This window comes from Rhipicephalus sanguineus, chromosome 5 (assembly GCF_013339695.2).
Source record: "Rhipicephalus sanguineus isolate Rsan-2018 chromosome 5, BIME_Rsan_1.4, whole genome shotgun sequence".
NCBI lineage: Eukaryota > Metazoa > Arthropoda > Arachnida > Ixodida > Ixodidae > Rhipicephalus > Rhipicephalus sanguineus.
In genome coordinates, this window is record NC_051180.1 from 144,287,839 (window position 1) to 144,358,256 (window position 70,418).

The 70,418-nt window shown below is 45.8% G+C and overlaps 1 protein-coding gene across 1 annotated transcript; it reads left to right on the forward strand.

Annotated features, from left to right (window-relative positions):
• Nucleotides 1–16,899: 16,899 nt before the first annotated feature.
• LOC119394298 (uncharacterized) lies at nucleotides 16,900–57,087 on the forward strand. The gene is made up of 5 exons (XM_037661586.2): nucleotides 16,900–17,014; nucleotides 44,617–44,676; nucleotides 46,124–46,162; nucleotides 53,913–53,948; nucleotides 56,746–57,087. Exons 1-5 carry the CDS (start codon nucleotides 16,936–16,938, stop codon nucleotides 56,931–56,933), a joined length of 402 nt encoding a protein of 133 aa, XP_037517514.1. The 5' UTR covers nucleotides 16,900–16,935; the 3' UTR covers nucleotides 56,934–57,087.
• The last annotated feature ends 13,331 nt before the right edge of the window (nucleotides 57,088–70,418 follow it).

Here is a 70,418-nt window from a genome sequence, read left to right on the forward strand (position 1 = left end):
CTCTCTCTCTTTCCTTCCTACAAGAAAAAAGTTCAGCGGAAGATGAAGCGTTGAGGAAACGTTTCATCATGAATGCTTGTCTTCGTCAGGGCCCTGACGGCAGGGGCGTAGCCAAGGGGTTGGGTGGTTCAACACCCCCCCCCCCCCCGAAAATTTTCTATTTTGCTCATGCTTATATACACGCACACATACAAACGCACGCACGAACATATATAAAGTATGGTTCAACCCCCCCCCCCCAAAAAAAAAAGAATTCTGGCTACGCCCCTGCCTGACGGAAACTAGTCCTCTTGTCGAGGCGTTGACTTCAGCGACATTCCCTTGTCGACAATTTCTGTTCACTTCATCTTTGCGTTTGATTAAGTAAAGCTTATGAGTCGACGTTTACATAATGCAGAATGGCTGTGCCAGATCCTAAATTTTGTCATATTGCACTGTTAGTTGTTTGACAACAATTTTGCGAATGATGAATCATGCAACAAAAAGTGTTCTTGAAGGTTGGATACTATGTAGGTGCATTTTAATTACCGCGATATTTTGTATTCTTTTGCCGCTTCTGAATAATATTATATAGTCGCATGCTATATCTCATTTCGTGGTTTTTACGTTTCTGTGCTGTACAGGAATCGTTGCTGTTTTACATAATAAATTATGACATGACCACTTTTGTCTGTGAATCTACTGAGCTCTCACTCTGTAATAGTAATTACGGAATAAAGTAACTGTAATTACTATAACAGAGGGGGCTTCCTAAAAACGTGCACTAATATAATTGCGTGCGCAAAAACAAAACAGCTAAAAGAAAAGAGATCCTGCATGACGTCTTAAAAACGTTTAGAAAACGTCTTTTGAAAGACGATGCAATGGGATATTTTTATTTTTAAAATGGGAATTCTTGGGACGTTTTTAAAACGTTTTCTATATCGTCTTAAAAACGTTTAGAAAACGTCTTTTCAAAGACGATGGAATGGGATATTTTTATCTGTTTTAAAAATGAGATTTTTTGCGACGTTTTTAAAACGTTTTTAAAACGTTTTCTAGAACGTCTTAAAAACGTTTTTTAGATCGTCTTAAAAACGTTTTCTAGATGGTCTTAAAAACGGATTCTAGCCGGACATTAGACGAGATATAAAACGTTTTCTAGACCTTTAGCTTCTATTCCGTGACGTTTTCTAAACGTTTTTATCGTCTCGGATAAACGTTGATAAAACGTCAATTATCCGTTTTGTGCTACCTGGGTCTTTTCCGATCGAAACACGTCAGATCATTTCCGGCAAAAAAAAACGATATACCAGTGTCCTGCACAGTAGATCGTAAAAGTACTTCACTACTGAGACACAAATACATTTTTCAAATGTATCTCGATACCGAAATACAGATACTCGAAAGTATCTCTGATATACTATCGGTATACTCTTGTATCGCGATACTACCCAGCCCTGGATCCAAACGACCGCTAACAACGTGAACCACGCTCAAGGCAACCTACCCCTTGTGTACATGTAGGACAGTGGTTCTCAGCATGGATGTTTCAGGAACCCCTTCTATGTATCGGTGGAACTGCCCTTTGCAGAGAGCGAAAGCGCGCGCTGACAAGCGTCCGTTCGACAGCGCGCGTCGTGATCTTGAACACTTCTTTTTTCGTCGAATGCGCGGCTTACTTTCAGTGTGATCGCGAGCGAACGTGCTGGCACGTGGCGGCATCCCGCGGCGACCGCGCTAACTATGCAGCGCACGATGCTCAAACCAGGCAATGGCTGTGGACCATAGGCGTATCTACCGGGGGGGGGGGGGGGGGGGGCAAGGGAGGCGCTGGCCCCTCACTCCCAGAAGTCGGCGGGGCTGAGCCCCCCCCCCCACTTTTGTGAGCGTTCACTGCCGACAGCGCAGTGGCAGACCAACTATGGCGAAGTTCTTGTTCGACACAAATGTCATAAAATTAGATTATGAAATTTAGAAGTATCCCCAGCTTCTGCAGTCAAGATCGTCGTCCGTGCCTCACCACGATGCGCCGTAGGTTCTGTGCAACGCTTTGATACCTTGCCTTCTTGCATTGTGCAGGAGGCTACAGCTGAGCAGGGGCTCTCAGGCGTCAGAATCTTCCGTCCTTTATTTATTCCGTTACCTGAAATCAAATTTGCATCATCGCTTTAAGGAATAATAAGTGGACGCGAATTTACAGTGACTCTAAGATGGCTATTAGACACTTTAACAAAGGCTTTGTGAAATGGTAGAGGCCCGTGTACTTAGATTTAGGTGCACGTTAAAGAACACCAGATGGTCGAAATTTCCGGAGCCCTCCACTACGGCGTCTCTCATAATCATATCATGGTTTTGGGACGTAAAACCCCAGATATTATTATTAACAAAGGCTTTGTAACCAAAAGTGCTGCCCAGCTGATTGGTGCGATGGACAACCAAACCAAGCGATCGAAATCCGCTGGTTTCCTGCACATATGGGGACCGTCGATCTATCTCGGAAGAATTCAAACGAGGTGGCTAACGCAGCTGCACGAGGACTTACTATCTGTGTACTACGCGACCAGGATCCCGATAATATGCAGGAGTAGAACAGGGACCGATTACTTACATATAATGAAGTCACGAAGCATTATTATACCCAGTGCCACACGCTAAGCTCAGTAGAGCTCAAGCGGTGACTCTGAGATTGTTACAGACAGGCACTTACCCGAATCCAAACATTATTAGCAAGATATATCCAGAAAGGGAGTTACAAATCAATTGCGAGAAGTGCAATGGCATCATTACTCTGGATCACATGCTTTGGCAGTGTCCTGTGGCTTTCACAGACTGGGACAAGAAAACAGACTGGTGGCAAAGAGTCCTTCACAGTGGAGCTCTTTCAGATCTAGTACAGGCCGTCCAGAAGGTCCACGATACGGCGGTAAGGTTAAACCTTACTGACCCGACATGGGAGCCGCCTGCGTCAAGCTAGGTTGATGTTCAGGACCCGAATAAAGTTCATCATACCCTACCACCAACGCAAGATAGGGCGAGAACCAGCAGCATTTATGAAGATTTCTGTCAATACATGTTACTGCAGTTCACAGGAAATGCACCTGCTTTTTTTTCGAAAACGTACAGCATTGCCTGCCCTATCGCCTTGGCTGAAGTGAGTCGATGAGCGCGCAGATGCGCGAGGTTTACTTGGGCAGAGCTGACGCGGCGAGGCGGTGGATGAAGATTCCACCTGTGTTTCCGAATTAATATTATTCGCCTGTCTGATGATACTGTAGCTTGCAACGACCTCAGTAGCTTAAATTTGGGCGATAAAAAAACGCATCCTCAACAAAAAGAGTTTACAGAGCGATGCCGTATACGCGCACGAACGGTTCAACACCGTTATACAAGCCCTGTAGTTTTTATTATGCGCAAATAAATCCATTCTCGCCGCCTGCTACGACTAGCCTCTGCTAAACCATCGTCGCGATGCCATCTTCTCTTTCGTTCGGAACAAGACGAAAGAAATCAAGTTTTCCTCGACATATTAACACTTAGGATGACTGCCAGTTGGGCGTGTTGGTAAAGGTTCATGATGAAACAAGCGGAGTAAGCACGAAAACTCAGAAAGGAGACAAGACGGAGCGCTTCTTTTTCTTTCTTTATCACATAAATGCACGTCACCGCAAACCCCAAACAGCGTGAATCAATGAAATACCGCTGGCATACAGCAGGTAAGCACTACCACTAAAAAAAAACAAGAAAATAAATGACCGAGTCATGTTACGTCCAAGAAGGCAAATTCAGAATCTGTTAGCAGAATAGACGCCTGGTTGACGCACTTATCGCTTACTTTCTAAATTCGAAACACTTTAATTATTTTCCTTGTTGTTCGCTTCTTGTGCTTGTCGATTATTTGTTTATCTGTTTCTGCACTCCGTCTTGTGTCCTTTCTGAGTCTTCGTGCTTATTGCGCTTGTTTCATCATGAATATAAACCCTTATGCGTGGTTTAGTGCGTACTCGTAATTCTGACGTCGCAAGTTTCGCGGTTTTGTGACGTAGCGTGACAGGTAAGCTATTTTAACGCCGACCAACGATTAATAACCAAGAACGAAGAAGTAATGGCGAGAAAAGGCAGTAGCAGAAATAATTTAGTACCTTGATCTTCTACCTAACAATACGTGAGGAGTCATTTCGAGATGGGACGTTTTAGCGTCTTTGGTTGCATCGCGTTACGAACAGGCGCTGTGGGCATGACGAAGAAGACTTCGACCGATCATAAACAGCAATTGCATTATACGAGACAGAAAAAAAACGACAATTTTGTTGTTATGTCAGTCCAGATCTAGTCGATGCAAGTGTGAGGTTCTGACACTTGCATGAACTTGAGAGGAAGAGTTGTAAGGGCACACTTGCCCTCCTTGCCCCCGCTCTCAGAACTAAAAGGTCAAAGTGTGATGCCGAATGTACCATTCGTTAACCTTTATAATCTTTTACTTCCCACTCAATACTTTTTCCGTAAAATCATATCGATGAAGCTTGCTCTTCTTGCTCATGAGGTTAATTACAAAACTCAATGTCACAAAGTGGCACACGGCCTATTTTTAGACTTCTCCAAAGCCGTTCACTTCGTCAATCACAACGTTTTGTTACGAATGTTGAAATTTTATGGTAATGGATGCATAGCAAGTTTTTGAACCTCATCGTGTCTACAACGTGGAACTCAGATTGTAATATTTGCAGGTTATTTCTCAGATGCAGTACCTCACAGGGAAGCGCTCTGTGACCTTTCCGTTTACACTCACCATTTACCATATCCCAAACATTGATAGCAAATCTAAATTTGTAATCTATGCAGATGGCGCGACTTTATCTTTTCTTAGAAATTAAGGTTCAGGGCTAGTAACAAGGATTAATAGACCCAAACTGGTATTAATCTGCCTTGACGAACACATGATATGTGATAAACACATCACGAGTATGATGAGTAAACTCTGTAAAACAATTGATATTATACGCAAAAAAATTTTGTGCGCCATACATCAGTCGGCACGCTTCTGCACGAGGCACGTTTTTACAAAATATTTCGCATTGCTCGTTCGAGCAATAACCATCAATAACAATATTACCAAGTGGCGCCGTTTCAAAACCACATAGTTTATGCAATATGAAATGCGTCGTACATACCCTTTTCAGTGGCCTTTTTATAATAAACCCTGCACCATTTAGGTTAATTTCATGTACACTGATAATGTTCCAGAAAATACAAAGTTGGGCTAGTTGATAATTTTACTGCATATATTAACAATAATTATAACATGGAAGAATCACTAGCTGGACTAAAAGCAAACAAAACAAAATGTACAGGCAAACCTCTAGACTGGCAAGTAAAGTATGTCAGTACTAGTTGGGGAAAACCTAGGCTGCAGTTTTTACTACCTCTGTTACTAAACACAATTAACGCTAACAACTTATTGATAGAAAAGAAATGTCACCAATTTATCTACGAAATGTACTACTGGGAGCGACACAAGTAACATATGCTCATATGTAATCATTCTTACAGTCACTTCTTTAAAATACGTTGCTGGGCTAGCTGGTGCACGGAATGGATAAATTCTAGGCAAGCGGCGCATCAAAAGGCAAGGAGGAGAAAGGACGCAACACGGTCAAGCGCACTTGTTGCCCCATCTCCCGTGCTAGTCTTTTCCTGCGCCGCTCTCCATGTATTTAACACTTTTTGAAAATTCTGAATAGTTAATGTATAAACAGTCGTGGCTGCAAATACTGCTTATATTTGCTTTTAAGGCGCGAAGGAACACAGTCGCAAGAAAGGACACGGGACAGAGCGCCTCCCGTGTCCTAGCTTTCTTGTGACTGTGCTCCTTCGTGCCTTAAAAGCAAATATGAACGTACACCAACTCGCCCAACGAAAAGTTCTCTAAAAAATACTCCTTACTTGCACAGGCGTGCGTAGGGTTCCCCATCAGGGGGGGGGGGGGGGCAAAGGTTCATCGCAGTGCCTCGCCACCCTACTAAGTCAATGACTTAGTCGCAAAATCTGCCCCATATATGGGGCAGATTTTGCGCCCCCCCTCCCTCTTAGGTGACTAGAAAGGTCATTGTACGGGGCAGACTTTGCGCCCCCCTCCTAAGTAATTAGGGGGGAGGGCGGCCGCCGCCCCCATGCCCCCCCCCCCCCCCCCCCCCTGTGCGCACGCCTATGCTTACTGCTTACTTGTATGATACCGATGTGTATGCTTGTTCTGGGGCATGGCCTCTGACGGACGTGGCACTGCCTCTGACGAAGGCCGTGCCCCGGCCGAAACGTTAGTCATAAAGTATTGCTTTCTCGTACGTGCACCGTCTTGTTTTCCTATACGTAACGGACCCACTGAACTTTCCCACTGAATATATCTATATATATATATATATATATATATATATATACACGAAAAGCTATATATATATATATATATATATATATATATATATATATATATATATATATATATATATATATATTCTTTTTTTCGTGTGTGTGCGCGCTTCGAGAGTCCCCCCCCCCCCACTCGTGAACTAGTTGGTACGCCGCTGCTGTGGACTTTGTGTTTATGGCGCGGTCATTTGGGTTTATGGCATGATTTGTCGAGAGAAAAGCGAGCGATTTCTGGCTGACTTTGAGAATTAATTGTAAATTCCAGTTGTCGGTTTCAATTACCTGTTGTCCTAAGCTGTTTAATCGCCCTGCCTTTCCTACTCCACTATTTCTTCTTGCACGTGCCCAGTTCAGACATGTTGTCACAAACGAGCGCTAAACCGCCCGGGTGCGCGCCGCGATTCAAGACGCCAGCAACGGTCGCACGAGACTAAAAAGCCTCCTAAATATCGCTCAATGTTAGCTGTGTAAGCATGTTTCATGGTGGCTAACCTGTGCTGCTGAGCAAAACTAGTGGCGCCGTGATGTACCCAGAAATTCCCTAGTCAAGTTGGCAAGAGGCAGGTGAAACGGGTAGTTGGGGACATTCGACAGCGTTGTGTTTCAAGTTCTTTTCTTTTTTTGAGATTTTGCGTGTCTGTGTCCTGCTTTGTTGTATTACATCGCGAGTTTTCACTTAAAAGTGACAGCGATTGCTAAGACTACCAGCTGTCTCATTTACGACGTCATTGTGTACTCTGCGGTCAGTTTGGATGAATCGTGTGGCCTATCAGTGGTGTTCCGATGTCAGCGCCGGTACCCTGTGCGCTCCACAATGACGTATTTGCCTTGATAAGCTTGGCCGCTAAACAGTGGCGTAATGCGAAGACAACTGAACGTCATGCTGTGATGCCTTAGGCGTTCGTTACCGGAAAGGGCACCGCCGCGTTGCTTCAAAGACGCAATGTATTCCTTGGCCCGATACGCACGTTTCACAAGGAGGGGTTGATGAAAAATGAACAATAAGCAAATTTCTACGGCTTCGAAGCAGCGCGCCATTTCGAACGTTATCTGCGCCTCGTCGTCCTCTTCTTTCTTCCGCCAAATAGCCCTCACTCGTGACACACAGTTGTCACAGATTCGGGTGGTTCCGGGCCATGGACTAAGATAAGGACACGGCTAATGGCTTTAGAAGGAATAGTTGTCTCATGGGACTGTCCGAGACGTGTAAATATTAAAGCAGGCTTATTCTTCAGTTGTTTATAAGTATAACTATATAGAACTACGTTTGGCGATCCCCTTCGAGTCCGATGTATCAGAGTTTTACTGTATGTACAGTTAGACGACGGTGTTCGGAACCTCATTTGGAGAGGTGCATAAATATTCTTGGCGTAAACAAACACTTGTCTTCGTATACCACCGAAAAGGCTATTCACAATAGTGTTTCGCATCTCCTAGATAAAGTACGCATGTGTATTGGGAGCCACGCATGCATACGCGACACCGGCTGAGGACGGTGTCGCGTTGATCCATCACCGAGATATGCTTGGTAGGGACCATGAACTCTACTTGGACTGATCTGATGAGGAAACAAGACATGCGCTTTGCAACACCGCGCAATTAGTAGGCGTGTTCCACGTAGGGCGTCAGAGGCCGACTTCGCCGCGACGCTCAATCGCACGAATTCCTCCCTCGCTTTCCGAACTGCACGTATGTCACTTGAAAGAAAGTGGCCCCCTTTCTTCCCCCCCAAAAAAAGCGGCAAATGTGCACGTTTATACGGGCGCCCAAGAACACAAACCGCCTACGTTTCCGTGGGTCTCGCACGCGCGCAGAGCCGGAGAACACTTGGTAGAGCCACGTGACTAGACTAGGTGCATATGTGACCAGGCAACATGGGCGTGTTTTAGTGGTTTTTTAGTCGCGCCCCTCCTCAACCCAATCTGGAGGACACCTGCCGACACCAGCACCCTCGAATCAATAACATTTGCTGGCAGGCTAGTTGGTGATGCATAGTTCATAGGTAAAAACAGCACAAACGAAACGAAACACAAGGAAGACACGGGACACAGTGAGGGAACAGCTAAAGGGTATTTTTGTTCTTTTGATCACTAAATTACCAATGTGCATGCAGCTCTAGCTTTCGCGGGACTGCCGAAGCTATATTTATTGCTAGATGAAGGCAATTTTTGTGAAAACTCCGCTCTTATTCGCTTCTCACTGTGCTGCTGCTCCATCGCATTAATCAGTTCCTGTCTTCAACTATAGTAATAACTGAAGGTGGGGACTACGACAGCGTTCAGCTCTATGAATAAAAGACGCAAGTCTTGTGTTTGCGTAAATTGCTCTTCAGCTTTCAACACTGTTTACATTCTTTCCGTGCCCCGCCACGGTGGTCTAGTGGTTATGGCGCTCGGCTGCTGACCCGAAGGTCGCGGGATCGAATCCCGGCCGCGGCGGCTGCATTTTCGATGGAGGCGAAAATGTTTCAGGCCCGTGTACTTAGATTTAGGTGCACGTTAAAGAACCCCAGGTGGTCGAAATTTCCGGAGCCCTCCACTACGGCGTCTCTCATAATCAAATCGTGGTTTTGGGACGTTAAACCCCAGATATTATTATTATTACATTCTTTCGGTGCCGAGACCCACGTTGCGATGAGGTTTACCCGTTTCATTACATCTTTAGGTGTAATCGTGGTGTTCGCTTCAAAATTGTTTAGTCGTTATGTCGCAGTTTTATTTAAAAGCAGGCGACCGAGTATCACCTTCATTACTGTAGTCACCGCTGTATTCCAACCTACAGGTATAAAATATTTCGAAGGCCCTGGTCGTTGCTGTATACGAGGTTACCTCAGTTTTCATAGCTGTGGTATTTTGTGTTGGTTAAAAGCATAGGTCAGCAAAAAAATTTTGAGTTCACTCAGACTCTCTCATGAAATATATTTTGCCCTTCGGGCTCAGTAGGACTCAGACTCACCAAAATTTTCTCAACCATACTCACTCGGACTCAACCCATACTGACTTGGTGAAATTCACCAGGGCGCTACTTTGACCAGGGCTATACTGCCATCATTAAAAGTGAGCGCACCATCAAGAGTGCATATCTTCAATGTTTGGGGTTCCAGGAAAACGGTTTTTGAGTGCGCTCGCACACAACATGATTGAACGACTCGTTGGGGTTCTGAGTTTCCCCATGGAGGCATTTAGCAAGTAATTCTGGATCAGCTAGCTGCTGATAAATTAGCCTCACAGCCTGAAGAACAGATGCGGGAAGGTGTTCCTTATGAATGTGTGGTTCACTATTCAACTGGGCTTTGTTAAATTTGAAACAGGTGTCGGGCGTTTTTCGGGCAAAGGCCGTGGGATAGATTGGTATCCGTTGATGTCTTGTGGAAATATGTGGCCCAGACAGCTTTTCGCATGTCCTTCAAGCTGGCTATATTTCTTCTAATGACCAAACCATAATAGTTTTGGAGCTTATCACTACGACGTTCCCGGCCAGGTATAGATTTCGCGTCAGAAAGTTGATGCCTCTGCTTTCTTTAGTTTTCGCTGTCTTGTGCCCATTCTATTTTTGAAAGTGCCCAATGCACTCGAGCTTGCAAACTGTAACCTCTGCATACGGCTTTGATGTTTGAACGGCAAGTAATTCCTTGCTACGTATGTAGCAAGGAATTGCTACGTATGAAGCAAGGAATGCTTAAAATATGTCATTTTTAAGCAAAAAGAAGTCGCAATGAGAAAAACAAAGGACTGATTGTGGTTCAGAAAAGGCAACAGATTTCGAATTGCGCAAAAAAAAAAATAATTTTTTTCAATATTTCTGCTTGCCCTGTCCCCCTACGCCAGTGTAGTCGACGTGCCTGGTAAGCCCACGATGTACAACACAGCTACTTAATTTACAATATCACGTCGATATACCTCGTAATGCTTGACTCAAAGCCAAAAAAAAATAATGCAGCGTAGACAGCTGCTCGCTGACTGCTTCGCATAAAACCGATTCCCACAATGCGTGAGATTTGCCGAATTTTTTGTTTTATCAACTCTTGGCTCTGACTCGGTCTTTGGACAACAACCGGCGTTCGCTGGCGCGCTAGAAGTACCTAATCTTAAACTATTCATAGTCTCGTGGTACGTTTCGGAGGACCGATACGTCAGCCCTTGGAACCTGCCCGGCGATTGCCTCTCATTAACGGGGTCGTGACCCATGTCCCCTTGTTTTCCTGCTTGTTTGTCATCCTTTATGCTAGGAAGCCCTGTGCCAACTATAGTCTGCATGGTAGATTTGGATGGCTGCACACGTTTCAGACATTAACGCAACATGTTGACTGTGGTGCATGCAACATTTCTATCACGCCGTGCAAATTTATATCAACTGTCCAGGGTGATCGCAATACTGATCGAAAAGTCATGCTACCTGTTGAGTGATAAATTTCTTTCTTACTGTGCCAGCATTATTTGGCTTGTCAGCTGGAGAAAACCATCATTCATGCCGCGGCGGCTGTACAGAAAACACAGTGAGCTAAGAGGCAAATCAATGTTCAGGATGGTGCGACATACGGTCCGTGGTAACTTATGTGATATCTAAAAGCTGTCTATAGCAGTACGTGTAGACATAATCGTGCGCACAAGAGAGACAGGGTGGGGGTGGGTGAGTCGCCCCCTCCCCTCTAATCATCTGAGGTGGGGGGGCGCCAAGTGTTCCCCGTACCTTTGCTCAGTCAGACTTGTCCCATCATTGCTTAAAGGGCAAGGTTGCGATCACGCATGTCCTTCACGACAATGGCGGCTGAGGACCACTGATGTTGCAATCCAGGAGCTGTTTACTACCCATTTTTACCGCCAGAAAGCCGGAGACCAAAGGCAGGTCGTTGTGGGAAGCACGTCATAGCTTCACTTTCATTTTTGTATCCACTGCGAAGCTTGTTTCCGATCGAACTCGATTAACACGATGGGGGGGGGGGGGGGAAGGCGCTGTAGTATGACTTCGCCCCCCCCCCTCCCTAATGGGGAACCCTGCACACGCCTATGCCCGTAGAAACGCTCTGTGTGCACGAGAAAAGGCACGGATTTGCAAAAATTTATTGCCGAGCACATCACGTCCCGGCATGCGTTTCATCGGTCGTGCAATGTACGTTCTGTAGAGCATTCCTATGCTGACACCCGAATGTTCAGGGCCATGTTGAAGTAATTGAGCAGCGAACGGGCGGCGCAATTATACTGTGTCAAGCCCCAACCCGACGAAACTACGAAGTACTGTTGCAGACCAGATACCGTATTGATTAAGTTTTTTTCTTGCTTTCTACGTTGAAAATACTCGTAAGTTCCAGGGCTGGGCTAAGATACTTTGAAATTGTATCGCGATACGATACAAGATACTCGGGCAAGAAGTATTTGAGATAATGATACAAGATACTACAAGATTGATTGTATCCGATACGATACATTCCAATTGTATCTTAAGATACTTCGATACATTCGAAAATTTGTTATTATACGTATATCAGTATAATATAGCACTAAAGGCCTATACATAACAATTTTTGCTCGAAAATTTATTAACTGCGAGCAATTTTGTTTCATTTGAATGTAATGTCTGTTGGTATCTCAAAAGTTTTGTACTTCTATCTCAAGCTATGTCACTTTCACTCCGAAACAACTTATGGCGTTTCTTTAGCTGCTTAACATGATAGCTCTTTACACACTTCGCTGATAGCGGTTTTTGCTTGTCGCTTTTGTAATTTATGGAATTCGCTGCTCTGCTTGCCGACCAGCTAGCGAGTTGCCATCTACTTATAAGAACGTCAATAAGAAGCCTCTGCACGATGGTGCAAATACCACTGTGGAGTTCTACCTTGCCCGCAAACATATTACGGTTTTCGCCAGTGGCGTAGCCAGGGGGGGAGGGGCACACCGAGCCTGTGCCCCCCCCCCCCCCCCCCCGCCCCGAAATTTTTTTTCCCATGGCATAGAGAGCACAAAATGACACTCGATCACATCTGCCTGCCCGGCCCCCATTTCAGATCAAGGAGGTGCCCCCCCCCCCCCGAAAAAAAATTTCTGGCTACGCCCCTGGTTTTCGCCATAGCGGATCACCGAACAGGTGTACGGCACCAAGAACATGTGCAGCCCAGAAACCTTTCAGACGTATTGTACAGTTGTACAAAGCGCCGCAGGACGGCGCCGCTATTCACACTACTGGCACTTATAGCTCCGATTACCTGGTGATTAGTAACAGTATACAAAAGAATTTAGGGAAGCTTAAACAACGAAAACAAATATATCTAAGTAAAATAGAAAAGTGGTTCCGTATCAAACACATCGAATAAGCATAGAAACACGATACAGACGGCCACCCCAACAACTAGTTATATATTTAAGAGCTAACAATATGATTAAAAATAATTGTTGCGTTTTGCGTCGCAAAACCACGATATGATTATGAGAGACGCTGTAATGGAGGGCTCCGAAAATTTCGATCACCTAGGGTTCTAAAACCTCAATATAAGTGCGCGGGCCTCGAGCAGTTTCCCTCCATCGAAATGCGGCCACCGCCACCTTCGGGACAGCAGTCAAGCACCATAACCACTAGACCACCGCGGCGAGTAACCCCTAATAGGTATGACAATTAGGCATTTAAGGTTAGACCGTAGAATATTCAGCACCTATGGAAAAAAGCGTAAAACGGCTCGTCGGGACGCTCATGAGAAAAACGGAGCATTTGGTTTCTCGAATCCCTTTGCTAATAACTTTAAGATGACTATTATAACGAAAACTCAATTTTGCTAATTTACTTAGCAGTAAGCAGAATTTGCTACTGTATACTCCAGGCACGCCCAGATAATTATATACTTGTTCTCAACATTGCCTTTAGATAACAGCAAATTCAAGTGGAATATAATTATGTAAACAGTAGCACAAATGACGCTGACAGTTCAAAAGTAAGAATAAAGCAAGGCGCTTACCTTGGAAGCACGTTAAAGACAAATTGCAGTAAGCAGACCGAAAAAGAAACGATATAGAGACATAGGTTATGTATGGGATGGAAAAGGACACCTAAGGAAGAACTTGTGCTTATGATTTTACACATGATTATGATTTTTTGTTCTTATGATTTTTTTATGATTTCGTGCTTGTGATTTTATTTATGATTTTAGAAACTCTTTGAATAAAAGAAGAGACGTACGCCATGCTAGCTTTCGTTAGGTAGATGCTTGTTCAGTTAGATCCAGCATCAGTACCAGTGCACGGTGCTATAACTGTTAGAATGTTATTTGCATATAAGTCAGTCTCATTGCATGTAAGCGAAGCTTACATCCGCGAAGTCCTTCAAATCGCCGATGTGTGAAAGCCACGATACGCAAAGCAACCCCCCATTCTTGCATCATTCAGACATCGTAATGAAGCACCACGCAAGGGAAACTTTGACAACGACACTACAGCGGCATCAGGATGTGTGCGAAAGACGCCGCGCGCATTGGAGTACGCGGCACAGGAAGGCTAAGTGCCAAGCACTGACAGAACTAAAAAGAAAATAAAAAAAAGCGAGGAAAGAAAATGTCGGCTAAGCATAGACGTTCGCGCGCTTGTCTCTCGAGATGATGCGAGCGCCACCACGTGACTCTGCTCCACCAATAGGGACGCTCAGAGCTCTTCGCCTATTCTCGCTGGAAAACTCTGGTGTAAAGGTAAAATAATATGTCACTGCCTTTAGTATAATTGTGGTGACAGTGGCAGCAGTACCAGCTTGAGAAGCGGAGTTCAGCCAACCCGGTGGTGGTGCGATCGCAGTATCTTGTATCTTAAGATACACGATACATTCTTCAAAGTATCGGAAATACAGATACTGATACACGTCTTGTGAGACGTATCGCGATACAGATACAAGATACCCAAAGAGTATCTAAGATAGTATCTAAGATACATGTATCTTCGATACTGCCCAGCACTGCTCGTAACACTTCAAGTTTTAGTGAAGTGTTACGCGTAGCAGTAGATTTCCTTAAATCTCGCTATGTTTATTACGAGTGGTATGTTCATTACTCGTGGCTGGTTAGGTGTTCCTGGATAGATGAAGCACGCTGCCATTGGAAGAGCGAAATGGTCGCTTTGGAAGCGGAGCTCTAACATAGCGATAAAAATGCGGCATCGAAAGCCATTGGACGCATGATACACACTCTCCTAGTACTACTTTTCGGAGTGCGAGAGAGAAACAATAAACTTTATGAAAAACAGCCCGCTAGCGAAGCGAGTTTGGCCGGTTTATCTGTTGTGCACTGGGCGGTGGCCTCAGTCTACTCTTTGGAGTCGGAGCAGGGCAGAGCTGCCCCCCAATGCCGTGTGGTGAAATGTCTAACATGCGTGAGCTGTGGTGTGCCTGCGCATGTCTATTCCACGTACCGCGTTCCTTGCAGTGCGGGCATTTATAAGAATTGGGCGAAGGGTGTATAGCGTGACACAGATTCGAGTGTGGACATGTTGGTTGGTGGTTTGAGCCACACCACAGCTTCCTCTGTTTTGGCACTGTTGTGCGCCAGTGTCGGAAGATTACCGCCACCGGAAGTGTTGGGCGGTGTGTGTTTATGTTAATGTTGTCTTCTCGTGGTGAAAAAGCTCATTGCGTCCGTCTCACGGCTCTCAGTACGCATGCTCTCTGCAGACCCGTAGCCAGGGGGGGGGGGAGATAGCCACCCCCCGAAATTTTGGTGAAGTAGGCGTTTTTACCAAAAATAAATAATGAAAATAGGCTTTTTTTTCAAATAGCCAAGGTTTTCAGCAAGTGACCCCCCCCCCCTGAAAAAAATTCCTGGCTACGGGCCTGGCTCTCAGGCACAAGTGTGCACCTGCTGGATGCCGCGCAAGGACTCATGGCCAGCTGGAGTCCATACCATGCTCATGTGTTGTGGGAGTTGGTGCGCTCCACTCAGAACGCGATGTGTGGCCTTCGAAATATTTCCACTTAAAATAATTTCTGCATTCCCGTCGAAATTTCTGTCAGGAAAACGCTGGCATAGAGTACTCAGCTGCACATGCACTCGGTATAATTTGTTTGCGCAAAAATAGCCAGATGGAAGCACTTTCACCGTGCTACCGGTCGCGAAGGAAACATTAAGATATTAGAGATTTACGATATTCAGCCAGCTTTCACAACTATGGTACAAGTACTGGAAGCTGGGCGAGCTGGTTTGCCTGGTTTCGCACATACATGTAACTTCATTTCCAACAATAAACAAAGTTGTGAATCAGTGCTTGTGTGTCCTCTTACCTTCCGTCCTCGTTTGTTGAGCGTGAGCTGCAGTTAATAATGAGCTATGGTGGTATATCAACACGCTACTTGACTACATTTGACATGCTTTCAATATGCCTCCTAATGTCCAGAGGCGAAGACATCTTGTAGTTTTGAAAACACCTCTTCTAGGGACTCTCCTGGAGAAAACGCACACCGTCACTTAGCTGTTCGATTGTGTTAGGCAAATTCTGATAGTCTTAATAGGATGATTTGGTGATATCGCAAAATCAAAAACAAAACAAAAAAAAAACCAACAAGAAAAACGATCAGTATTTTTTACCCAGGCAGTGTTTGGTGTTTTATTGTGAAACTTTGATTATGATAGCCAACCAGTGAAAATTTGTTATGTAGGAGTTACACAGAAATAGATTAAAGCTGCATTCGGGAAATCGGGTGACGAGCTGTGGCAAATATTCATTATTAAAATTGTAGTACAAATGCCATGCCTCCATTCTTGCTCCAGTCTTTCCCCGGCCCCAGCACGCAAGCGCAGGTTGCGAACGAATACAGTATAGGATGCAACCACCGCATTTAAGATATTGTTGTCTTCGACGAAGACCCGACCAAGCGACAACAATATGTACACACATATATGCATCTAATCTAATTAAGGAACAAGGGGCCAGCAACGGTGCACGCCCACACGGATTTATCGAACAAGAGAACGTAAACCTGCTGTTTACACTCGCAAAGAGGGCAGTTCCTGTTGTATTTTGCTTTATTTTCTTGTTTGCTTTCTTGACCTGACCGCGGCTTGTTCTTTAGTGCCAAGACTTGTCCGGAGAGACAGCAGACCTCCTCCGCTCCGCCATGTCGCTGATTCCCAATTCATTATTATAATACGCCCGCCCGAGAAGCACTCATATCGCGGTAGGCCACGGAGAGGCTGGGGAAGGAGAAGGTTGCGTGTTTGCTCTGATCTAAATAAAAGTGCGCCCCTTCATCATGTTGCGACGTCGGATTCGTCGCCGCCGGAAAGCCACTTGGCGTGATCCCACGTGCTGTTGACTCGTGCTAGCGCTGGGCTATATCCACGTCCATCTTTGCCATGAGGCACCCGCGCTCGGCTGGTCAGCTGGCCGTTCGCTCCAATGGCCACCGAAGCTGCATTCGAAGTACCTGCGTAATAATGGTAATGGGCAGGCCTTTGCGACCCCTCCTTATGGAGTGATGAGGCGGGCTTTGGCGACTGCTTATAAAAAGGACCGCCGCACGGGGACTGGAGTGTATCCTGGGTCGCCCGCGCAGAACACCACTTCCTTGAGCATGTGTCTCCAGTCGTCCCTGTCTATCTGGTTGCTGTGCTTTGCTGTGCTAGTGGCCAGCGCCTATTCTGCAGCGTTTGGTGAGTCCTATCTGGAGGTCTGCGAGAAGACTGACTGAATTTCATGGGGTTAAATGTCGCACAACGTTTTTTAAAATATATACTCCTATATGTTGTCTTCGAGGATGACATGGACAAGTGCCATAAGGATACTATCGAGGCAGATGTTCATCATCCGTGAAAATGATAACTTCTTCACTGATGATAATGAATGTTGTACTGTGTACGAATTGTGTCCCTTGACTGCGAATTTTGGAAGAATGATAACATCATCTTAAGCCATAAGAAAAGGGACGTTGAACACTTGAAATATTACAGGCCGATCAACTAACTGTCCGTTGTCTACGCGCTATTTACAAAGGTAATCGCTAATAGAATTAGAGCCACCGTAAGATTCAATCACCAATTGACCAAGAAGGATCTCGTACAGGCCACTCGACAACAGACCCATTCATACTACCAATCAGGTGGTAGAGAGTTGCGCAGAATATAACGAACCGTTTATATAACCTACATACATAGATTACGCGATAGCGTTTGGTTCGGTCGAAATCAAAGCAGCCATGCAGGCACTACGGAATTAGGGAGTAGAAGAACCATATATAAAAATACTAGAAGAAATCTACAGCGGCTCCACAGCCACCATAGTCCTCCATAAAGATAGCGATAAAATTCCAATAAAGGCGGGTGTAAGGTAGGGAGGTACGAACACTTCGGTAACATGGTCTGTTGACTCCATTCAGAAAAAACTGTGTTGAACGTTGGTCAATGCGGCCGTAATCTCGTAATTCCATGTCCTGCGAAGTTGCACAATGACTTCCAGTGCACAGTGACGAATGCTTGCAACTTGTACATGTATCGGCTTCTTCTGCACTAAGACTCTTCTAAGACTCTCTATACAAGCCTGTTCTAAGAAAGCACATTGTGTCTTTTTGGGGTGAGCACTTTATAGATGCCAAAAGAACTAACAAAATTGTCAGTTCACTTCATGAATGGGCGTAAATTGTGAAAGAAAGCGAGAGGGAGTTGTTTTGTACTGCCAATAGGAACCCTTTGCGCAGCAATAGAGTTTTTACAAACGCGCGTGCTGCTTCTCTAATATGCAGGTTAAGGATTTCGCCTCGTAATTTTGCCACAGACAAGACCGAATAAAGCATTTGGCGATGTTCAAATCTTATAGGCATTCTGCACACTATCGCCCGTGGTCCAGAAAGCTGAGGCCACCACCGAGCATGCGGGTCGTTCCTGAATTTTCCAGTGAGGAGGCCTTCTTTGCCGTATGTCTCGTAGATACCCACCTTGGAAACTTAGCGGTTAAAGTATTGCGCTGCTGAGCTCGAGGAAACGAGCGCTATGCCCCGTAACGACGGCGGTCACATTTCGTTCGAGGCTAAATGTAATAACACCCGTGTACTTAAATTTAGGAGCACGTTAATGAACCCCAGGTGGTCAAAATTATTTCGAAGTCCCCCATTACAGCTTCATTTAGGATCACGACATGGTTTTGGGACGTATAATCCCAAAACTTAAATTTAAATGCACGCAATCTCGTCATCATTGTGTACGTTTCGTCTGTTAGCAATTTAGTTATATAGCTAGCTCTGTAGTGTTTAATAGGGTAACAATTGTGGCTATGATGAGGCAACGGCAAGGTAACTTGTTATACGAGTATGTTTTGTTGGCTAGACATCTTTCATCTTTAAATCGCAAGAGGTACTTTGATACCTATAATAATTTCCTAGAACGTGTTGAAAAAGCAGTAAATGCAGTAATAATACAGCGTAATGATGTTCTATCAAGGCTATTCGCCCGGTCGCACTCTAACAATATGCCGATTTACGTAGCAAAAGCAAATGTCATTTTTCGTGCAATCATCAAGACTACTAACACAAAAAAAATCTTATTACATATGAAGGCAAAATTACTTATCTTGTTCATGAATGTAGGATACCTTGCATATTTTTTTCTACACGTATCAGCTGACTAGCACATTGTGCCCGTATGTAAAGAAGATTTCTGTTGGAACCGCTGCTTAGTCATGATGCCGTTCTCTCCGGCTATACGAAATGAGACTTCGGGTTTATTATAGATTATTTTAGCAATAAAACAAAAATTGTACTAGAGCTTGTCTACGGCCAAAGATTTCTCAGAAATTTTACGCCTGCAAAAGAATATTAGTCGCCACGTAGCTTATTAGCCACTTCCTGCCTCAACCCAAAGTGCGTTTCCTGAGCTCGGTATCGTCAGAAAAGAACACTTGTACAGCTTTCGATTTTGACGTTCTTTTTTTTTTGCTTTAATTCAGCCGCTTATTGTTCCTAGCATCTACCGCATCCATAGCTCCGAAAAACAATACGTGTGCACGGAATACCGAACCTAGGTCTATGCCTCGCTTTCGTTCCAAATGCAAAATGCAAACGCTTCAGTAGAGAGTTACATATATTTTTAACCAATACAGTTTGCTACAGCGAAACAATTGCGCCTACTCTTTTGTTTCCGAACTTTGACGGAGTGTTATTCCATTTCATGTCTGCGCTTCCCGATGATTTATACTACGCCACTTGCGCATTGTCTTTCGGTCATGCACATGAAAAACCAAGAATACATGTCAGAGACAAATCAAGCACGTCGTCTGAGTAACCATATGTGCTGCGTCCACTTACTACAAGTCAACAACCTCTTTAAACATGTGATATAATCCCAAGCCCTCTATACGTAAAATACACTTGAGGTACGGCACTCAGATTAACTTGTCTTTGTTTTTTTCTTTGCTTTCTTGGTGAATTTCTTGTGCCATAAAGGAAGCGGACATGCTATATTTTGGTCAAAAGTAATTAATTGGGTAAGTAAAAAGTAATTTTCGTGAAAGTACTCGCTTTGACTAATTCATTAAATGCCTAATTACCAGCCCGCGGAAGTAAATCATTACGATATTCATTGCAGCAAAAATCAATTTAACCGCTGTAATTTCATTACTTCCAATTCCTCTCTGTTCAACGAAGGATGGACCCAGAGCACTCAGAAAGAGGTTGAGTTCCGCAGAGTAATATAGGTAATTTCGGCTTCAAACAGCTAGAAAGGTGGACGCAATGACTCCGTTTTGAGCAGTAAATGCGGAGGACATTGAGCGTAGTCGCCATTTCTGATTTAGGAGAAAACGCATGGCGCGTCGTGCTCCCATGCAAGGACGGCGAACGCTTAAAAAAAAACTTGCGCGGCTGTAAGACGCGTGAATTGAAATCACCATCTTCGCAATATCGAATGCTTTGCAGACTTAAAGTCAGAGACCGGTTAGTCTTCCTACTTCGAGTCTGTGTGGTGCAAGAAATGGGCAAAAAATGTGCAAACCTTGACTTTCGCTGTAGGAGCTCAGTTTCCGATTTTTCAAAAATGTTGATACACAGACGTTACCTGGCTTAGTCAAAGGGCGTGGGAGCAATTTTGTATGTTCTTAGCCCGCATACAAGTATTTCTAACCACATTTCGAATAGTTTTTGTAGGAAAAAAGAGACGAAGTGTAGGGTATAAGAGATTATTTCACCGTAAAAAACATGATCCTGAAGTTATTTATTTTTTTTTGTCACAACAACCTGAACAAGCATTCAGTTAAGCCAAAGAAATCCCAGACGAAAATGACTGTGATGCTTAACTGAAGCGCAGACATAACGTAAACTGGAAATGAAAATGGATGAAAGACAGCTTGCCGCACGCAAACCCACATCTTCCGAATAGCGCTCGAGCCTTTAGCAATCGAACCACACCACGTAGGCCATCCTCTTGTAGAATTTTTCGGAGGTGAGTTCGAGATTAGCACTGGAGTGTTAGCCAGCACTTCTCAACGCAAATATAGCGCATGATGGTACGTGCTATAATTCTGTTTTTTTTTTCATTCAAGTTAGCGTTCTGTCACTGGTTATTATAGTACCGAACTTGTGCAAGGAACTGAACGTCATCATACTTTTGCGTTTATCCTCTGCAATGCAGTCCACCAGAAAGTCGCCGAAGCAAGATGGCTTTGGCAAGGACTCTTGACTATAGAAAGCAATAGAAATGCACACACCGGCGACGATTCGAAAAATATTGTCACTTTATTCAGTCTTATGTCAGGAAGGATTACGCGATGGAAACAGAATAAAACAGAAACCACGGAAGAAGGCTGGTGCAACGCTTCGCATTCCGGCTTCTACAAAGTACGGGGCTGAGATAAATGGCTTAAAAAATCGAGTCCAAAAGTTCGCTTCAATAATCTCTTCAGGAACCACGCGAACGTAGGCTCCAGATTATGGTGGTCCTATTGCAGCCTATATTTGATGCGATTAGCATTAACTAATCTTAGCCCACTTTGCGGCATTAGGCATCTTGTATCCAACTGCTTTCACGCCGCTCTTCAATGAAGAAGATCATCCGGTACTGGGCGGATTTACAAGGAGGGTCTGACGATACCGCCACTATGTCAATTCTTCGTAGAAATACAAACCATTGAACATTATCTCTTGTCGCATTGCCGATACATCATACACGTTACTCAAAAAGAGACTTCTCGTAATTCCGCTATCAATGATGCCGTTAAGCTCAACACTAGAAATTGTACTCACTTTCGGTGCTTCAATTCTGGGATATTGCCGTACGGATTTCTTTGATGCTATTGATAGCTTTGTTCAAGCGACTAAACGCATTCGATTTTCATCTCTGCTTTTGCAAACGTTCTTAAAGTAATAATAATATTATCTGAGGTTTAACGTCCCAAAACCACCATATGATTATGAGAGACGCAGTAGTGGTGGGCTCCGGAAGTTTCGACCACCTGGGGGTCTTTAACGTGAACCTAAATATAAGTACACGGGCCTCACACATTTTCGCCTCCATCGAAAATGCAGCCGCCGAGGCCGGGATTCGATCCCGCGACCTTCGGTTCAGCAGTCGAGCGCCATAACCACTAGACTTCTTAAAGTAATAATAATAATAATTAAAAAAAGTGTTGAAAAGTGTGAAACTGCGGTATCACTACTTTAAATTGCTCTGGTCAGGTTATGAATACAGCTGTTGTTCGATTGTGCAATGGCGCAATAATTGCAGTTTGTTCTTTAAATATTTTATTTTCATTTTCTTCATACTTTTTAATTAATATGTATTTTCCAAAATTAGTATCTAAACGTTCAGATGCCCAATTCTTGGCCAATCCTCGACAATGGGCTTGTGCCCTTACAACAACAACGGATGCGAACCATCACATGCATGGGCGTCGACAAGGAGGTTCAAAAGGGGCTCTAGTACGCCTCAAGCTACACCCGCACTTCTCCACCACCTAAGGAGACCGCCAGGGGGCTCGAAGTAGTGCAGACGCGGGACGGCGACTTGCGGGACGCGCAGTAGCTTTTTTGGGGGGCACGCGGGCCCTTCGGTGCCCAGGGTAGCTTGTAATGAGGAAAACAACCAGGGGGACTCTTTGACAGGCAGTATAGCGAAAAACCAGAGAAAAGTTAAAAGAAGGGAGAAGGCGCGTGTTGCAATTAGTTACATTAACATGCAGGGTGGCAGAAAAAAGGAAAAATGGTTAGAGATTGAGGGACAGTTAAACAAGGAACAGATAGGTGTTTATGCGGTTACAGAAACACACCTTAGAGACTTGGAAGAGCCACCACATATTGACAATTATATTTGGGAAGGATGTAACAGGATCACATCAGAAAGGAGAGGTGGGGGTGTTGGAATGCTAATTCATAGCAGAACAAAATGGGATAGAGTGAAGCAGACGTGTTCAGAGCACCTTTGGGTTTCGGGCACAGTAGGTGGAAAGAAAACGTGGCTAGGTGTAGCATACTTGTGGACGGGGAATAACTGCAGAGAAAAGAATCTGGAGATAGTGAAATGCATAAGCACCGATATTAAAGAATTTGGTCATGATGCCGAAATAATCCTTCTAGGGGACATGAACGCTCACATTCGTGACCTTGACGGGTATTCAGACACCAATGGCAAGTTATTGGTAGATCTCTGCGAGCAACATAGTCTTGAGATAGTTAACGTGGGGCCGAAGTGTGAGGGGCAGATCACGTGGGAAGTCGGAAACAGGCAATCGAGCATTGATTATTGTCTCATGACAGAAGGAATATATGACAAACTTAGAGAGATGAGAATAGACGAGGAAGGCATTAACAGCTTGGGTAGTGATCATAAACGCATAATATTACAAATGGGATATAAAACTGAAAATAAGAACATAGAATCAAAATTTGGCAGCTTGTATCTAAATGACAAACAAATAACGAATGTAGCCGCAAGAGTCGAAGAAAAAGTAGACGAACTGCCAGGCAAAGACTGGAAGTATAGTGAGCTGCTACATATAATCACAAAAGAAATGGAAAAAGAGAAGAAAACTATTTGTTGGAAAGGAAAGAGAAAGCCAAAAAGTTGGTGGAACAAAGAAATCCGGGAGGCGATCGAGAAGCGACGTGAGGCATCGCGGGAGCACAGACAGGCAAAAAAAGAGAAGCGGCCACAGGACGAAGTCAACCAAATATGGGAAATATATTTAGAGCAAAAATCCATCGTGCAGAAATTAGTCGAGGCAAAAATTAAAGGTGAAAGTGAACGCTGGATGACAGAGATTCGCGAAAAGAAGAAGGCCGCGCCTAGGATATTTTGGAGCCACCTAAAAGCGCTAGGTAGGAAGTCTGTCACAATGCAACAACGTTTGGTAGATGAAGGAGGAAATCAATTGGAAGGGCATAAAGCGCTAGGTTACATCCGAAAGATAACAGCCGATTCGTTTAAAAAGGTCACCCAGGGGATTCCCCCGGTAGGTAATAGTACGCAAAGGAGTGCAACTGACGAAGGTGTAGTACTAGAGAATTTCAATTGGAAGAAGGCCGAAGGAAAAATTCCTAAGCGCACTACTCCGGGCTTAGATGGGGTTCCCGTCAGCCTCATTAACGAACTCGGACATAACACTAAAGAAGCACTGCTGAAAGCCGTAGAAAAGTGCTTACAGGAGCGGGAAATACCAGACAGTTGGCGAAAAAGTAGAATGAACTTAATCTATAAAGGCAGGGGAGAAAAGGATAACATTCGCTCGTATAGACCGCTAACCATTACATCGGTGCTATACAGGTTGGCGATGCAGGCAGTAAAATTAAAAATAGAAGCGTGGGTAGAACAAAATGATATTTTGGGAGAACTTCAGAATGGATTTCGAATCGACAGGCGGTTAGACGATAATCTGTTTGTTCTTACCCAGTGTATAGAAATATCGAAAATAGAAAAGAGGCCCTTATACATAGCTTATCTAGATATCACCGGAGCGTATGACAACGTTAATCAGGAAATTTTGTGGGATATATTGAAAGAAGTGGGCATAGGGGACGACTGTATACAGCTTTTGAGGGAAATGTACCGAGAAAATACAGTTTGTATAGAATGGGAAGGAATAAGTAGTAAGGACAGCGTTGAAATTAGCAAGGGGCTGAGACAGGGATGTCCTTTGTCCCCGCTGTTATTCATGCTGTACATGGTGAGGATGGAAAAAGCGCTAGAAGGTAGCAACATTGGATTTAATTTGTCACACAAACAGGTCGGCACGATGGTTGAGCAGAAGCTTCCAGGTCTATTTTATGCTGATGATATTGTCTTATTTGCGGACAGTCAAGATGATATACAGCGGCTGGCAGATATATGCGGAAGGGAATGTGAGGCTCTAGGACTAGGATTTAGTGCAACCAAATGTGGATTGATGGTATTCAATGATCACGAAGACCATGCGGTCTTCATACAGGGCCAAAAAATACCGAGGGTAAGCGAGTACAAGTACCTCGGAGTATGGGTAAATGAGGGGGATAGATATATGGAGGTACAAGAGAAAGCAGTGGTAGCAAAGGGAAAGAGGAATGCTGCAATTATGAAGCACAGAGCTTTATGGGGATACAATAGGTACGAGGTGCTTCGAGGGCTGTGGAAGGGTGTGATGGTCCCGGGGCTTACATTTGGGAACTCAGTGGTTTGCATGAAGTCAGAGGTACAATCAGGATTGGATGTAAATCAAAGGACGGTGGGCCGCCTCGCGTTGGGCGCTCACGGGAAGACGACAATTGAGGCTGTAAAGGGTGATATGGGATGGACAGGCTTTGAAGTGAGGGAAGCTCAGAGCAAAATGAGATTCGAAGAGAGGCTGAGGAAAATGAAGAAGAGTAGATGGGCAGACAAGGTTTTCAGGTATTTGTATAGAAAAAGCGTTGACACGCAGTGGAGAAAGAGAACTAGGAGGCTCACCAGTAAATATACGGCTAGCAGTGCGGGCGATATGGCAACAGGGAGCATTAAGCGGAAGGTCAGGGAGGCGGAGAGGACTTATTGGATGACAGCGATGGGAAAGAAGCCGGCTCTGAGTAACTACCGAAAGGGAAAAAACGAAATAAGGAGGGAAAGGTTTTATGATAATTCAAGGGGAAGCGCTTTACTGTTTGAAGCAAGGTCGGGCTGCCTTAGAACGCGAAGCTATAAAGCGAGATTCAGTAACGAAGACGAACACTGTACATGCTGCGGGGGAACTAGGGAAACGATGGAACATGTACTGATTGAATGTGGCGATATTCACCCAGGTATACGTGTGGGCACGAGTCTACAGGAAGCCTTGGGTTTTAGGGACAACAATGGAAAGCTGAACACGTCCGCGATAGAAATAAGTAAGAGACGGTTAGAGTATTGGTGGCAGAAGAGTAGAGATAAAGTACAAAAATAAATAATGGGGGGGGGGGAATAAGGTCATTCTGCCTTAAGAGGCAGAGAGATAGACCGTGAATTTATAAATATTTTTGGTATAATAAGATAGATTTAATCAATGTAGACAAGGTATTAGGCCAGCATGAAACAAGGAAGTTTTTCCTTTTTCTTCGAGCATGGTGGCAGACATGTCACCGCCCCGTTATAAAGGGGACGCTCATAGCATCCATCCATCCATCCGCGCTCGCTTCGTGCTCTGGATTCTCATGATTTTTCAGTGGTGTTTTCTGTCTGCAACTACCAGAAAACGTTATGATCAGCTTCAAGAAGTTCCGAGGAACGCCTGGGCACCACTCAAGAGGATTTCTTGCCACTTGGAGGTACCAAAGGACTTCAGAAAGCTCGACACCGCTAGGACGCTCACCAAACGCTGACCTGGGGAGCCGCTGGCAGCTGCACCGACGCTGGGGACGCCCGCGTCGGAGCTTCATCCAGCTATGGCTCTCAACGCGGCGACCGACCAACAATGCCACCTCCTAGACCAGGATGGCACAGCAGACGACCAAATGGATCAACCCCAGGGTGACCACGATACGGTGAGCCGAGACGCTATCGGCGCTCAATCGCATGCAGAAGAGGACGCTAGCTGGCAGGCAGCGAAATCCACGAAGAAACGCAAGCAAGAGGCACTGGAGCGGAGGCGCGGCAGCGCAGGGCCCCAGGACCAAGTTCAGACAGGCACGTCAACATTCAAGAAATTGCCAAAGCTACCACCATTGCCGAAGGGCGATTACAAGATCGTCATTCGTCCAAAGCAGGGCCTCCCGCTGAGAAACGTTTTGACTCCTACGCTTGCGCAAGCAATCATCGAGGCATGCCAAGCTGGCATCAGAGATGATCAGTTCATCATCAGAATCAATCCAGGGTCAAACATAGCGATTCTATCGACCAAATATGAGGAAGTGGCGGACAAAGTGCGCCTGATACGCACCCTTGTACTTAACGGCAGGGCTCACGCTGTCCGTGCCTACGCCGCAAATGGAGACGATACTCTGAGAGGGGTGATTCACGGCGTACCGATGAACACCTCAACCGAAACTCTCATGGCGCACCTACCTGTCAGAACGCACGGTGTGGAGATAATCACTGCCAGAATGATAGGCACAACGAAAAGCGCAGCCATTACATTTTTCGGTCCAACGCTACCTCGTGCCGTCTACTATTACGGGGGTGAACTCCACTGCTACCCCTTCCGCCCTACGATTCAGGTCTGCAAGGTCTGCCGAGAAAAAGGACACCGCGCGGACGTTTTGCCCGCATCCGGATCGCCCCATTTGCCGGCTGTGCGGATTGACTAACCCAACGGATGGACATCCATGTTCTATTAGTTGTGCCTCGTGCAGGGAGGCTCATCTCACAGGGGATCCCACTTGCAAAAAAAGACTTAAGCCGCCGAAGCCTAAACGGCCGCAAGTACAAGCAGGCCACAGTGATAAGCTTCAACAGGGCACTAGCAACGACCCACCGAGAACCAAGAATCTCCGCTGGTTCTCCTCCGAAGAGGAAGAAAACGCCTACAAGTCAGCCGACGACAAGCACAGTTCCCGGTCGCCTTCACGGTCTCCAGGCAGAAAGCCGCACTCGCCATCCAAGAAGAGCGCGCCAGCATCGACTCAGCAGAACCTCCACCACAGTCCTCCAGGAGGGGGAGCCAAAAGCAACGGCGGGGATCAAGGACGCACCCAACAGGCATCATCACTTCCGGTAAGCTGGGCCGAAACCGTGGCTCCCAAGTCTGCATGTACTCCCCCCATCACACAAACCGTACACTATCAAGCAGTAATCGCTGAAAACAAACAACTTAAACAACGCCTTGACAAATATGAGAACAAAATAGTGTGGCTCAAAAAACAGCTGGCCCAATTATTGGGAGCCACCCCGAAAACTACAGTCCAGGCCTCTCAAAATCTAACCAGCCACCCAAGCGAAAAGTCGCGGGACAATGGGCACATCCAACCACAATCGACACCACCACGAGATCCTGTAGTCAATATAGGAACAGAACAAACAGCAACAAACCTCACTTTACAACAACAACTGCAGCTAATGCAACAGCACATACTGCAACAAACAGAAGCCCAAATGAAACAGTTCTTTGTAGAATTTAATGACCTGAAGCGATACGTTCATGAAAGCCTCAACAAAGAATCGAAGCGTCGACGTAAGCAGAGCCAACAGCGGTCCCAGGAGTCAGACGCCAAAAGCATGCTTACCTCCGACGCTGAAACCACACCCACCTCCTCGCACCATGGCAATTAACCGACGCATAGCAAACGAGAATCTTACTATATGGTCCTGGAACTGTCGTTCCCTGCACAACAAGCACGCTACACTCACTCTATACATAAAGGCGGTGCTGGTCCCTCCTGACGTAATCTGCTTGCAAGAGGTGGGAGCCAGGCCTAAAACAGTTTCTGGCTACAAACTGTACGTAGATCCAAATACACCTAAGATTGCGACACTCGTCCGGAAAGAATTGGCAGCTACATGCATAACGGCACCGAACGAAGAGACGCAACACCTTATGGTAACGCTTTGGCCAGCGAAGAAAGGACGCCCGAGGCAGGTTATATGCAACATATACAGTCCCCCGCAAGACAGAAAAGCAGAATTCTGCAATATCTTCCACTATCTGAACACCACGCTTCAACCACGCGACCGCTTGATCATCACTGGGGACTTCAACGCTTGGCACACCACATGGGGTTATAGCGCAGACAGACCCAAAGGTACGCGACTTTTAGAAGCGATACAGCGCTACGACTACACACTCCTCACGACACCGGGCATACCGACTCGTATAGGAAACAGTGTCAACAGGGACACTATGTATACACCCGACCTTACCATAACCAACAATGCCGCGACCATGCGCTGGAGTGTGCTGGACGAAAATCTGGGCAGCGACCACAACATTGTGCAAATAACATATGAAACAGCTCGACTGCGACGCCCGCTCGGAAAAGCCAGACTGACTAACTGGACTAAATATAGAGAGCAACAAGAAGTAGACGGGCCCAAGCCAACAACCATAGCCCAATGGACACCGTACATTAAGGGCCTCTATGACAAGAACACCAAGATCTTTCAAACAACTACCGACGCAACTGCCATTGACACCCACTTGAAGCATCTTTGGGAAGCTCGTCGAGGCCTCACGAAACGGTGGCGCCGACAAAAGCTAAATAAGAAACTCAGACTCCGTATAGCGAAAATCACGGAGCAAGTAAACGCATACTCAAAGGAACTTTACAACAACAACTGGCGCACCTTCTGAGATTCCTTAAAAGGCACATTAAGCACGAAGAAGACCTGAAACATTCTACGAAGTCTTTTGGATCCCTCCGCAACAAGAACCGAAACAAACGCTACCCTTCAACGGCTAGCTGGGGAATTTCAAGGTGATCCGGATCAGTTAATAGAAGAGCTGAAACAACGCTACACAGGAGAACGCAAGCGAAACGTTAGCCCAACACCAAGTCAAGAATACAATGGAGAACCCAACACTGAGCTCGACGCACCTATAACCTTTGCGGAGGTTTATGCAGCGGCGCAAAGCTTCGAAAGAAATACAGCGCCCGGATTGGATGGCATTACAAATGCCATGATATGGAACCTCAGCAATGAAGTATTACAAGCCATCACGGACCACTTTAATCAGGAAGTCTGGACACCGTGTGGGAAGATACCTGCAGAATGGACACTGGCACAGGTTGTACTCATACCTAAACCAGGTAAACGGCGAAGCCTTGATCAGCTACGACCCATTTCATTAACGTCATGCGTTGGCAAGCTCTTCGAAAAAGTTATACTCACTCGCCTTGACCAATACACCGAAGAACGGGGGCTTCTACCAACATCTATGTACGGATTTAGGCGAGGAGTGTCTACCCAGGATATCTTTTTATTGCTCAAAGAGGAAGTGCTTAACCCAGCGCCAGGTAGTCTCAACAATCTACTCGTTGCACTCGACATCGAAAACGCATTTGATAATATTGCGCACTCTACCATACTAGACGGTCTTGCCGCCATAGGATGTGGACAACGCATATTCAACTATGCCTCTGATTTTCTTGGAAATCGCAAGGCGCAGATTGGCATGGCTGGTACCAAATCATCACCATACGACCTCCCACTGAAAGGCACATCTCAGGGCTCCATCTTGTCTCCATTTTTATTCAATATCAGTCTACGGAAACTAGTCCTCCAGCTGGAGACTGTACCAAACCTGGGCTGTGCCTTTTACGCGGACGATTATTACGCTATGGGCAACAAAAAGGCTCTTATGGAGAACGACAAGATGTACTGCAAACCGCTATAGACATGATTCAAAGCTACCTCACTGCAGCAGGCATGTCATGCGCACCTAACAAATCGGAATATTTGCAAATAAGACCCCCACGAACTCAGTCCAACCGTGCACCCGCGCTGCAGCTGGAAATTGCCGGACAGATCATCAACAGGACCCCAGTAGCTCGAATACTAGGCATGCACGTGCAAGAAAACAACAGCGCAAAGACTGCAATAGGCAAACTCAAACATACCGTAAAGAGTATCGCATCCCTTATAGCTAGAATTGCGCGAAGTAACGATGGGATGACAGAGGCCGACACGGTACACCTTGTACATGCCTTTGTTCTCAGCCGAGTCACGTTCGCTCTTCCCTTTCAGGCAACACGCAAGCCCAAAATAGAGCAGATTGACAGGCTCATCAGAATTGCATACAAAGCAGCACTGCGACTTCCGAACAGCACAAGCACAGGAAAACTCATGGAACTCGGCATGCATAATACGTATGAAGAATTGGCAGCCGCCACGTTAATCGCACAGCGAGAACGGCTCACCACAACGAACCAGGGAAGAAAACTGCTACAGAGGCTGGGATACCCTCTCACCCCTCAATATTGTGGCGATGAGACGGTCATTGTATCCAAGCAAATACGTGAACAAATCATCGTGGAACCAGTTCCAAAAAACATGCACCCGCTCTACAACAAAAAGCGCCGTCAAGCGCGAGCCCGAAAACTCCTGCAGAGAAGTAGCGATCCAGACGCCTACTTTACCAACGCCAGTCTTTATACCGCGCCGCCACAAGGCCCCAGAAAACAAGCATATGCATTGGCAGTGACTAACCAAAGCAAAGTCGTGGCCTGCGCGTCCCTACCCACCAGATCAAGTGCCACCGCAGAGGCAGCAGCCATAGCCTTGGCAATTAGAGAAGCCGAAAGAAGGGGGCGCCCAGCATATATTTTGACAGACTCGCAAGCTGCATGTCGCTTATACCTTAGAGGCACACTTCCAAGATGCGTCACTGATATTTTGGGGCCCACGTTGATGGAGGCACATGGCGTCACTTGGTGCCCAGGGCATGACGGCCTGAGGGGGAACGAGGAGGCCAACTGCGTAGCTCGCGGACTTACTGGCCGAGACGCAGGACTCTCCTCCGGACATCTCACAGGGCACCATGAAGAACAAAGTGTAACAAGCAGGCAGATATTGGAAAACCAACGCCTTACAAGACGCCAGTACGCCCCTCCACATCCCAACTTAAGCAGCCAACAAGCCCGGGATTGGCGCCGCCTCCAAACGAACACATATCCCCACATATCAAAACTACACGCAATTTTTCCACAGGTGTACACAACAGGGGTATGCCCCTGGTGTAGGGACCACAGAGCCACACTTACACACATCACTTACCAATGTACCGAGCGGCCAGCCAATGCAGTATCTAGGTTGGTGCGCTCACTACAAATACTCACAACGTGGTCTTGGGAGGCACGGCTTTCCGAGCTGGCACTGGGGAGCAGGGGCGTAGCCAGAAATTTTTTTCGGGGGGGGGGGCGTTCAACCATACTTTATGTATGTTCGTGCGTGCGTTTGTATGTGTGCGTGCATATATACGCAAGCAAAACTGAAAAATTTCGGGGGGGGGGGGTTCAAACCCCCCCCCCCCCCCCCCCCTTGGCTACGCCCCTGCTGGGGAGCCAACTGGTGACCCTAGACCAGGCCCGGCGAGCCGCCGTGGCCAGTGGGGCTCTACAACAGGGCTCCACCCGGGATTAGCCACGTACTCTAATTCTTCAATAAAGTTTATTCTCTCTCTCTCTCTCCACCACCTAAGCCACACCAACGCTCCCCCCCCTCCCCCAGCCCCAATGCAACATGGGTTAGCACTCCACAAGACAAAATTCTGCCTGCGCCCATGATTACATGGATTTCCGGAGCATTGTTGGAGGACGCTTAAGCGCAGGGTCACAAACGCATGTGCTTTAGTAGCGAGGGAACAATTCTCAGCACTGACAAGTACCGGCGCACCATGCATCTTGCGTGCCACGAGAGGGCTTTGCGGCCATCTACTTAGGAACACATTCTCATGTTTTTTAAGAGTTCGCTGCGTCAAATTTAGAGATATCAGGCTGTTGCTGGCTGAGTCTAGAGCGCGCTTCCTTCTTCTCCGAACTTGTCATTAACAACTTCGCTAATAGGTTTGAAGAAGACGTGCAACGCACTATGGTGCGGTCGTGGTTGGCAGTTTTGTTTTTGCAGCAATTGTACTTGTTATAGGTACTTGTAGAAATTACTAGTATGTAAAAATGTCTTCGCACTTTATGCTGGATTTCATGGAAATGTGCTTATCTACTTAGCTAAACGACAAACAAACAAATAAAAAAACGCTAAAGATTATATTTTGTTTCGGTACTGCATCAACGGGCGTCGCAAGCGCTTAAAGAGAAATAATTCAGGAACTATGAGGACACGTACCGTACAGTTATATAAAGATGAAGTGAATTCACGCGGCTTCGGAATACGAGCTTAACTTATGTGACATGCGCCAACATACTGCGTATTAAATGTCGCCACCAGCGTAGTGTTGCGGCTATGTCGTTACTGACGCCGCCAACCTCAGACTATCCGTGCACGAGGATTTTGTCGCATATGCGGCGTGGGTGGTCGAAGTTGCGAAGGCAACGTTAGAACGGCAGCGCCTTGCTAAAGCGCTGTGGTAGCGACGTACGTTTCGTCACGTGGTACAGCCTATCAATACTGATCACGTACCGCATACTTTGACCCCCGCCTTTACACAGACGATCTACACTCTAAGAAAAAAAATTACCTGTTACTCTTTATCGTGAGTTTTGATACCAACATATTATATAGCTCTCTTTAAACGTACACATTAACTCTGTTTTGGAGACCTTAATACTCTCTTCCGAGAGTCATTCCGAAAGATAGCTAACGTGCATCCTTAAAGGGAGCTGTACAAGGGGCTAGTCAGAATTCGCCAAAAAGAATAATAAGTAATCCTTTTTTTTAAACAGCGATGATGTGTATATGGGAGGGTTCTGGCGGATCGCGTCCGCAGACAAAAGACGCGTAGAACAGCAATTTTCGGCTAACCGATGAACTCGACTATAATCCAGCGTTTTTGCGTCGAAAAAGTGGACATGGCGTAGAAGTAAACATAAAGGTGTATAGTTTGGCCGGCATGGTAGGATGACGTGAACAATTCTGCCTCATAAACAAGACTGCTTGCATAAGAAACGAACGGCATGTCATTTCTGTACGTTTTAAACTACGGAGTTCCATATGTACTACAGGATTTCATCTTGAGACCGCAGCTGGCAGCCGTTGATGAGATATACTACATGCGTCGTGAGCGAGAGATACCCCAGTATATTTTACTGTATAATTCTTTATTCACTCAATATAGTAAAGAACTGATACATATAAATTCACTACAGCAATATTCACTATACCATGCAGACCGACCATAGTCACAGCTTCGCTGGCTTCCGTCTTCACGGTAGCGGAGGTGTTGTGAAATTCTTTCTCTTAGATTATATGCGATCTTGAGTGGAGAAGATGTTGGGACATCTAGTTCAGACATCGTGACCGCACTGACACTTCACAGAAGGGGCAAGGACATTCGCCAGGCGGTGTCGAAACAAACGCACCCGGATTGTGATGCGATAAGATTGTCCCTGCGTATTCAGGAACGCCAGCACGACACTGTGAAGTGCAGCGCCGTTTCCCCCCCCCCCCTTTCTGCAATGTGTTCTAAGAGTTAATGGTGCACTGTAGCCTAGCAGCGAAACCTTGTTCTGTGGCAGGGAAATTAGTAGGAAAACGCAAACACGTGCCAACAGTAAACAATGCATGATGTTGCGATTTTAAATGGTTGCGCGCTCATAATAATTATTTTTTTAAAGCTTGTTCAATTTTATACGCCATTGAATACGCAATTGAACTGGGTAGTTGTGCACATAGAGACAAGAAATATAGTCTGTATATTTTCGTATAGTGTGAAAGGTCTACTGCTTGCGTCAGCCTAGGCGATTCTGATTTAGGCAAGCACAGGTTCACTTTCAGCGTGGGCTGATTGAAAGCGTCACATAAAGAACTCAGACAGACAAGGGACGAAGCGAAGCTTTCAACTGTTTTATTTTCAGTGCTTTGTTCATATATTTAATACTCTTAATCAGCGCGCACCGAATGCCAAAATGAACCAACTAGTGCCAGTCATCGCTTTACTGGCGCAGGTTTGCAATAATAGTAATTGCTGGGGTTTTGCGTCCCAAAACCGCGATGTGATTATTAGGGACGCCGTAGTGGAGGGCTCCGGAAATTTCGATCACCTGGGGTGCTTTAACGTGCACCTAAATCTGAGCACACGGGTCTCGATAGAATTTGCCTCCATCAAAAATGCGGCTGCCGCGGCAGGGATTTGATCCCGCGACCTTCGGGTCAGCAGTCGAGCGCAATAACCACTAGACCACGACGGCGAGTAGCGCAGGTCTGCAAAAAGTGTTCGATTCTAGCTGTGGACGCTGAAGCTTCGTGTACTGAGCCGATAAATGACGTACCCGCCTAGCGAAATAAGTTTGGTGACTTCGTGGTGACGTTTTCGAAAAAGGGCCGGAATTTTCGGTTGTAACGGAAAGGACATACTGGTATGGTTGCGCATTTGAAGACCGGGACAAAACTGCGTGTTTCGGTCAAAGTTTAGCGCTGGATAGCTTTCACGAGAAAATAAAATAGGTAAGGCACATAGAACATTCCCCAGTGCCGCTCGCGTTTGATTTAGCAAAGTTTTAAACTGCGCGAAGAAGACAGGACGAAAACAGGAACACATACGCACGTACAAGCGCAGTCTGCGCTCGTGTGTGCGTATGTGTTCCTATTTTCGTCCTGTCTTCTTCGCGCAGTTTAAGACTTTGTTGAAACCATGAACCGACTAGCCCAACAACATGCCTTGCTCCCGTTTGATGTTCTCATAGATTTACTATGACCCTCTCTTTGAGAGCGTAACCCTGTCAGTATGCAAATTCTACTCGCCCAAGAAGTAGCAATCTTGAGAAACATGTCTTCGACGCGTGGTTTACACACAGCTTTCGGTGCAGGTCCCTTTATGAGTGCCTGCGAAGGCACATGGTTCCACAGCTGCCGCTTTGAATCAGTAAATGTACTAACGCTATAGGAGTGCTATAATCGACAAACCGGCCTTTCACTGCACGAGATATCTGGGGTGTTTTGAAGTGAGACAGGAGGCAGAACAGCTGCAGGTAGAGGCACACAAAATAGCAATGAAACTTGAGATTTGTCGAGTGTCTTGAGGATGTCGTCTATACCTGGAGTTTTACCTGTGCAAGTACGAACAAACGCGCCCCGTTCGTCGATTGAGTCAAGTGTCCCTATCTCGGAGGAGAGAGAGAGATAAACATTTTAATGAAGCTGGAGATGTTTGCCTGGCTGTTCGCCTGACATGCTACTCCAGGTGCTGGGTGACGATTATGATATATACAGTGATAACCACATAACACATACAGTCACACAAGTTTACAAAGTTTCGTTCAGGCTCGTGGCCCGCAAGAAAGTCAACAGCGCTTTCGTGGCACGTAGCGCACAGGTGCTGCTTTGCCATGGGCCCAGAACATGTCGCTACTCTAAGCACGATCCCCGTTGAAGATGCAATATCTCGGAGGAGTTACGTGAGCAAGGTTATGTCCGTGTCTACGTAAATGTGAGCTCACGGATTCTAGGTAGCGCTTTTGTTCGGTCCAGTAGCGCAGGTTCTGAAAAACACTTCAGCTTCGGACTCTCTTGAGGGGGCGTGCATGGAGTCACGCACGAAAAGCGAAATTTATGGCACTACCTTTATACGCTTTCACTGCGGCGGCACAAGCCAGCCATATGACGTGAAAACCAAGGGCGTGCCAAGGGGGGGGGGGGGTTGGGGGGGTTCAAACCCCCCCGAAATTTTTCAATTTTGCTTGCGTATATATACACGCACACATACAAACGCACGCACGAACATACATAAAGTATGGTTGAACCCCCCCCCCCCGAAAAAAAATTTCTGGCTACGCCCCTGGTGAAAACCTTTGGAAGGTCGCAAGTGCGAGTGCAGCATCGCGAGTGTATCCGCGAGGTGGAAGCCAGGTGAATTCGGCGAACAATTCACGCGCGTGCTTCCTGCCTCTTTATCTCCCGTCCTTATTGCAAAGAAGCGTAGCTTGCGCCACATTTCGGCGTAACCGAACGTGAACCATTGCGGGGAGCCTCCTATGGTTTCCAGGAATGATAAGGGCGACTCGTTTTATCTGGCCGTCGTATTTACAGCGGCGTAGATTAGCGGGAAACGCCGCGTTTGAGGTCGGTGCCGACGACTTTTTTGTTCGAACCGCTCGCATTAGAGGCATGCTTATCGCTATCTTAGATATCGGAATTTTGAAATCCGAACTGTAGATTAATCTACAGTTCGCCGAAGTCACACGTGCAACCAATATCTTGATAACGAGCCACAAAGGGCAGGTTTCCAGCTTGAAATGTCGCCGCTGTACAGCGTGGATAAAGGGACACGACGCGATGTCACGCTCATGTGTTGCGCTCTGTATATTTGACGCTTTCTTCGTTTAATTCTCGTGTGCCGGCTGCTGACGATACTGACCCCCGTGTTCTAGAACGTCCCTTCACTCGACGCTCCACCTTGATAGAGTGTACTAGAACGGGGGAGTGCTCGGAACGGCCGCAGCACCAATGTACTGAAAGTGAAGCCCAAACAGGGTCAATCCGCCTGTGGCGCTGCGATCGGTAGTCTGCATCGTGTTGTTGTTTAAGAGCTGCGCGCGGCTCTGGCAAAGTGGTGCAGGGGTAGAATGCCCGCTTCCCACTCAAAAGGCCTGGGTTTGAATCGCAGCTGTAGATGGTGGGCTTTTATTCTTAGTGTCACCTTTTATAGCTGTATTGGTTTTCCTTTGTTTCTTAAAACTAGCTTCTATGGCGTATTAGATTCTTTACGCATCTTAATAACGAAATACGCTTGAAAGTTAACGCAGCAACAGAATATTTGTAAAGTATACTTGCAAAGCCTGATTCAATTTTCACAAATAAAATTTTACTCTAGAACCCTTTCTCCCAGTGGAAGGTAGCCAAATGGCTCAATATAATTAACCTCTCCTTCGTCTTATTAATTCTTGTCTCTACATATTATTATTTATCTATGCATCCGTCACTATCGCGGGAGGTCAGGGATTTCACAATTTTAAATTTCTTCTCCAGAGCTTTCTAGTGCTGGCAGTTCTATATGAAAGTGGTCGAGCGCATTCCATATTCTCTGTTTACTTGGTGGAAAAAAATCACAGGATATCCACGGGGTGAATGATGATGAGTGGGGCGAAGCTCCGGAGGGAATCATCGGTAAACCGTGAAACTCTTCCGTGAAATTTGCCCAGTACATCATATAAAGAGTGTGAAACACCGTGTATATATTAACCCTTTACTGCCGGTTGTCGCGAATGCGCGACATACCGAAAAACGCCGCTTAATTAACCGACGAAACGCGCTGATGCCTTCACCGGCGGCTGTCACGTATTTGCGGCGAACGTAGCTTTCAGCACGAGACATCTAGCGCCATTGCATGTAAGGTGTTGCAAGCTGGAACCCAGTGTTATGTGTCAGTTGCCGGAGAGCGCGAAGCACGTGCAACAGCTCTCCCTTCTTCGTTGTTTTCTGCGCGAGAACGTAAGTTCCATCTCCTATAAAATTTTTGCGATGCGCACGCCTACAAGAGGTTGCCCACGACATGTCACGTTGTTTTGAAGTACGTTATTTCCTGCGCAATCCTCGCTTCTGTGGTATGTCGCGAATTCGCGACATCCGGCATTTGAGTCATTCAGTGATGACTGCTGGTATGACAAGTTCATGATGGACTTCCGCTCATTTTATGGGGAAAAAAAGGCTTCGCAGGCGCTTGCCACCTGAAGATAAAAGTGACGAGAGCTGTGTCAATGGCAGCGAAGACGACGATGTTGATCCTCATGCACAAGCACGAGTGTCTTCATCGAGCAGTGAGGATGAAGACGAAGATGTGGTAGACCAGCCAAGCTAGTGCCTCTCCAAAACATGCAGTGCGGTGGAAAAAAAAGACTGTCAAGAACAGGGGGAAGTGCCACACTAGAAAACGGCTCATCCTCAATGTGACACTGTCCGAGCTCCTATTGAATATTTCAAGGAATTTTTATGACACCTTCACGGAACACATCGTTCAGCAGAGCAATCTGTTTGCGACGCAGAAAAATCCGAACAAACGACTGGCTCTGTCTCGTGGTGAGCTAGATCTATTTCTCGGTGCCGTCACCTTCATGTCATTCTGTCGGCTTCCAAGAAGCCGGCTATACCGGGCGGCGGAGTCTAGGGCACACAGGGTGGCCGACACGATTTCACGTGATTGGTAGGAGGAAATAATGTCAAACTTGCATTTTCCAAAAATGACGATGCCAAGTTACGTCGCCCTGAAGAGATCCGCTTCATTGATGCGGCGATGCTGTACTTGCGTTGCATTGAACATATTGAGCTACTATTGGCTTAAGTGCCGGTTGTCGCGAATTCGCGACATACCTAAAAGTATGCATTAACGTTGCATTTTGGATAATACAACTGCTGATTTGGGTTAAGGGTGCTATTTAAAGCTGAAAAATGAAAAACAAATTTTTTTCTTCAGCGCTTTCATAATTCAGGCATTAAAGGGTTAAACATCAAACTTTTATTGTACTGTTGGTTTACGTGGTCCCTTCATTATCACCGCTTTGTGATCGGTGAAATGCAGGGAAAGTGTCCGCTTCTGAGCGAAAGAGAAACCGCGCCAAGAGCGACCGCGTTTCCCGCTCGCCCTGTGAGAATTAACGGCAAGGCTAGAGGGAAGACACGACGCGCGTAGCGTTCTTCTTCGCGTTCGACGACGCGAGGTCGGTAGCATACCCAACAAAAGCCAACGGAACGCGATTGTGCGAGTGCTCCGGCTTTGCATCGCCTCATGGTCCCATTTAGCCAAACATCTTGCTCAAGGTGTGCTTTGCGTTTTCCGTAGAAATAATTTATCATGTACATTAAGACGAAAAGTTGAAAGCTCACTAGAGTATATCGCCCGCAAAGTATGTCTTTTAGTGTGATTAAATCAAGGAACACTACGATGTCTTGTATATTAAGATATTTAGTGAATTGCTCATCTGGTGAGCAATTAATTAAACTAGAGCTGGCTACATACTACTACTACTACAGAGGAGGGAATGACCCACACCCTAAGGAGCTTCATCCCTAAAAATGTATAGACCCCTTCGCTGTTTATAAACACAGCTGCTGGACGGCTTCCGGTTTTGTGCGCCGGCATTGCCTAGTAGCATTGGCGGGGAACAAAAGCCTTAGCGAGTAGCCCGCACATTTTCAACACTTTTGTCCCTGTGTGTGGCCAAAAATTTTAAATAAGTATTCCTCTAAGCTGCACACGCAACATTACAAGAGTTAGGGCTTCACTTTAAGCGCCTTCCTTTTACCTGAAAGCGGAAAAAAGAGCCTTTCCTTATTCTGGCACTACATAAAAAATCCGCTTTCTATTTCGGCGTTAGAGAGTGATAATTGAAGTGACCGGAAGTTTCTTGGGTGAAACACGTGCTGCTTCTATCGCAATATTGAGGCCCGTATTCACAAACCAACCCTATCCTTACCTTTTGCCCTCCTTACCTTTTCCGCTCCTTAACGCGTTTCATAAACAAACCTTATGCCTCAGTCCAACCTTTCCTTAACCTTATCGCCGTGAAAAGGTGGCGTTTGATAAGGTAGCCCGGCAGGTACCTTAAGGCGCCACTTATGCCGCGCGCTATGACTGATTACGCGAGAAGCTTCACAATGTCAATAAAGAAAAGGTGACGAAACGATCGGCGTCCATAAACTAACGCTGCGAGTGTTCGGCAACCATCAAAATTCCATGGAAGAGTTCAGCGACGATGTGTTGCTGAGCAGGTTCCGCTTCTCGAAGCGAGCACTTCATGTCCCCGAGCTTGCTGCTGGAAACGGCCTCCACTACGTCGGTTTTCCCGTGCAACCGCTCCTTCAGCTGCTGGTGGCGCTCTGTTTCTGTGGCGCAGGTGCTTTTCAAATCGCGAATGGTGACTTCCACACTGCCCCGCATTATTAAACGTGTGAAAAAATCAGTCAGGGTACGGCGCGGAAGCCGACGTGTTTCTCTGCAGGATGGGATATTTTTACCTATTTTTGCACTCACGTAGACGCTGCTCGGTCCGCAGCCGCACGTCGCTCTTGCTGCTTTGAACTCCTGCCATTTTCTCGTGTTGTCTTTCACTAACACCCCGTGCTATTGCAATTTTTCGCCATCACAATGCGACGCTTGCAAGTCGATGAACAGCGCTGGACCTTCGGTGAAATTCAATTTTCGCCTTTCTGTCGCACTCAATAACAAGCCTATGTATGATCCACGCAAACAGCCACACACGCGCACACGCAGGCAGACGGACAAAAACCGCTCGCAACTCCGCGCGCCTGTCGGTGCCCTCGTAGAAACCAGCGCTTCGTGGACCGGCGCGTCTGACTCCGCATGTGCCGGCGCGTCTACGCGAGCCGCCGGTTGCTATGACAACGGAAAAAACGTTAACAAAGAAAAGGAGCAAACGGCGCGGCCAGACGAGGCGCGTTCGTACCGAAACTTGCGCGGGTATGCGTTCCTGCATTTTTCTTATTGTTTTGAGGAGCATACAGCTTTTATTTCTTGCTAATAAACCAACAATGAGCAAGTAAAAGTTCATAGCCTCGCTCCCATGCTCGTTCCTTATGACGACAAGGCCGCCTTCCGTAAGGCTGCCTTAAAGCCAAATAAGGCGATTTTGTGAAACGCACCGTGACCTTTTCTTATCCTTACACTTTTCCCTTCCTTACGAAAGGCCGCCTTATAGCGTTAAGATAAGGTTGGTTTGTGAATACGGGCCTGAAACTGACCGAAAAGGCGATATAGGCTTCCCAAGCAACGCTTAGCGGCGCTGCTGCTCTTGACAGGCAGCGCCATCTCTGGCAGAAAAAGAGAAACTGGGGTGTTAGCAGCGCGCGTTTTCCCTTCTCTCCACCGCGTTGCCGCTCGCTTTGCACGTGCAGAGCTCTCGCGGTGCACTTGCGCCGCCTCACAATGTACCACTTGCAGTGCGGCTTCAAAAGGATTTTCAAGCTTGACTGGCACTTCCGAAAAGCGAACTTGACAAAATGAGAAAGGCTCGTCAATCACGTTAACGATGAAGAGCAGACGATCGATAACAACGACGCCCAACTTAAAGCGAAATGCATTTCCCAAGTCGCGATTACACCGTGTAGGACGTATACCTCGAGGTAAGTCTCATTCTGTCATGTTGAAGATGAATAATGGTCCACATGCACTCCGAAATGAAGCCGTACACGCTATCGATGTTCTGCGGCGTGGACTACGAATCATATGATTGTTGTTTTGATATGGCATGCTTACAGTAGCAGCCGTGTACTTTCGTGAACAAACGTTTGCGGCGTGCGAAAGAAAGATTATACGGCCATGGCACTGCTACCTGAGAAGGTTAGAGTCAAGTTAGAATCACCCGCCGATTAAGACGCGAGGCAGCTAGCTGAGCTTTAACCACTGTGAAGCAAGATGAACTGCTCGCCTCGTTTTTTCGGCTCTCGCGTCATGCTTGCAGTCTCTTTTTATGATATCGACTTGACAGGCGTATAAAACCTGCTGCGTGAACGCGGCTAGAAAATCGCACAAAGTCAGAAGGTGCTTACTTCAAGGTTGCAATTGCAAAGCATGTATTAAGTGCCAGTTATATTTAGCGGCTTAAATATATATCACCCTAATAAAGTGACAAAAACAAAGCAAACCTGCAGAACGATATCAAAGCTTGCCGCAAATGCACAGACGTCCGTTCCGGCGTGATAAAGCAGCCTTCCCGACGCGTGAAATGCAGGCGCCGAACTTCTGACGATGTGCCAAGTTCAGTTGAATTCAACCAACCGCGCAATGCTAACGGTATAACGCGAATGTGAACGTTCAACAACGGCTGGTAGGTCTCACGAACACGGGGAATCAAAACACAAAGTCGCTTCACCTACAACCGTAACTGGACTTTAACAATACGAGAAGACAGCGAGTAATCATTAATGTAGTCGCTGCGTGCATGCGCCGCGTTACTTACCGATTCAGGTAGTCGGAACGAATGAAAGCGATGAACTCAGACAGCCAAAATAGAAGGCGAGACAGCGCTGTCAGCTATCCACGCTTGCCGCCTTTATTTCTCGTACGACACGCCCGGGAAACGATACAGTTTAACACGTGAATCGCGTGCCTTGGTGTTGTCTGCACTGTTGTGGCTGGCAGCTAAACCGCAATACTTCGGACCACGCTTGCGCTTCCGCGGGGTCGCTTCTGCCATCGCTTAAATGCTCAGCTTCGCACAGCAAGCCTCTCGGTTCAACGTACCCAGCTGACGGGCCCCCAGTTACCCGCACCGAGAGAAGAACGCGTGCGCACGTGCGCGCCGAAGGTTCAGAGCTTTCCGACAGAGCCGCAGCGCGGCTTGCGCGGCGCTGTCGTCGCGCCGCAAACTTGAGCTTGGGTTCCCTATTGCAGAAATATTCCTTATGCACTACGTCGTGCTTTGGCACAGTTGCCCCCCCTCCCCCTCTTTCATCTTTCCTTTGCAACTAAGCAGCTAAAGCATCAATTTCGAAGTGACCACTCAGCAATTACTGAAAAAAAAATTGGGCAGTACATCTTTGTACGGACACGCAGCGTAGCTCGCTCCGCTTGATGCAGGAGATCGGTAGAGGAACCAGTTCACCTGATGCTATCAAAGATAAATCTTACTGCCTTGCGTTATATACGCTCTTAAACAGAGAAATGTTGCTATTTGGGAAGGCAAACTGTACTGCAAGCGAAGGCGGCCCTTTACTGGCAAGGAGGTCTTACGAAGGCAAAACTTTGTAAACTGTGTTCCTGTATGCTAAATCGCACATTTATACGCCTTCGAATGACAGGAATCAGGTTTGAAACTTAAGACTGCATGATCTTGAAATGCTGGAATTCATAGTAGACGATGATACGAACAGGGATTATCTCGTTAAACTATATATATAGGAGCCCCCCCCCCCCCCTCCGAAATGCTTACGTGCGCCTTGCACAGTTCTTTATTCCACCAGTTTTCATCGCGCGATTATGCATGCCACACTCTTTAGAGCCTACAAAGAATATTGTATCCACGAAACCAGTGACGCCTATAGTGGCAGCGTTGCTGTCAATTCATGCGTTGCGAACATTCATATTTGTAACTACACCATGATCCATTTAGGATGACATTTCGAGTAGTATTAAGGACTATTGTAACAGTGGACTGTGTCAGTGCGCGGCAGTTTCTGAAACGAGTTGTGTATAAAGGATCAGTATTTTCGATGCGGAAAGCACGATGGGGTTCGAAGGCACGCGCTCATTCGCTTGCGCGTATGGTACGCTGCACATAGTGTTTTTTTCTTTTACACGCGAGTGTCACATTCTTTAGCTAGCACGACGAGCTTCGGACCGGGTGATGTACCTGGCCGGTGGCGTCACCCAGTATACCTGCGGATTTCACGACGTTTGTGCAGAAGCTGTTTGCGCAGCCGCACTCGCCCTAGTGACGTCGTACACATACGCCACGATACGTGCGCGCAAGTGACGTCAGCGCTGCAAATACCTAGACTGGATCAACTTAAATGATCAACCTTCTAAAAGGAAAAATACGTTCTTTGTGCGCAAAACGTTTCAGAAAAGAAGAATGATAGGACAGAGCGCACACTTACAACCATTTCATTGCTCAGATGGCGCGAAAATATATACACTCGTGAGGGCGAGGAGATGACACAGAGAGAAAGGGAAAGTGATGGCGCACGTGCAAAAAATCTTTTCACATCTTGAAATCATATTTCAACTAAGAATATACTCATATTCATTGTCCAACAAGTTGATAGACGGGGCACTCACACAATCAGTTCCTGCCTTGCGAATCAAAAAAGCTTCGTGAATTTCACGTGCCCTCTTGTCCCTATATCTTGCCATTACCTTGCAATCATCTAACATGGGGGTGCACCCACACTTGGCACAGTGACTTGCCAAGTGACTGCCCACTGATCCGCGCATGAGATTTGCCTGTTCCGACGCCGGGCTTTTGAACTTCGGACCACTAGTTCTGATGCACGAAGCTCTAACCGTATACGCCGCAAGCGTGTGCCTCATCAGGTGGAATATAGTACGCCACAAAGAATGTCCCGCGTGCAAGCAGGCGCTCTAAAACTCTTGGCGCGTTTTCCACAGATCTGACGGTTTCATGGAAAATTTACTTCGTGCAAGCCACCACGTTGACACGCTGGCGCGTTTTCACATCTCTGACGGGGGTTGTTATGCAATTCGCACTAACAATGATAATTGATACGAGTCAGTTTCTGCTGTAAGTTTTTTTCTTTTTTCGTCAGCGCAAATAGCGACATGACGCATCGACCTTTCGCAGGTGATTCAGTCGAAGAAGGAGTGCGGGACAAGAAAATCATCACGCTTTTACGACGGAATAGTAAGTATATGAACTGTCCATGCTGGGACGACGCTAAAACAATTCTACATGGTAGCCTAAATCCGCGTATCCGTTGCAGTAATTTACTCGAAAAGATTGACAGTGAATGTCCAAGGCGTAAAACAAGTGTTGCTTTTCGAAAACAGTAGATTCATCTGCTTTATCAGGCCCGCGAAATTTCTTTTCGTATTGAGTGTTGAAAAAGCAATAATGACAGGTGTCAGATCACTATGTCGGCTCAATAACCACTGGGAAATTTCCCTTCAAATTTTGCACTGTCCTATTTCTTTGGTCGCAGCACAATACAACGCTTGCGAGCTTCAGTTTAGCTCTTTCAAACTAAGTTCCGCGGTGACCGCATTTCGATGGAGGAGAAATGCTCGAGGCCCGTGTACTTAGGTTAGGTGCACGTTAAAGAACCCCAGGTGGTCGAAATTTCCGGAGCCCTCCACTACGGAGTCCCTCATAATCATACCGTGGTTTCGGGACGTAAAACACGAACAATTATTATATTATCAATCTAAATTCGATGTGCGCGTGGCGTTCCGCCGCGACATGCTACAGAGAAGAAAAATTGCCGCTTTCGGTGCAAGTTTACGGTGGTGCCATTGATTACTGCTACGGCAATGATTCAATCAACCATTATATCGGCAGGTAGCGCCGTAGCTTCGTTTCAACGAAACAAAAATTTTATTCAGTAGCTCCGTAGAACACGACGTGCATTTCCTCCACATTGCGCTAAGAACAACAGGTGACATGCTCGCAGACTGAAATCATCGAAGCTTAAAATTGAAAGTATAAAAAGAGCAATATCTAAGCAAAGTTTGTGGGAGATTTCGCCTGTTATTTCACTGAAAGGGTCACGAAACAACCACTGCTACTATTTATGCAACACTCATTCGGATAGGTACACAGCGTCTAAGCGTAGTGTGGAGGCTTGGCGTTACCATGTAACTAGATGCCGGTATAAAGTAGTAAAAAAAAGCGAGGCAACCTGGTCACGTAGAGCGTACGGTAGATAATAGATTAGCGGACTGGACGTCGAGTGAAAGAAAACGCGAGCAGAAAGATCTCTCGGAGTGGTGTTGTCAGGAAGTTCATGGCCTCACTCAATGTTCCCACCTGACGCAAAACAGGAGTGATTAAAGATGGCTTAGAGAGGCATTTAACCTAATGCAAGCATGAAATAAGGGCCAATGAAAGAGTGTACTGCGAGAAGCTCGCATGAAGCGCAAGCGAGGCTTTACAAGAACTGGGGTAGTGCGACACATGGGACTATAGTCTATAGGTCTATTACCTACGGCAACAAAGTGAAAAGCAAGGCTTAGCAGAGTTGACCCTCTCCGATTTCATTCACGTACGCGGTGTGCTGTAGATAATATAGCGCGTTTCTTAAAGCGTCCCTCTGCAGTCTAAGCACTATTCGTGTCTGTGCCCGTCCCTCCAGCCAAAGGCCATGATTCGGGACCGGCGCAGGCTTCGCCCGGTGAGTGTAAGAGACTCCAGCCATTCTATACTATTCTACACCCCTGTGTCTTGCACGGCCGTGTCCGTCAACCCTTGTTACTCGTCTCCTTGACGTGAGCCCATTGCGCCAACCCGGATTATCCTCTACTTGAGCCCTCCGCACTCCTTCATTGTACTGTCCTCCTCGCCCACCCTCTGCACACTTTGTACAAATGGTAGCCTGTCACCTCCGAACGTTCTCCTCTCCCAAATGTGAATACATGTACCTGTGTTTAACTAGTTAGAGCCTGACAAAATACTATCGGCGAAGCAAGCGACAAAATGGCGGATCAAGCACCCTTCAAAGGCATCCCGTGGCAACTCTTACAGTATCAAGAGAGCAAAGGAAGACAAGTAATGTTCAAACGCGTGCCCAGGTTTGGTATGTACAGCGTAAGCACTCGTGCATGATGAAGTTCCTACACGTTGGGAAACCCGTAAATCTGTTAATTTTGCCATTGGTCCTAAGAAGAAGCATGAACATTCACGCATGCGTTCCTTCAGTCAACACAAAGCACGTGGTAGAATGCAGGCACCTGCAACTCCATTGGTTCTGATGTGAATGTTTGTGTCTTTTTTCTCGATACGCCTAAAGTTCAAAATCATGCGACGCATGCTGTATGGGACCTCGAGATGAAAGAAAAATACCTAATACACATCTTTTAAGAAATTAAATTTACTAGGCGATAACGTTTTGGGGGACTTTTAAGCGCGCGTTCTTCACGTGCTGCGACTAGCTGAATGAATCGCATAATTTCCTCGGCTTCGATGTTCATACAGGCAAGGTACTGGCCTTGTCGCCTACCCGCTTCGATATTCTTTCGGTTGTTCTGGTGTATTACATACAGATGGTACAGAAGGCTGCGCGTTGTTCTATATTTCTCACATTCAATGTCAAAATCGCAACGAAACTGACGTGTGGCAAGACCACATGTTTCGGACGGTAAGGCTCTAGACAGTGAACAGGTGCTGCTTGGCAGTTTACCAACTTATCAAAGAATGGAAAATAAACGCGAGATTCCAAACTTATGCCGCAGTTATGAGATCTGCGGATGCTATCGACAATTCGCGAATGGCAACTGCAAATACGTCTCAAAAAGATGTATACGTGCGCCAGTAACTCCGGTAGTTTGTTAATTAACACTGGGGAATGCAATGACGGTCCAGTTGCTGCGCATTCATGATAAACGTTTTTAGCGCACGTGGGAACACAAGAAGAAAGGCAAGAGACGGGGCTACTATCAACTGACATCTTTTGTTACGTCACACCCTTATTGATACAAAAAATGTGCGCAGCTTGCACTAGAGGTGCAAGGCTGGAGTCAACAGCGGAGTTTGTGATAACCTAGATTTGACGAGACTTGGCTAAGCTGTCTCGAGGTTTTTCGCACGACGTCCGTCCTGGTAAGCCACTTCTTCTTCGGGAGTCCGGACTTCCTTCGGTCTTCCCATGGCAGCTTCAGGTACTCACGAAGTAGAGAAGGTGAGAGGCCTGTCACCGCGCCGGCTGCTCATAGCTTATAACGTACCTCTGACGTCACGACAAAGCTCCGCCTTCACACTCCGTGTGTGGTGCGAGTAGGTTGCGTGGCTCGGCGCTGTAGGATGTGCGGGGTTGGCGGGAATCGCTGTTCCTAGGCGAAGGCAGCTGTAGCAGTGGTTGCTAGGCAACGCGAGGCGGCGCACCACTGAGTTGAGTTTTTGCGAACGCTACACGGCCTGACCAAGAACTTAAACAGCTCCGCTTTAAAACAAAAGCAGACCAGAGGCAGCACGCGCACCCGCATGCGCAGAAAAAAAACGTAATCACATAGCGATCGAGAGAGCAGCTGATTCAACGGATTCTAACGAACAAAATTATGAGGAGCACTAGGCCAAGGGAGCAACAGTGGCACACTGAGGACCAAGTGACCTTTTGAGCTTCAGATAACTATCGAGCAGAAGTATCTTGGCTTTTTTCCAGTATATATCAGTCTTTTGAAAAGAGATGGGCACGTGCACACTTAACAGTGTTTCACCAAGTTCAAGCCGGTTCCCAACGGTAGAGACTGCTCACGTTCTTTGAGGCTCTCACTAATACAGCGCCCGGTTTGGCCAACACCTACTTGCCTTCATGTTGACGATATCTTGTGAACAACAGCGCCACATTTTGCCAGCCTCAGGTGTTTCTTTTCACATTCCCGTTCCTGACTTCCTAAGGTACACGGCTGCACAACATCGATGATTTGAGACGAGCACAAAATACTCTCTTTACTTGGTATCTACAAGCCGCGTTCTTTAAATGTGGCACTACTTCAGGTCGTTTGAGTTGTGTGACACAAATAATGGCTTTTACGCTGCTTGTCTTTCAGTTTCTAAAGTAAGGGCTAAGGGGTGGTCCTCTACACTAAGCTTGGTTTAGTGTAAAACATATTTACCTGCGCTATATAGCTGTTATTCGCGGTATGACGGCATGATTTCATTAAAGCAGATTATAGACACATCAATGCGATAGCGCGTTTCACAGTTTTCAACCTTGTGGTCGATAAATGCGATAGAAGAGCCTTGCGTGTACGTAGCAAATGCATCCGACAAGCTTGACCTGTTTACAAAAATAATTGTAAATTCAGAAAATGCAGTTTCCCATCCCTTGTGAGCTCGTGTGTAAGGGTTGTACCTTTGCCATTGTCACTGAAAGCACTTAAAATTTATGCTACTATGACAGAGCATTCGTCTTTTGACCGTTTTACCAAAACGAGAAAATCGTGTGCGTTTCTATAAATCTGGACCAAGTTGCCCATAAATAAAACACTCAAGTGCATGGTCAGCAAATAAAGCAGGCGCCACACATGATACTATAAACACATGTTTGTCTAAGTGAACAGCTTACTTTCAAACACAATAAAAGTTGCTGCAAAATAGAATTCAAGTAAGGACAACATTTTCTTATGTCAGCCCGGTTACCGCTGCGAAAAGCTAACACCCTTTTCCTCAGTGCACGATAATACACTAGAGAATAAGTCGCCTTGTGAAGAGTACAGTTCTTGGACGTCCACATAAAAAAGCCGTTTCCTTTTCATTGGGGAAAGGGAACAGCTATTACCATGTCTTAGTAAATTAAGACAGATAGACGTGTTGTTCCAATCAATAGGAGAAAAGGAGCAACTATTGCCCTTTCTTATTAAATTAGGGATGATACATATGTTGTTCCTTTCAATTGTAGAAAGGGAACAACTAATGCCTTTTCGCAGTAAATTAGTACAAATAGATATGGTGTTCCTTTCAATTGGGGAAAGGGAACAACTAATACCCTTTCGTAGTAAATTAGGACAGATAGATATGTTGTTCCTTTCAATTGGGGAAACGGAACAACTAATGCCCTTCCGTAGTAAATTAGGACAGATAGATATGTTGTTGCTTTCAATTGGGGAAACGGAACAACTAATGCCCTTTGGTAGTAAATTAGGACAGATAGATATGTTGTTCCTTTCAATTGGGGAAAGCTAACAACTATTGCCCTTTCGTGGTAAATTAGCACAGATAGATATGTTGTTCCTTTCAATTGGGGAAAGGTAACCACTAATGCCCTTTCGTAGTAAATTAGGACAGATAGATATGTTGTTCCTTTCAATTGGGAAAAGCTAACAAGTATTGCCCTTTCGTGGTAAATTAGGAAACATAGATATGCTGTTCCTTTCAATTGGGGAAACGGAACAACTAATGCCCGTTCGTAGTAAATTAGGACAGATAGATATGTTGTTCCTTTCAATTGGGGAAACGGAACAACCAATGCCCTTTCGTAGTAAATTAGGACAGATAGATATGTTGTTCCTTTCAATTGGGGAAAGGGAACAACCAATGCCCTTTCGTAGTAAATTAGGACAGATATGTTGTTCCTTTCAATTGGGGAAAGGGAACCACTAATGCCTTTTCGTAGTAAATTAGGACAGATAGATATGTTGTTCCTTTCAATTGGGGAAAGCTAACAACTATTGCCCTTTCGTGGTAAATTAGGACATATAGATATGCTGTTCCTTTCAATTGGGGAAACGGAACAACTAATGCCCTTTCGTAGTAAATTAGGACATATAGATATGCTGTTCCTTTCAATTGGGGAAACGGAACAACTAATGCTTTTTCGTAGTAAATTAGGACAGATATGTTGTCAATTGGGGAAAGCTAACAACTATTGCCCTTTTGTGGTAAATTAGGACATATAGATATGCTGTTCCTTTCAAGTGGGGAAAGGGAATAACTATAGCCCTTTTGTAGGAAATTAGCACAGATAGACATGTTGTTCTTTTCAATTGGGAAAAGGGAACAACTATTGCCGTTTCGTAGTAAATTAGGACAGATAGCTATGTTGTTCCTTTCAATTGGGGAAAGCTAACAACTATTGCCCTTTCGTGGTAAATTAGGACATATAGATATGCTGTTCCTTTCATTTGGGGAAACGGAACAACTAATGCTTTTTCGTAGTAAATTAGGACAGATAGGTATGTTGTTCCTTTCAATTGGGGAAACGGAACAATTAATGCCCTTTCGTAGTAAATTAGGACAGATAGATATGTTGTTCCTTTCAATTGGGGAAAGGGAACAACTATAGCCATTTTGTAGTAAATTAGCACAGAGAGATATGTTGTTCTTTTCAATTGGGAAAAGGGAACAACTATTGCCCTTTCGTAGTAAATTAGGACAGATAGATATGTTGTTCCTTTCAACTGGGGAAAGCTAACAACTATTGCCCTTTCGTGGTAAATTAGGACATATAGATATGCTGTTCCTTTCAATTGGGTGAAGGGAACAACTGTAGCCCTTTCGTAGTAAATTAGCAGAGATAGATATGTTGTTCCTTTCAATTGGGGAAAGGGAACAACTAATGCCCTCTCGTAGTAAATTAGGACAGATAGAGAAAACATGATTTTTGACTGGTATTCCAATTGCTGATAGGCAAATATATAGTCATAGCGCGCGAGCTTCAGTACAAACCAAACGTACCGTTATGATAATTCTGGAACACATTATTGTCGTACGCGTGCTGCAGCAAGGTTTTCATTAAAAGTTCTGGAGATGTGTAATCATCACTTAGTTTTTATTGTCCGAGCTTTTCCTCAAATCCCAGTGCTGTAAAATTGCTTGGAGGTAAGTACACCATGTCATTTTCGGTTTCCTATTGAACACATCGATTCCCAGCTCTGTCTCGCCGAATTGAACTGGATGTTTCAGAAGGGCATTGGTTTCAAGCGCTAAAGCATTTCTTGGTTTCTGGCTTTGTGTTGTGTTTCTGGCTGCAAACAAATAAACTTTTGTGCTTGTTCAACACTGGAAGGATGTGTTTTTCGCACTGAAGCACGCACAATCTTCTCATGGTAAGTTTTTTTTTAAAGAATGAAGCTGAATGATCCTATCGTATATCCACCTGCTAAACGTCGAGTTAAGAGTTCAACGTAGGTTTGGTAACCTCCTTCTGTTTATTCCCTTATACTTGCCTAACAATTACGCTCTCGCGGCTCGGTATGCTCAAATTTGATGGTAATGTCGATGAGTAACGATGATGACGACTTCCTAAGTATTTTGCTCTTTGGGGTGTTTATGCGAGTTCGGCACCGTATAAACACTATTTTCCCCAAGGGTTAAGAGGGATCCTGGACAAAATGCTGCATACTGTCATTAGCTTGACTGGATCTATAGGGCCGCTCGTTACGTGACATCTGACATGGCAGGCATGAAATAAAGAAAAAAAAAATTGGCCGCGTATCTGCGTGCTTCGCTGCAAATGTCGTGTAAAGACGATAGAAGATGCGCTGTGTGAGATATGGACGCCATCTGGCAATACGTCGGGAAACATGAGTGCTGTGTTGCGTGCTGGTAGTCCCGGCGCAGCAGCAGGCGAAGACCGGCGGTGACCAACGCGACCGGCGGGGACGCCAGCCAGCCCGAAAACGCGGTTTGGCGCGAAGCGCTGAAGCAGAGAAACGTCCGCACTCAGCGAGTACTCTCCACACACTATTTTATTTACACGTCGCCTGGGTAAAACAGGAACGCTAGAGCGGCGCCCACAACCGGCAGCCTGAAGGCCGCCCACAACGCTGCTTTTTCATTTTTTAAATATTTTTTTTCACCTTCTTGGCCTTCTCAAAACTAAAGTTTTTCAACACCAACCCATGGCATTCGTACAGTGCAATACAGAACCGAAACCGAAACACAACAATGAGTTCGTGCGACGGGCACGGAGGAAGGCAAATTTCAGTGCAGTCGCATTTTCAGCTTTGTTGAAACAGCGCTCACTAGACGACGACGAAGTAAAAGAAGGCACAGGACAGGCAGCGCCTGTCCTGTGCCTTCTTTTACTTCGTCGTCGTCTAGTGAGCGCTGTTTCAACAAAGATGAACGCATACCAACTCGCTCAAGCTTCCATTCTTATGCATTTTCAGCGCAGCTTAAGAAACTAGGGTCGTTAAAATTACGTATGTATGCATTTTCTATTAAAGGAACACGCCACCTAATACTTACCTAGTGATGTTGCACCTCAGATATGCATGATATTTAATTTTTGATCGACAACGTTCACAAGTATGAACAGCCGTACCAGTTCAAGACGGCTGGCCCTTGGGCAAGTGGTTCAACTTTGGCCGAGTGGCTGAATCGAGGGACGTGCCGACAAACAGAAAGACAGACAGACAGAAAGACAGACCAAAATTTATGCGTTTAAGTTCCCCAAGAAAGACTATCGTCTTTAAAAAACTAGGCAAGTAAATGAAATTCACGCACAAGTACATGTCAGCTAACGTTGACACTTGAAGGGCGGCATTTCCCATATGTCATATGTGGGTCATTTCTGAAAGGCATTTGACGTCAGGTACCTTTCTAGAGCGATAATGCCATTGATCCCCAGAATGAACGAAATATGGATGCCCATTCTGAAACATAACGCATTTGTTCCACGGTTATGTTTTATCGCACCGTGACCGGATGGGGTGCCTCACGAAAGAAAAAAGAATGCTGGAGACCGGTCACGTCTGTGTAGCCCATGAGCATGCTTATTAAGAGAAAAGACAAATTATGGGGCGAATACAGTCATGTGCGGTCCGGGCCGGGTGCTTGAGATGAGACCCTGGCCCTATGTACTTACTCATCGCTGTTAGAAAAAAGTGCATTTAGCAGTTGCAGCCTGCACAACGACTAGCAGCTTTTCTGAAAGCATAGCTTTGAGAATCCGTCTCTCATTTTAATAATTAATATAAATAGTCGACTGGCGTGGCAAGGTGTAATATAACAATACTAGTTGGCAGAAATCCTGTAGTCATTAAAAGAGTTCATAGCTTTATGACTTTTCAGCAAAATCCTACGCACAAGTTTGATACTAATATCAGTTTTTGGTACCCTTATACAGCGCGAAGTAATGAACTGTGTGAGGTCATAATTATTTGTGCGTGATTACTAAACATCTGATCATTTATTCATAGCAGACTATTTTGAAAAAAATATGCGCATCGCTTTTAAAACATACGAGAAACACAAGAGAGGCTCGTGTGCACATCGCCATGTCCTGTTCCACTTCACGTAAGTGCACGGTTGTCTTGAGGAAACTACTGCGCTTCATTAATTAAGTCCTCCGTGCACGGCATCTTGAAATGCATGAAGTTGTCACGCACTCTTGTCCTTGGCCACCGGCAGCAACGTGCCTAACATCGTTGCAAGCGTGGTGACTCGAATTCCAAATAGATAATTTGCATCTTCTCTCTCCACAGACAGCTGCAAGTTGTACGGTCACTCATGCCTTGGAGGTAAGTACTGCCACTCGTCGTTCTGCATTCTTCATTGAGCATATAAACGGCATTTCCAAGGGTAAAGCCAATAGTACGTGTATAGTGTTTCAGCCGTACCAAGAGTCACTTGTATTTCACGCTTATGCTCTGCAAGCTTCAGTGCTTCGAGATTGTCTGTGTGGCTTATTAAAAAGGCGAAAGCATCATCATCATAAGAATAATATGGAAATTCGTGCGAACATCTTAATCCTTAGCCAACTGTTATGCGAGTAGTTGGGATCCATTCAGTATATATTTCGTGGAAAGAAAATCTAACTGGACATAAAGGATCCATACAAGGATGCAAACAGGTAGCATAGAGGACACACATGATACTAAATTATATAAAACGAAAGATAAGGTCAAGCGCTACAGCGGAGTGTTGGCAAATACGTGTAGAAGTAATCGTAGAGGTTCGTATTATATTTTAAATTGAGATAACTATTGCTCTAAAGATAAGTATTGGTTGTAAGAGATTTCCGCAGCGCAGAGCTCGCGTGTAATATGCCACCATTAAATAAGTCGTGAGGTATTCATACTGGATGACTATTTCACTTCTATAAGGGGGACGAAGAGGGTAGGGGGATAGGGCAAAAGATTCAGACGTATTTTTAAACTTTGAGCTAAAGGATTACTGCAACTAAATATGCTGTGAAAGGATGCCACCTCGTGTAATCACCATATACCCCAGGCAAAAAGACACCCTATCCACTACTGGTTCCTATAAAAGTACTAATTACAAAAAAATGTGCATCTAAAGAGCATGTTGAGACCTGGATGAATTAGGCATTACTCGAGCGGCATGTATTACATTCGAAATATAACAAATAGGTATGCTTACAGTTCTGTTTACTTGCATGCTGTGCAGAGTGCAAACTCATGCAATGCTGTTTATCCGTGCAGAGGTCCCAACGTCGTGCAGTATTTTTTTTACTATGCACCACAGAACTCGCTAGCTAAACTAAAATACCAACACCAGATCAGGCGAATGCACATTCAGAGACATCTACTCAACGCTGTCAAGACTCATGCGGACGAAGGCGGTTTGTGAAGCTTCTCGACGGAATTGTCGATTCCTAGATAATAGAATGGTGATGGTCAGATCGGGAATCTCATATGTATGAGAATCATTATAAATTTTGTCCCGTATGTTTACTGAAAGGTGAAACATTCTCGCCTGTGGCACCTGTGACCGATTATTCTTATCACAGCCTGCGCCTTCATTCTGTCCTTTTTCATTAATGACAGGAAATGGCTACTTTGTACTGCTGCTACTTATGATGAAGAAATGAATGCTAGTTATCGTTGAGTGTGTGGTACAAAGCTACTGCTACTACTATTTCTTACACAACTGCACCACGCACTGCAGCCATACTACTTTTAATGACTACTACTCATACTGAGACCACTTAATACTTGGTACAACAATACCGAAAGTTCCTTATCTTATCTATCACGAGAAACGGGCAATAAATAAAGGTACGCACGTACGTGCACCTCGTACGCAACCGGAGAAAATGTTGATTTCAATCGATGAAATCGGAAGACTTGTCTTGTGGCATAGAAGTATTGTTAAACTATATTTTCTTACCGAGAATGGTGCACGAATAGAACAGGCTCCCGGCTGGCGTAGAATGGCTGACATTGGAATATTTTATAGTAATATGTTAAACCAGTATTGTTCGTTCCGTGCGCCTTTAAGAAAGCTAAAAAAATTCCAGCCGCACATTTACAGACCCTCCTCTCCTCCATCCACGCCTGCACCTTCTTTCCGGTACTTGTAGAACAGTTTGATAGTAATGAGAACTAACAGACAATCAAGCCAAGGAAAGTAAGGGGGTGTTATTTGTAGTAATTGTGATATAAATGAAAAGAAAGTAAAGTGGGCGAAAAGATAACTTACCGCAGGCAGGGAGCGAACCTGCAACCATCGAATAACGCGTCCGATGCTCTGCCAACTGAGTTACGTAGGCGATCATCCTCCCGTCCACTTTACGGGGTGCATTTCTTTATGGACAGATATATGGAACATATCTGTGCATTTAAATGCACAGATATGCCTCATATATCTGTCCATAAAGAAATGCACATATATACCCCATAAAGACATGCACAGATATGCCCCATAAAGTGGACGGGAGGATGACCGCCGACGTAGCTCAGTTAGTAGAGCATCGGACGCGTTACTTGAAGGTTGCAGGTTCGTTCTCTGCCGGCGGTAAGTTATCTTTTCGCCCGCTTTACTTTCTTCTAATTTACATCCCAATTACTACAAATAACACCCCCTATACTTTCCTTGGCTTGATTGTCTGTTAGTTCTCATTAATATTGTGTCTAACAAAAAAAAACGAGCCCTTAAAATTCCCCTACTTTAGTTTGATAGTAACTTAGATACCTTGTCTTTGGCACCAACGTGTGAGTTGTTTGTGACCTATTACTGCGTATTTCTGCGTACTAGTGCGTAGCAAGGGCACACCATATTCACACGATAGCGCCGTACACATGTCTTTTATGTATTCAGTATCCTTAATATTTTTAAAGATATATAACAAACCTGATGTCATGCATCCCTGACGAAGACTATTTTTCATCTGTCATTGATTTTGCATTCCACTCCGGCATGCAGCCTGCGACAAGGTAGTTTCAATAATGAAAATATGCCGATAAACTTCGACGACCATTATTACTACTTCTACTATTAGTAATAATATAGTAATATTAACAATCACAATTCAACATGTGCACATGTGCGGCGCGCTTTTCGTTCTCTTTGTAGGACACGGGAAACGTTCGGACGACGGCAGCGCTCCTGGCGGCGCTATCTCCCCCGACGTGATGCAGATGCTACGCAAGACGTCCGATGACGAATCGCTGGGCCCTTTCCCGCCCCAAACGAGGTTCGACAGGGTGGGACTACTCGAGAAGGCGCTCATCCAATTGCTACGCAACAAGATGATGGTCTAAGCATGAAGCTCGCCTCTTTCCGGTCAGGCATCTCTACAGAGACCCCTGGCCCACAAAGCTGCCCGCACTTGATGAACCGATGCTGGATGAGGCGATGGAGACTACGAACGAAACTGCAGAGTTTTTGCACGGATAACAATAAAAGAAAAGAATTCGACAATTAAGGCGATCATAGAAAATTTTTGCTGCTCAGACAGTTTGCGCTGGTTAGCTTTACTCAACGGCACTTCGCCTCGTACGTTAACATGTGGCCTAAAGCTTCAAATTTGGTTGTGCGAAGTCAAGAGCACTGGTAAATGAAAGCTTACACGAGAATGTACTATTGTGGTATGCTATGTTCTTTTAAGGCGAAAGCCTGGAGGGGCTCATCAGAAGAAAAACGCGGCGTGCGATGAAATGCCCACGTGACCTCAATAAAAACCATACAAAAAAGCAGGGTTCGCGCCGGAATGAAACACAGATATCCTGCATGGCAGTCAAGTATTACACCACAAAGCCACGCTGGTGTTTGAAACCGCATTGGAAAAAGACCCTATACATCAGACATTTCGGGCAAGGAGTGGCGTTAACAGACGTAATATTGTGTGGCAGAAGCATAGAATCACACCAGATGTCCCACGATGTGAATTGCCTATCGAGTGGTTGGTTAAAAGCTGCCAACTGATTGCGAAGGGCTTAGCTGTAATTCATTATCATCCGCCACAGCATCAAAAATGTGGGCAGCTACTCACGTGACCGCTCCATCTCTGATGATGATGATTACGATAATGATGATGATAAGATAGCCACACCGGATGGCTTTCGCTTTCGAGTCATCTTAGGCAAATGCATAGGGACCCCGTGGTTTTTTGTTAGCTTTTTTCCCTCGAGGTTGTTGAGTGTGTGTGTGCGCGCACGCTACCACACACCATTCAAACGCGCACGCACGCACCCGCGCACTCACGCGTGTTTTGGCTACAGGATTTCTTTCGAGAAGAGGACATGTCCTGACAATAAAAGATGTCTTCGTTAAGGCAGCTGGCCTGACGAAGGAACCGTCGTCAAATCATTGGCTCCAGCGACATCATTAAGACGACAGCCTTATCTGCCTCATCAAATGCGAAAACTGACCGTCGGCGTCGGTGTCCCACGGCGTCGGCGTCAACACGAGTGATGCAAAATATCGTCACGTGATGGCGTCGTACTGTGACGCCATCACAGGACATCACAGGACTCCAAAATTTGTGATGCCATAATGACGTCGTCATGACGTCACATAACGTGACCTCACATGATGACGTCATCCCATGACATTGTCGCTTAGTCAAAGGTGGGCCGATCACGGAGGCAGTGCAATGACACGTTAGGTGCAGAAAGCTTTCGGAGGTGGGCAGGGGGGATACGTCGACTGCGAAGCAAAAGAAGAAGACGGCTTTCGCCTTCGAATCGTCTTGTAGGCGAATGCATAAGGGACTCTGTAAGTTTTCTGCTCAATATGTCACATCAGTTAAAGCTGCTTCTACCGCTGTGGAGAAGTTCTAGCTACCGGGGACGCAAGAGCGCAGGGAGGTACCATCGATGATAATAGACAGATTTAGTTGAGCGCCCGCAACAGCTTTACGGACGCAGCCTGCCATAGGAAAAACCTGGCAGGCTGCGTCCACAGAGGTGCTGCGAACGCCCAACTAAATCTGCCTAATTACAGACTGCCGAATGTGTTTACCGGTGGCCTACCCACCATGGCCCTCGAATTAATAGGCAGCAGAATAACACACACACACACACACACACACACACACACACACACACACACACACACACACACACACACACACACACACACACGCACACGCACACGCACACGCACACGCACACACACACACACACACACACACACACACACACACACACACACACAGAACGCCAGGTCTGCGCGCACACGCAGCATAGCGAAAGCTGGATGAGCGGCCTTTCTAGAGACCCCTGTAAAATCTCCTGTGTCGATTACGACAACTACAGTTGCAAGGCACCTGCTACGCCATAAATCATCCAAATTTTTGGGAAGTAGGAAAATACCCACTATGCCGTTATTCATAGTTCTTCAGAGAAGCAAGGCACCCGCTACACATTTGTAGGGCATTATGTGCACTTTGTTGTTTGTGCTGTGGCTGATGACGTTAAAGAATTATGGCTGGCCCCATTTGTAATGGGCGGTAAGCTTAAACCACCCACACGTTAAGCAATTCGCATTGCGTGACGCCGGATTGTTACTTTGCTCTTTTACCCCGCTATATTACATCTGTTAACGCGATTCCTTGCAAGACCTGAACCCTGTATATAGGGTCTTTTTTTATTTTTCATATTTTTATTTGGACCGCTGCATTAAGAAAATGAAGCCCCAATATGCGTCAAAACGCTATTTTCCCCAAATGTGTCGCAATATTGTGGCAACTTTTCTTCTTCTTTCGATCCCGCAGTATTTTTATCATTTAATATAGGAACCTACAAAGCCCTCAATGTGAATATATTGCTCGCGGAAAAATCGCTGCTCTTTCTAAGAAATGCTAAACATGCAGCATCTTGCGACTTTTCGTCAAGGCGAAAAATAACGAAAGTTGAAATAAAAATGAATGAACTATCATAGTCATGAAAGAGCAGCGAATAATGAATAAAAAAATTGCTTCATAGTAATGGCTCAAACCAGTGATTTTATATAACTTTTTATGTACGGCACAGTGTCACTTCCGTGCCCCAAGTTCGAAGCGCCCTCTAGGCAACACAATTTATTTCGAAATATAACGCCTCAATAACTACTTCTCACACGGACACATATCAGCCCAATTTTTTTCTGCATGATCGGAGATGGTCGAAAATTTACCTGGTACACTTGATATGGAATGACCCATCTATCTATCTATCTATCTATCTATCTATCTATCTATCTATCTATCTATCTATCTATCTATCTATCTATCTATCTATCTATCTATCTATCTATCTATCTATCTATCTATCTATCTATCTATCTATCTATCTATCTATCTATCTATCCATGAACACCAGACTACGGTCGAAATGTGGCATAAACCTTTCCTCTGTTGCTGTTACGAGGGTCTCCTGTTCATTTGTCTGATATATATATATATATATATATATCAGGCAAGTGGTTGCAGTGGATCCAGTGATTAATAAAAATTGGCTTGAGCGAACGAACGTACGAAAACTTTTATTGTTCCAACGTTTCGGCTGGGGTCCGGCCTTTGTCAGGGAATACAATGCATACGTTAAATGTGTCGCTTATATATACACAGGGGGCCTCCAAGCACGTGCCTAAGCAGTATCTAATATCGCACATACATCAGACAAGTCAGCATAGGTAAAAGTGCGGTGTAATATTAACATGCATACATGACAAAAAATATATGCGGCGAAGTGGGCGCAGTAACAAAGGGAATCTTTTCATCACTGTCACGAAAAAAAAGAAAAACAAGAAAAACAAGAAAAAAAAAACGTGATAACACGGGTGATTATGTACAGCGATGACATTTAAGAACAATGCGTGAAAAGGACTCGATGAACTAACAAGAAACATGCGTAAACAGCAAACAACAATGCGCTGAAGGAACTAACAAGAAACAGGTGTAAAGCAACGAGAACAGCAATCTAAAAAAAGCATGTGTGAAAAAGTCTGGCAATGCTGATAATGAGACGCATAAGTGAAACTGTGATACATGGCACTCATGAAAATGGAATACAACAAAAACATGGGTAACAGGGTGATAACTGGTGAAAGTGGCAGATACGTGACATATGGAATTTAGCATTGTCCGTGACAGAGTGATCCCGTAGCTTAACTCTTACGTGTGCAGGAACGTAAGCTTTCCTGCGCTTTCGTTAATGCCGCATGATAATGCTTTAAACTTGTAGATGAGAAATGATTCGCGCACTTCCCGTTCGTGGTGAGATTTAAAACCAGATTCCAATACCGTTGCCGTCAGGTGATCGAGTGAGTGCCCTGTTGTATTCAGGTGCTTTGATAAAGGCAGGTTAGGAAAAGTTGTGACATGTGCCTTGTGATTATTGAACCGCAATCTGAATGGTGTCGATGTCTGGCCTATGTACTGAAGCTTGCAGACGGAGCACTGAAGAAGGTACACACAGTTACTTGTATCGCAGTCGTAATCACCTTTAATTTTAATTGAAAAATTTGAGGCCGAACTCTGGGCTGAAATGGAGGTGATCATGTGCGCGCACAGCTTGCAACGTGGTTTGCCACATGGGTGGCAACCTGAATGGACAGCAGGGGTTAACACAGATGAAGTCAGCATATTGTGCAAGTTTCTCGGGCGACGGTACACTGCCCGTGGCGATTCAGAAAATATGTTTTTGAGACGGTCGCTCTGCATGAGGATGTTATGGTGCTTTCGTAGGATGTGGTTAACGTTTGGTACTGATGCAGAATGCGTTAATATTAGGTTTGTACATTGTCGCTGTGGAGCACGATTGTTGGAGTATAGAAGCTCGCTCCTCTCTACTGCCCTAGCCCGTTTAATGGCATCGTTAATTACCTGAAGTGGGTACTTTTGTATTATTAGCGCATCACTGAGTTTCCCACAATTATCCTGTGTATATACTGTGTAATACTGTGTATACTGTGTAATAATTACCCTGTGTATATATAAGCGACACATTTAACGTATGCATTGTATTCCCTGACGAAGGCCGGACCCCGGCCGAAACGTTGGAACAATAAAAGTTTTCGTACGTTCGTTCGCTCAAGCCAATTATATATATATATATATATATATATATATATATATATATATATATATATATATATATATATATATATATATAGGTAGAAATGAGCAGGAAACCCTCGGTAGCAGCAACAAGAGAGGAAAGGTTTCTGCCACATTTCGACCGGAGTCTGGTGTTCATCATAGAGGTGTGCGCCGCCGCCTGTTTTTGGTCACGCCGCTCGCGCCGCCGCCGAAGTCCCAAGAGAGATCACGCCGCCGCCGCCACGCAGTAATTGCGGCGCGCCGCCGTTAGTCTTTTCTTTTAATTCAAATGGGGAATCTGGAAATAAAATACAGCACTTCGCCGGAGAAGCTCTTCTCGATGTGATCAACTAATGGACTGTCCATTTCAGCGGCTGCTGAATAGCTGCAGCTCGCCGAGAAGCGCGCCCCCTGTTTCCGGTTCTTGTTCTGCAGCGCCATCATGACATCACGAAGCTTTCAAACACTCTCGACACAAATTATAGGGACGGAATGCGCTTCAATACAATCAACGCAGCCCTCAGAGATCCGATTTTCGGTGCACATGTCTTTTGATCGTGTTAGCCATCGATTTAGGGTTAATGCGGCCGCCCGTCTAACGAAGCTGTAAGGTCGGTACGCATTCCCTGCATCGTTCTCAAACATCTGGGACACATTCATACGCAAATTCAGACTTGAAAAGTTCCTGTTTCTGCCCATTTCGTCCACTATCTTACGCTAGGAATGTACCGGCGGGTTCGGTGCGGCGACATGGTCAACAGCGAGGTGACATCAAGGCTCACCGCTTTTTCGAATCACTGAATGCGCTCTGCCGAAATGTGCTGTGGACGTCTCCTTTGGATAAGCGCATCGACAAAAGCTCCCAGAAGTTGCAGTATCTTTTTCTTCTCCAGAAATATCCCGAGTATTGCGTGACCTTAACGCTGCCGCGTCCTCCAGGCTTAAAGGGCAACGACCCAATTCGCTGGATAGCATATTCTTGGAGTCTTGGGCCTAGTACACTCTGCATAAATAAATAAAATAGATAAGTAATATATATATCTCGCTGCTGTCACAATTGTGAGGGATGTTCGTCTATTGTAAACCTTTTTTTATTCACATACACACATATACCGGGTGCTCAAAGTTAAGCTTTACGGTTTTCTTAAAATTCAGCCCTGGGAAGAACGTGAAAAGCACCTTTTCAGATAATAATTATCGCTGTCCCCAAATTAACTGAGATTGAATAATAAACTTTTTATTGAGTGCAGCAAGCGGGAATGTTTGTATTGAAAAGTTGGAGGCAGTCGCGTTTTTACACAGTTCCACTTGGAAGAATTTTTCTAGCATATATGTGCCCCGAGATAACCCGCTGCAAAGTTTAATTGCGGTTTGCATGATTACGCATGCAAGACGGTGAGGATCGGCGCAATGTTCCTCCCTGATGTGACGAGCAGTCAATGCTTGCTATCGCCAGCCGCAGCAAAAGGGTTGCCGTTATCATGTTTGCCTACGTCTTCGACCCGACGTCAGATTAAACGCAGCGTGCAACTGCCGCGGCGCATCGGGGAGGAGCTTTGTGCCAGTGCTCACTGTCTTGCATGCGTAATCATGCAAACCGCAATTAAACTTTGCAGCAGGATATGTTCCCCGCGTGTGTTTCCCACTTTCATATATAATAGGGAGACCTGTCTAGAAACTCATTCACTTCACTCCATGATAAGACGATCGAGACCAGTGACTGCTTCGAACCAAGATTGTTTATTAGAAGAAGTGAAGTAGCACGCGCTCGCGCCAGAGAGGTCTTCTTTTCCTTCTTCTGGCGTCTTGATGATGATATTGTAGCGTTATCTACACTTGCCTAGCCGGAGCCGATTTCGCGTGGGTCATCATGAGCCGTGCTGCGCATGCGCGAGGATGAGTGCGGAGCCGGCATCTCATGCGCTCTCCGCCAGCGCAGCGCGCGCAGCTCGCCGCTGCTGGGGGCGGAGAGCGGGAGGAGTGGCGTCGTAGCCGGGCAGACAGACTCGCCGGCGCGCGACTCACCGCTGCTGCTCTGCGCATTCGAGAGGGGTGACGTCGTAGCCATGGCGCGCGCAGCTATTCGCCTTCGCTGTGCAGTCGCTGTCTGACAATGCGCTGGTGCCGCTTGATAGCGCCTCTGACTGACGTTTGAAGGTGGGTAATGCCATGGAGAAGGAGAACGCAAATGCTGCTTAACGGCGCAGAAGGGCCGAGAAGCTTATGTCATCGGATCCCGAAGTAGTTGCCTGGCAATTAGCGGTTCAGCGTACGAAGAATGAACAGAGGAAAGCTATACGTGCTGCGGAGACACTGGAGGAAAGGGAGGAACGTCTAGCAAAGCGGCGTCGCCAGGATGCTGAGCGACGTGCCCGACCACCTCTGCAGCAGCAACAAGACGCCGACGATGACGTCAAGGCTCGCCGATCGACTGCCTATCAGGGGCGTAGCCAAGGGGGGGGGGTTGGTGGGGTTCAAACCCCCCCCCGAAATTTTTCAGTTTTGCTTGCGTATATATACACGCACACATACAAACGCACGCACGAACGCACACAAAGTATGGTTGAACCCCCCCCCCCCGAAAAAAATTTCTGGCTACGCTCCTGCTGCCTATACTGTGAAACTTAGCTAAAGCGCCGGTGCGACTCGGACCATCGAGACGGACTTCTTAAACAATCCGTTTGGATACGTGTGCGACGTGTGTGAAAGACTATGGCACATGAAAGACTTGACGCCGCTAAGTAGTGCCATGCGTGAAACGTTGAGTTTAGGGGCGGCGCCTGAGTGGGGTGAAACCGTGGCGCGGGTTTGTACAACCTGCAAGAACTTTCTCGTTAAGCAGAACATTCCAATGGGTATCGTTACCCGGCCATGCCGCCATGTCTACCGGTTCTGAACGATGTGGCCGAATGTGTGTCATTGGAGCAGCAGTAAGCATGACAATCAAGCTAATCCTAGACAAACTGGAAAGCTCAGAATAATCAGCTGAACCTTTGCTAACGCTACGTATATCCTGGCATAGCCGAGCTAAGCCACAGCAAAGTTTTTTATAGGCTCCCGCCCGCCCAAGTTGCAATGGGATAAGCTTTGGCGGGCTATTTGAAACACCCTTCCAGAGGGTATATGTAGTTTACAGATCTCCTGAGAAGTTCTTGGTTTCTTGTCCGAAGGAGAAAAGCTCTTGTTATTCCGTCTCGCCCAGGGTAGGTTGTTTTCGATCCGGCACATTTTCCAAAATGTTCTTGGGCCCTCGTCTTCAATCAACACCATGTCGCCCTGTGACAGTATTCTTGCTTGCCGCGTCTGGGCTTTGACAGTAGCTGCAATTTCTTTAATGTATTCTCGATGCCATCACTTCCACCAAGCTCGCCCTGTTTTGCATCTACTTCGCCATGCGTCTTGAACTTCACCAATGTACAGCCTTTATTGTACGTCTTGAAGCTGTCGGCGTCCGCATGATGTCTGCTGGCGTTAGTGGCATTGGCTCGTTAGGCTCTCCGTATACGTACGTCAACGGTCGATTGTTTAGTGCTTCTCCAACTTCTGCTACAATAGTGCGTAGCTCCTCTACCGAAGTTGTCGTTTTCGATATTATCTTCCGCATCGATGTCTTCATGCTTCTTATAAGGCGCTCGTAAAATCCTGCCCTCCACGGTGCGCACTCGGCTATCGTTTTCCACTGTATTTGGTTGTCATTGCAGTAATCCCTTATCACCTCGTGTCTAATAGCTTCAAGCATTCGGTTGATTTTCTTCTCGGCCTTCATGAATGTTTTGGCGTTGTCCGAGTAGATAACTGCAGGCATCCCCCGTCGAGCTGTAAATTGCCAGAAAGCTTGTAGAAAACTTGATGATGACATGCCGTTGGTAAGCTCCAAGTGTAAGCCTCTAGTTACCGCACAGGTGAATATCAGGACATATTGTTTCATGGTCTCGTACTTGTCTTTTGCGTAAAGCGGTCCGGTGAAGTCAACTCCCGTGACTTTGAATGGCTCTATTTCGGTTACACTGTCAGCCGCGAGGGGAGACATTTTTTGAGTGGCCGGTCTGGTGTTATGCCTCTTGCAGACTACGCATCTGTTCAAAACATTTTTTTTACTGCTTGGCGACCCTGCAATACCCAGAACTTGGTCCGCAGTTGCGCGAGTGTCGCTTGAACTCCTCCGTGCAATACCATCTGATGCACGTGACGTACCAGCCGTTCCGTGAAGTGCCCTTGCTTTGGCAGTACTATGACGTGTCTGCTTTGTTCTTGGCTGCATTGCAATCGTCCCTTTTGTCTGATGATTCTGTCTTCATCGATGTATACTTCATGTCCATAAATTTGAAAGAACTTCGCTCTTGGACCAGCCTCTACCCTTGCTTTTCTCAGTGGTACTTGGGTCTGTCTTATCCAATATTTCTCTGCTTTTGTTACCTCTGGTCGATTCCACGAAAGATCAAAAAGGGTGTATATTTGATGTTTCCGATTTTCCTGATAATTTTTTATGTGGTGCACATATGACCGCACAGCACGAAATCGCAGTTCGTTTTCAAATAAAAAATTTTTTCAACACAGCAAAATTCGACAAGTGTCGCCGGTTGACGACGACCATTTTACGAACAGTGCGTTTTCGTAACTTCGGAACCATGCTGGCAGCTGCTCAAGCTATATATTACAAATTCTTTCTTTTTAGTGGAAGTAGAAGTAAAGAGGAAATAGCTCTTATCATTTCATAGAATTCTGAGCAAATTATGTATTTTTAAAAATTCATGAAAAACGCTGCGCTTTTGAAAACCAGTCAATTTGGGACGCTATGGCTACTTCTGTGAACATCTTAGCTTGTTCATATTTGTAGTATGAATAGGCCTTTGTGTGAATTATAAACCTCTGCATTTGTATTTCTCTAGTAATTTTCAAAGTAGTAAATTTTCACGCTCGAAACACCAAAAAGAGAAAAGTGCTTCTCGATTAAAAAATCTATAATAAAAAAACCCCAATCTCAATTTTGTTCAAAGTCCCCCAAAAGGTTCTCAAAGTACTGCAGAATGATATTATGAAAAAACATGTTGCATCATTTTTATTAGAACAAAAGCAGAGAATGTCAAACATTGTGTTTCCAGAGCGTGATGGCTACTGCGTAAAGGACATCTCGTAGTAACAAGAAAATACAGTAGCCCGTCTTTTTTTAAATGCGAAGCATTTCTTAGCGAACCTTTGGGACTTTGAGCGTTTCTATCTACGTATCTATCTATCTATCTAGCCGCCTACGTCTGGGTGCTCTCACAGTCGCCTCCTTAACTTGGTGTAGACAGAAATTGGCATCGGAGGGTAGGAGGATTTGACGAATATGATAGTCGGGTCATGACATCAATAACGTGAAAACCCTGTCGCGTACGTCATCAAACCCTTTCCACTAGACACGTGTGGCACATACCCGTTTGCCACGAGCCGCGGTGTACGGGTGTGCGCCACAGGTGATTGACAATTTATATCTACGCAGGAGCGGCGAGAATGGACATTCGTAACCTAAATGCTAGAGCGTTATGGAAAACCAACATCGGAAGCATTAGGATCCCAGCAGGAATCGAACCCAATCATTTTGCGTGGAAATGAAGTATTCTACCACTGAGCCACGCCAGGTCTATAAACTGGTTTAAAAAAACAGCCCACGCAGGCGTGACATCGGTGCAACGTCAATTGTGGTTGTAGTGCTTGCTATCTAATTTTACAAGAGAGCAATGATACTCCTACGATATGTACTCCTACGATACAGGCGTCATATCAGATTAGTCTGTGGTTCTAGTGTTGGGTCCGCTTTTATAGCAGTCTAATAAACATTGTTTTTATTCCTATGATTGAGCAAGCTATATTGAAGCATTGCTCGACCCCGGAGGAATACATTAACGAAAGTTACATATGATATCCACATCACCGCACCGTAAAGTGCACTTCGTACGCCAGGACGACGCAGTGTCCTCTTCATTTCTTACGAGGCTGGGCGATGGCCTCATGCTGACCGAGGATGATGCCAGATTGATTGACAGCCGCTTTGTAGACTAGACTACGTAGGCCAGATACGCCTAGGTAGTCTACGAATACGACAAGCACCATCCACTGATGTTGATCTACGTAGCACTATCCCGACCTACCAGCCTCGACGGCCTATACCTCACCAACGCGAAGGGTGGCTTCAGGTTCCGACATGTCCCCGGCTCTATTGACAGACAATTTGTCGACGAAATGACCGAGGCATCCACGAATTCCAACAGCTCTACTATACCACATACCTCACCACACATGGACCCTTCGTCACCACCATCACGACCGGATCCTATAACAAGTCATGACCATCTGCTGGTGCTCACTGATCACGGTGATGATGCCCTTGTTCAAGAACTGTCAAGAACTTCTTCCACACATGAACACGGGTTCGTGAAACGTGCGTGCGTTCTCGGCACACGTATAAGCACTACATATCAGCTCACCGCTTTTGGTGTTTGTAATACCCACGTTGCCATTGGCAGCGTTACCCAACCGTAAAGAACTGGTTAATAACACATATGCGGTTCTTCAACATATATGTATGCGTATAAAATTTATACAAATCTTTAGCGTCATTTTGTAACGTGTCGCTCAGTAAAAAATATTACGCCACAGTCACCTTCCCGCCGCATGCTTCGCATAACATCGACTCCCACGGTACCTTGGATCTGCCGAATTTTTTTCGTTGAAGTGACCTTTGATGTAGTCGCATAATCTTGCCGCTACCACCGCTGCCATCAGTTCAAGTCGCGCTAAAGTTAGCTCTTTATTTGGAGCTACGCGGCTTTTTGCTGTCACTAGGCTTGATTCCTTGCTTTCATACTTGCCGAGTTTTGTGATACCAAATGTGTACCTAATCCGCTGTGTGAACGATCTAGCCATGGTCAAAAAGAGCGTAGAGTGTTCAGGGTGCAGAATGGGATGGAAAATAGAGGTTTGTGCGGATGAGAAGACAGGGGGAGCTGACGCCAAATGGAAATAATGATGGCTGCCCAGAATGAGCTCATGGTAAGAATCGCCGAGCTGGAGAATGCGTTGGCGACAGAGCGGGAAGAAACGATGGCTATGGGGGAAAGGCATAAGTCAGCCGAGGAGGGGTCAGCAAAGGTAGTCATGGTGAACAAGGAAGCAAGCGACAGCGGGAACAGCGGGGCATCGACCCCCACAGTGGCAGACGCGAAGGGGGAAGCAGGTTTGGAAAAGACAGGTGCAAGGGTCAGAGGACCCAGCTTCCGCGAAGTAGTTTTGGGAAGGGGAGGGGACAAAACAGCAGCAGTGGCACGCGCTAGTAACCGAGGCAGTGGCCAGGTGCGGGACAGTCTAGCAGAAAAGTCGGAGCACGTGATAATCGCCGGGGACTCGAATTTAGTTAGATGCGCAGAAGCAGTCAAGGAAAGGGTGAGAGGCGACAAACGAGTTTTAATAGGGAAGTTCCCGGAACATAGGCTGGGATCAGTGATGAGACAAGCTAGCGCAAAACTCGCAACTAAGTCTAATGGACGTAACCTTGTGATAATCGCGGGAGGTCTAAACGACGTCTTGAGTAACGAATCAGCCGAACTAGCTATCACATTGGCGAAAGGGGTCGATGACATGCGCGCCATTTCCCCTCAGGTGCAGATAGTGGTATGCACAATACCGGAGGTACCGGTGCGTGATGGCAACCTGCAAAGAGCGGTTGTCGACGCAAACAAAGAGATATGGCAGATGAGTCGAGAGAAAGGCATCGAGGTAGTGTAAATAAACAGATAGGTGTACAGGTGGGGTGGTTTTCGAAGAGACGGAATACACTTCGATACGCTTGGTCATGAGGTGGGTTGGCGACTTGCAGGACGCGCAGTAGCTTTTTGGGGAGCACGCGGGCCCTTCGGTGCCTAGGGTAGCTTTTAATGAGGAAAACAACCAGGGGGACTCTTTGACAGGCAGTATAGCGAAAAACCAGAGCAAAGGTAAAAAGGGAGAAGGCGCGTGTTGCAATTAGTTACGTTCAGATGCAGGGTGGCAGAAAAAAGGCAAAATGGTTAGAGATTGAGGAACAGTTAAATAGGGAACAGATAGGTGTTTATGCGGTTACAGAAACACACCTTAGAGACTTGGAAGAGCCACCACATATTGACAATTATATTTGGGAAGGATGTAACAGGATCACATCAGAAAGGAGAGGTGGGGGTGTTGGAATGCTAATTCATAGCAGAACAAAATGGGATAGAGTGAAAGAAACGTGTTCAGAGCACATATGTGTTTCGGGCACAGTAGGTGGAAAGAAAACGTGGCTAGGTGTAGCTTACTTGTGGACGGGGAATAACTGCAGAGAAAAGAATCTGGAGATAGTGAAATGCATAAGCACCGATATTAAAGAATTTGGTGATGATGCCGACATAATCCTTCTAGGGGACATGAACGCTCACATTCATGACCTTGACGGATATTCAGACACCAATGGCAAGTTATTACTAGATCTTTGCGAGCAACATAGTCTTGAGCTAGTTAACGTGGGGCCTAAGTGTGAGGGGCAGATCACGTGGGAAGTCGGACACAGGCAATCGAGCATTGATTATTGTCTCATGACAGAAGGAATATATGACAAACTTAGAGAGATGAGAATAGACGAGGAAGGCATTAACAGCTTGGGTAGTGATCATAAACGTATAATATTACAAATGGGATATAAAACTGAAAATAAGAACATAGAATCAAA

What these genes read in the sequence shown, in the direction of transcription:
- LOC119394298 (XM_037661586.2), top strand. Translation starts at nt 16,936, where the DNA reads ATGTGTCTCCAGTCGTCCCTGTCTATCTGGTTGCTGTGCTTTGCTGTG. An exon ending in ACCGGCGCAGGCTTCGCCCG is followed by an intron (nt 46,163 to 53,912) that starts GTGAGTGTAAGA and finishes CTCTCTCCACAG; the next exon opens with ACAGCTGCAAGTTGTACGGT. An exon ending in CGGTCACTCATGCCTTGGAG is followed by an intron (nt 53,949 to 56,745) that starts GTAAGTACTGCC and finishes TTCTCTTTGTAG; the next exon opens with GACACGGGAAACGTTCGGAC.